Source organism: Vipera berus (genome assembly GCF_964194415.1).
Source record: "Vipera berus genome assembly, chromosome: Z".
NCBI classification, from domain to species: domain Eukaryota; kingdom Metazoa; phylum Chordata; class Lepidosauria; order Squamata; family Viperidae; genus Vipera; species Vipera berus.
In genome coordinates this window covers 79,815,693-79,887,781 of record NC_138205.1, presented here as the reverse complement: position 1 = coordinate 79,887,781, position 72,089 = coordinate 79,815,693, and the positions used below count along the sequence as shown (strand labels likewise).

Genomic DNA, 72,089 nt, shown 5'->3' with positions numbered 1-72,089 from the left:
GTCGTGCCGAGGAGTTTAACCAGCATCTGTCGGACAAAATCGCTCAGATTCGGACCGGTCTGGACTCTGACTGGGCAGAGTCTGGCGATCAGGACACAGGCGGTCTTGTCGATATCACCTGGGATGAGTTTGATTCTGTGACTCCGGAGGAAGTGGACAGGATCATGGGGAGGCTGAGCACCACCACATGTTTGTTGGACCCGTGCCCTTCCTGGCTGGTCTATGCAGCCCGGGAGAGGACACGCAGCTGGTTCCAGGCAGTTATATCGGCTTCTCTGGGTGAGGGTAGCTTCCCCGCCGTCTTGAAAGAGGCGGTGGTGAGGCCTCTCCTCAAGAAGCCTGCCTTGGACCCAGCTGTATTGAACAACTTTCATCCTGTCTCCAACCTTCGCTTTCTTGCGAAGGTTGTTGAGAATGTGGTGGCGCATCAGCTCCCTCTGGTCCTGGATGAAGCGGATTATCTAGACCCGTACCAATCGGGTTTCAGGCCCGGGCACAGCACGGAGACGGCATTGGTCGCGCTGGTGAATGATCTCTGGAGGGCTCGGGACAGGGGATATTCCTCTGTTCTAGTCCTATTAGACCCCTCGGCGGCTTTCGATACCATCGACCATGGTATCTTGCTGCGGCGTCTCAGGGGACTGGGAGTGGGAGGCACAGTCCTACAGTGGTTCTCCTCCTATCTCCAGGGACGTTCGCAGTCGGTGTTGGCAGGAGGGCAGAGGTCGACCGCGAGGTCTCTTGTTTGTGGAGTTCCTCAGGGGTCGGTCCTCTCGCCTCTCCTGTTAAACATCTACATGAAACCGCTGGGTGAGATCATTCGTGGTTTTGGAGTTGGGTATCATCAGTACGCTGATGATACCCAACTTTTCCTTTCGACCCCAAACCACCCCAGTGATGCCCTCAACGTGATGTCCCGTTGCCTGGAGGCGGTTCGGGTCTGGATGGGGAGGAACAGACTTCAACTCAACCCCGACAAGACTGAGTGGCTTTGCATATCTTCATCCCGGGTTTATTCGGACATTCCACCTCTTGCTATGGGGGGTGAATTATTACCCCCCGTAGATAGGGCTCGCAACTTGGGAGTCCTCCTAGATTCACGGCTCACCTTGGAAGACCATATAGGAGCTGTGACTAGGGGGGCTTTCGCCCAGGTTCGCCTGGTGCGCCAGTTGCGGCCCTATCTTAGCCGGGATGATTTATGCACGGTCACTCATGCGCTCGTGGCCTCTCGTCTGGACTACTGCAACGCTCTCTACATGGGGCTGCCCTTGAGGACCACCCGGAAGCTCCAACTGGTACAGAATGCAGCCGCGAGAGTTGTGTTGGGAGTCTCCCGATACTCCCACGTTACACCTTTGCTCCGTGAGCTGCATTGGTTGCCGGTTGCCTTCCGGGTGAGATTCAAGGTACTGGTAATGGTGTTCAAAGCCCTCCATGGCATGGGGCCGGAGTACCTTAGGGAACATCTGCTGCCGGCATCAAGCTCCCTGCGCCCTGTGCGTTCCCACAGAGAGGGCCTCCTCAGGGTGCCACCGATCAGAGAATGTCGATTGGTGGCAGGGGGGAGATCTTTCTCTGTGGGCGCTCCAGAGCTGTGGAATCAGTTACCGGTAGAGCTCCGGATGGCGCCCGATCTTCGCTCCTTTCGTCGCGATCTCAAGACGTTTTTGTTTGTACAAGCCGGCCTAGCCTGATGGGGATTGGTGGGGTTTTTTATTTTTTGTATTCTTAATTTTATCTTTGGGGTTTTATAATTGTATATTAATTGTTTTAACTTGGGCAATCATTTAATCTCTTTTTAATGTTTGTATTTTGTATTTCACTTTTGCCCTGTGAACCGCCCTGAGTCCTCAGGGAGAAGGGCGGTATAGAAATATTATTAAATTAAATTAAATTAAATGAAGTGAGGTGCTATTCCCTGCCATAGTTTTTAAGCCTGGCTGCCACTTTTGGACCCCCATGTTTCCCTGAGAGGCTGTCACACAGAGATGGAGGAATGGTAGGATAAGCAGGCCTTTACCCACCAGGTATGAGATAGCATGGGTCAGAGCCTTCCCTCATCTCTGTTCATTCTCTTGCCCAGGGTGGCAGGTAAAACAGCTAAAAATAGCTCATAATTGGTGGATAGCTAACTTGTGCCAGATCTCTGAATCCAAAGAGTTGATCCTGGCAAATAAGTAGCACCCTTTCTCATTTTCCTGCAATCAGAAGCCTAAGCAGGTTATCATTTAACATCACAGCTATTGAGCATTGTGTCTTGAAGTAACAGAGAGAGCAAGGGCTCTTGTTTGAGCTCTCTCACTTACACACAACTAGATCTGCATTTGGACTGCCACATAGCCTAGAGGTTTTTTTCAGAGTGAATGTGTTCTTGCAAGAGGGACAGAACATTTCTTTTTCTGTTATTTACTCTCCTGCTCACTTTCTGTGTCATTCTCCCTTACCTTCTCTTTCTTCCCAATCTGCAGCTCACCTGAATTGATCACTTTAGGGTGATTGTGAAATTCAACAGATCACCTGTAACCCAATAACAATGTTGTATCACCTGAAGCCTCCAGACCACATGCAACCCACTTCAACTTTTACAGATAGCCATCAGCAACTGCTGCCAAATGGTGATTTTGGATGATAGAAAGGGCTAAATATTAAATTCATGAGGAGTAATCATTAAAATATTATTATTAAATAATATTTAATAATATTAAAAAGAAAATATCTACTTTCACCTTAAGGCTATAGCTTTCCATATCAGCTGCATGTGGCTAAAGACATTTTTCTAGGCTTTGCCATAGATCTTTCCTTCCAAGTGTGTTTTGTTTTAGGACCATGAGGGAGTCATCACTACACTCTGAAAAATATCTTTAAAATATTTGTCTTACCACATGTTTACCTCTTACATATACCAGCAACTTCTGCTTTAACTGTCATGATTTTAAAATTCACTGACAGCTGTTGCCATAACTAAAATGAAACATTCAGATCAGCAAACGTTGGCTATATCCATTTCCAAAGCAAATCATTTTTCTACTCTTTCCTTGTCAACCACATAATTTATTCACAGAATGTTTTAAAACAGCTGGATGCATAAACACTTATACAGCTATAATTAAATTCTCCTTTTAAAAAGAGATAAGAAATACCTCCTGAAAAGTGGGTACAAAAGATACTGATTAATATATGCCATAAACTCAATGCTGATTTTTAATGACTATGTGAATAAGCTTTTTCCAGAAAGATCTGTAGTTATGCTTATTCCACAGGATGACTGCCAAGAAAAATTGAATAATAGTGTAAACCTCTTTTCCCACAGGTACGTGGTACTTAATATCTATATTGTTTCTTTTTTTTACATTATTGGTTCAATGTTCTAGTGCAGAATCAAGCATTTATTTTAGACACTGAAGGGTCAAAGTTGGGTTATACTTTGTTCTGGCTTGTCCTTGGTAAAACACCTGTGTAGAATAATATCTTTCTCATATTCAGTCCAATTAACCTTGAAAAACAGATACACTTTTAACTCTGAGGCAATATCATTGCCACCTGGTACAAACCTTGTAGGTTTTATTCTTGGCAGGTTTTCTCAACCTTGAACTTTCATAGTTTCATTCCTGGCAGGAAAGCAAATCTTTCCATATAAGATACAATCAACAGTCCTTGTCCTTAGTAAAAGCCAGTGAAAGGAGTCCTTGGAAAGCAGATTTTAAAACAGGTGTTGAAGCCTATATAAGTTAGTCAGAAACCTCCATGGAATGGAACTTTGATGCAGACCTTAATGGGGGGGGGGGGTTACTGCATATTTGCTAGCTTTGAAAGCACCTCTTTGGAGTTCCTTGCCTGGCACAAGGGGTGAAAGGTCTTTCTTTCTTTGCCTTACTGTATTCTTCAATATTCTTTTTTCCTGTCTTGTATTATGCTGTGTTCTTTGGTATTCTTATATTCTTCTTCCTTACTTCCTCTTTTATCACTTCTGGTGTAGAGGAAAATACAGACTTCTGGTTCTTGCTCTTCTTGCTCATGTTTTGCTGGGCAGAGCAATACATGTTAGAAGAGGAAAAAGTAGCTCAAAGAGTGGAAGAAGACAGCTCTTTTCAATACTTTGGTGTACCACTGTCGATTCTTTAGAGGGGAAAAAATCACAGTTTGAGGCAAAAACATTGGTGCATCTTAATAGCTTATAAACATTATGATATGGGTGTGCAGTTCCCTACCACTTTTTTGTGGCATTAGGCCCTTTTTTAACCACAATGATGACGTAAAATTAGTGATTTATTCTGATAAAGCCTGTTATATATTGAATATAAATGTTAAGCATTGTTAAGCAGACAGCTCAGCTGAACATCAGCTGTGTAACACCCGGCAACAACAGGTGGCATCATAACTCCCGTCCTATTGGTCAGGCCATTCTGGTGGGACCCTTTAAGGATGTGGATTGGACACCGGCTTGCCGGCAACAGTATTTAAAGGAGCTGAGCTGTGGAGACTTCTCTGTTCCAACCACAATAAAACTTTAGCTGAAACCTCGACGTCCTGTCATCTGTCTTGACCGGTCTACCCACGATACATAACAAAGCCCAAATAAGGGAGGGAGGGAGGGAGGAAGGAAGGAAGGAAGGAAGGAAGGAAGGAAGGAAGGAAGGAAGGAAGGGTGGGTTTCATTCTGAAGGTAAACTAGTTAATATGCATTGTCTGCCTGTTACTGATTACTTTTGAGATCAAAGAGAATTTTAGCTCAAACATTGCCATGAACATTCCAGTCAAGATGTTGTGCCAAGTCACTACTGCAAAATTGTGTTTTATTATCCAAATGGAAAAAGGACACAACATTAGAGAAAAGGTAACATTCTAAGCAAAGCCTTTTAAGCCAATCAGCATAACGATGTAAAAATGGTAAAGCCTACAATTCTGGAATTATTATTTTTTAAATTTCCAAGTGTATTCTGAATATAACACAAACTCAAGTGGACCAGAGGAACCATAAATGAGCCCATCGATAAAAAAAAGAATGGAAAACCTTCCATTCAGTTTACCTTTTCACCAAAACTCTCAATTTTTTCCTCAGTATTAAATGAGCATGTTGTGCTACTGGGGAAAAACATTTATTCTTTATTTATCACCTCCTTCTCCTTCTCCTCCCCCTCCTCCTTCTTCCTCAACCTCTTCTTCCTCTCTATTATGCCCACATTAATTTCTTAAAAATTTTTTATAGCCTCTGTTAGGTCGCTGCCATTTTGGTCCTTTATCATGTCCATTTTTGCATGAAATGTTCCCTTCATATCTCCAATTTTTTTTGAAGAGATCTCTGGTTCTCCAATCTTGGGGCATCTTGAGCCTGTTGAGCTCTCTGTGGTACCTAAGTGCTGCTCTTTTGAGTACTTGAGGACTAATATTTGAAGTATGAATACACATCTCACACATACCAACTATGATGGAAGAATAATAAAATAAGAATGCAAACTCTTCTCCAAACTCCCACTCCGCTCTTCTCTGCCCACCCACCCACCCCCCGCTTTTCCTGTTGCAAAATCTTTTCTGTCCTAGTTCACCCTACACACACTTGCGAATGTAAACTAGACCAGGCCCAGGCTAATGTATAATTCAAACATGGCTATGTTTCCACTTCCAAAACAACCTTTTAATACTATCACAAAAGAAACAATGAAAACCCCACACCTAAAAAAAAATCATCCAAGGAGCAGCCGGTGAGAAACCACAAATATCCCAACCTAATCAAGTGTGTCTCAACATTCCAACCTTTTAGCAACTTTGCTCAACAAATATATTTTCCTTTGCTTAAACACCTATCTTACTTGTTCAAAATGTATCCACCAATCAACTCGTTCATATTTCCCATCTCTTAACCCCAAAATCTATAGTGTTCTTTGCCTTTCTGTTGTTCAGGGTCCGTTTTTCTTGCAAAGCAGTCACCCATTGATCACTCAATAAAATTTGCCATTTCTTCTCCATGCGGTGCTCTTTTCTTTGACAAAAATTCCAAGATTAACTCCAAGAGTCATATATTGCTATTCTTGGCTGTCCATGATATAACAAGCTTTTTAATGAAACAAAAATATCAACATTGCTTCAGGCGAGGTTACAAGCCTACACAATAAACATATTATTGGAAGAATCCAGAGAAAGAAATATTTTGGGAAATACTAAAAAGGCAGAATATATTTCCCCAAAGGATCTTAAAGGCAGAAACCAACTCCTGCCCTCAAGTTTCTCTGTCCCAAATAGAAACCAGGTCTGCAGAAATGCAGATGTGATAATCTTGTCAGAAAAATTGGAGCCAGGAAGCTGGGATTAGAAAGACAAAGATCCCTAGAATCAACAATCCATCACACCAAAAAAAATCCAACAGTCATCAGCCGCAGCCCCAGGGAAGCAGGATGTGACCTTTGGGACATAATAGGGTTAACCCACTATCATCAGAATACCAGAAAGGCACACTCAGACAAAGTTCATGCCACAGGAACAACTCCAAACTAAAGTTCAATAAGCTATAAAAACACACCACTCCCTACTACATGTGGTCAGCTTTCCCAGAGCCACGCTTCTCTCTGGCTCTGCTCTTCAATAAACTGCAACCTTCTTTCTAAAGCAGTCTCCATTTTGTTTAGTCCCAGCTTGGATTGGACCCTGATGAAAATTTTTCTTTCAAAAATATAAAATGTCTAAATGATTATTTCATTGCATTTGCAATATCTTTTTACAACAGAAAGGAAAACCCTATTAGTATTATTAATGTCTTATTCATTTAATCTAAACACTTTAAACTTAAGCTCTTATACATGTGATGTAGGTAAGGTGTAAAAAATTGCTGTACTGCCACCATTTATTATTTTATGTATTAAATTTATAAGCCATCCATCTCAATAAGGGGACTCTATTAATGTGAGAACTATGAAACTACATGAGAAGAAAATCAGGGGCAAATATTTTCTACAGACCACTATAGCCATAAGGGAATCTGACTCTTCCTTTTTTTCTTTACATAAATTACTTTTGTTTTTCTTTTCTTTTCCTTTTCTTTTCCTTTATTTTTTTTTCTTTTTTTTCTTTTTTTTTTGTGTGCCTAGAAATCAGAAGGTTGACTCCTAGTGACTGCCTGGGCAAGTCCCAACAGTTTTCCTGGCAAAATTTGGAAGTGGTTTTCCATTGCCTGCTTCCCAGGGCTGAGAAAGAGTGACTGGCCTAAGATGGCTTTGTGCCTAAGGTAGGACTAGGACTCATGGTTTCCTAATTTCTAATTCAAGGCTTTAACTACTATAGCAAACTGGCTCTACTTTACATACATACATACATACATACATACATACATACATACTTTCAATGTCTTTTTCCCCATAGGCAAACATTATCATTAAGACAGTTAATATCACAGTTAACTAACTGAAAGTGAAAAGGCCAGTGCAACAAAGAGGAGTTAGCTTATTTCCTAATAGTGGACATGTTGGAACTCTGTCTGTTAATCACTGCCTTGCACTGTGCTTGAGGGCAAATGGGACCCTACAAGGCTTAATCCTGACTGGTACTACATTTGGGTCTAGTTTAAATGCTATTGGCGGGCCTGTGTAAGTTCCTATTGCTGAATCAAATACGTCTGCGAATTCGTCGCAAACTGTCGCTAGACTTGTGACTTTTGTCCGGTTGATTCCAGTTACTTGGATGCCTAGCGCATCAAACCAATCAAGTCCAATTAGGCTCGTTCTCTGGCCCCATACTACAACAACATTCAGGTGCCCTGAAAACCCCTTAAATTTACTGGCCAAGGTGGCTTCACCCTTGACTGTGACTCTGGCATTCTGAAAATCTGTTAGAATTATGTCAGAGGGCCTCAGCTTAGCCCATCTCTTACTGCGACCACAAACAAAATTAAATGTTTCCAGGGAAATAATGAAGATGGCGGAGCCTGTGTCCAGCTCCATCTTACAGGGGACCCCTTGCAACTCCACCTGCAGTCTAATAATGGGGAGGCAGGCCCCAGTATGGCAGATGCTTCTGCGGCTTGAGCAAAACCCCACGCTGAACGGCCCTGGGGCCCCGGTACTTCTCCTGGTCAGATCTTCCGACTGGCGATTCGCTGGCCAGTCCCTCTGGCAACCTCTGCAGATGGATGCGATGTGGCCAGTTTTTCCGCAGCCCCGGCACATGGCTGTCTGGAACCTGCAGTCCAAGCATTGGTGGCTGCCGCCACAACCTGGACATCTAGGCAAGGAATCTGCCTTGTAAGTAGTCTCTTGTTGCTTGCTGCTGCAGTGCTGTTGGTCGGGTTGTCTGTGCAACTTGTCGACTTTGGTATCTTCTTCAGGGCCTTCTGTGAGTTCTGCGTCCTCGTGGTGGACGGCTTCTTTGCGTTGCGTTGTTTTGGCAGGCTGGATAGCTCAGACGGCTCCTCCGGCGGCTTCGTCCGCCATGACTTCCTTCTGGGTGTCCGAAAAAGATAGGACCTCCCTGGCAAATAGTTTCTGCTGTAGCTCTCGGTTGCAGAGGCCACAGACGAGCCGGTCTTGAAGTCTCCCTTCGACGTCTGATAATTGGCACAGGCCTCAAGGCCACGATGCCTCAAGGCCACGATGCCTCAAGGCCTCAAGGCCTCAAGGCCACGATGTACTCGGATGCAGTTTCTCCCATTTGCTGTATTCTTTGCTCAAAGGTGTAGCACCATGCAATCACCGACATCTTTGGTTGGAAATGTTCTCCAAGCTTCTTCTTCAATTCTGTGTAGGAGACGGACTTCAATGGTGTTGGTGCAAACAGGTTCTCTGCTAGATCGAATGTCGCTGGGCTGCACACACAGAGTAGTGTGGTGGCCTTCATTCCGTCCTCTGCGACCTGGTTCGCCCGAAGGTAGTTCTCGACCTGGGACAGGTCCGAGGGGCATTCTTCTGGTTGCTTGATGTTACATTCTCGCAGCCTTCCGACCTTGGGCATTCTGCTGGTCTTCACGGCATCTTTGAATCCTGCCTCTCCATTGCCCAGGGACTGGTCCTCTGAGTGCGTGGTCACTAGTGTGGCTTAGCTAGCCGACCATAGGGGGGGGAATTGCTTTTCTGCCAGGTGTGCGCTGCTTCTCCCCAGTGACTTTCAGCTTCGATGGAGAAGCAGGATCCCACCTTCGTCGCCAGTGTTGTGTACTGTGTTCATTGCACAGGAATGAAGACGAGGCGAGTGAGTTCAGCAAAGATCATGGTTTATTGCTTGCAGGATCTGAACTAGAGAACAGGGCTGCAGATGCAGCAATTTATACCCTGGCCCCTAGGCGGCGGCCAATAGGTTTGAAGCAACCTATTGCTGCCCTAGGGGCAACCAATAGCAGTGCTGGAGATGGGTTGTCTGAGGAGCTGGGAGCCGTTAGCTAGCTCCCCTGCTCAAACAGCCTCCTAGCAATACCACATGGTGTTAACAAAACAAGCCCAATACATTACACTAATTTAAAAACTACTGTGATTCACTTAACAAATGTGGCAAGAAAGGTTATAAAATGAAGCAAAATTCAACAACTGTTTCTCTTAGCAACAGAAATATTGGGTTCAATTGTGATTGTAAGTCGAGGACTACCTGTATCACTTTAACGTTGGCTGAAAGGTAGATAAAGTTAGTTAACTTCAGCTATAGGATGAGAGGGTGACACTATCTAAAATACAAGCATACAAATGTCATTACAGTCAAAAGAGATGGGAAAGACACAAGGACAAAAGAAAGGAGAAGGATTCCTACCCAAACAAGTGCCAAAATCTTTTAACACACAAGGATACTTTTTTAAAATCACAGTTGTGTTTCCCTTTCCAATAAATAAAAGCACAAGGAATTTTAAACTTCTCCTGGGAGAAGTATTTCCATAGGCTCATCTGTAAATGAAAACCAGAGTTTCTTGAGGTTGGTAGAAAGCGAATTAAAAACATAATATGCACAAAACCTATCCTGCACCAGGAAAGGAATAGCCACTAGAGGTCAGTATTTTCCATAAACTGAGATTAATATAAACTACCAAAGAGATTTTAGACTGTATTCTAATTATATCTGAATTTAACTTTTTGAATGTGTGTCTTTCGATCTGTCTGTTTATCTACTAGTTGTTTCTCTGTGAGTTTAATAGTTTTAAGTTGACTTTTTATTTGTCTAGGAACAATTTGAGCTCTCAGTTTCTGTATACTGTTAGTAAATGTGACTAAGTAGCTTAGAATCTTTGTGGCTGATACGTATTAAATTCTGTGTGCCGCACTCACAGCAGTGCTCTGTCTTGGCCCTTTCCCACTGACTATGCTAACCTGTGCTGCTCTGAGGCCTAGCTGCCTCAGCATTCTCAGCTCACGTGTATCTAGGTCAGTACTTCCAAACTCTGTGTAGATTACCCTAAACTGGGTCAAAATTTGGGTAATAACACGCAAACCCAATAAAGGACTATTTAGATCTACCTAAAGTATGTTACCTACACTGGGTGGAAAGGATTTTTTAATAAGCAGTTTGGGATAATGAAGGAAAATGTTTGGGAAGCTCGAAATAATGCCTCCTCTGTCCATAGCTCTAGATGACATGGGTGAGCTATTTCCACAGCTATTTACTGTGTGGGAAAATGTTGCTTGGAAGAATAGTGAGAAAAAGAGAAGAAAATAATAATAACAATAACAACAACAACAATAGTTGGAGTTGGCAGTCTGAAATGCCACACTGATATATTTTCCTGCTTATTTAAAAGTCCCAGTATTGTTGCTATCTTATTCAACCAAAGTGAAAGCCTGACAGGGCATTAAACCAAACAATCAAATGTAGACATATATTTTAGAATACAGTGAAACGGAAGAATTTCCTATGGCAGGAAAAGTTATACAACTTTTAAATAAAGAACAGGTTTAGCTGTTGTGTTAATGAAGTTTGTTCATTCTGTCCATTATGAATCACACTTTAAAAAGCAACAATATGACTTTACAAAAGATAGAAAAACTTTTACTTCCATATGCCTAGGTGAATTATATGGTGACTGCACTTGAGATTTTCTGCTTGTTAGGATCATTACTTGCTTATGTCATAATAAAATAATTATGGAATAACCCAAAACAATTTAGGTTGCCATCATATTAAGTGGATAAAAGGACTACCATAAAACATAAATTTAGCCCCCAAATCCTATTGATTCTAAGATTAAATTTTATCAAAAACCTATTGAGAAAAACAGGCACCCAAGGATTTCTAGACATTAAAAAGGATTTGGCATTAAGAAAAATATTGCAAATCAGATTACTAAGAACTATCAAGAAAGAGAAAGAGAAGTCAGACTTCTAGCAAAACTAAACATTTTGCCAAAAAAAAACCCTCACCAATATCAAAACCTTTCTTTCTGAAGTTAAAATTTTCAAAGAAAATTATTTAAAAGCTTGTAATGATGTGACCTGGTGAGTATTAATAAAAGCATTGGAGCCCAAAAGATGTATTCCTTAAGCCTCATGAACTTTTGGTATAATTGATTATGGTATCCTTTTGGAGTGGCTCATGTTTACTAGTTATTAAGAATCACTTTTATTGCTTTTCTCTCATAATTCAACAACACTTACCTTTTAGCCACACCACCCTTAGAGGGAAAAATAAAAATACTCTGATCTGATAAAGTTAGTATGCTTTGATCCATCTATTAAACAAAGCCTTTTGATGGGACCCTGGAAGAGTTTGATGTGCAGGTAGTCTTCATTGAGTAACTCATTTAGCAACCGCTCATAATTAACAATGATGGAAAAAGTAACAACAGCCAAACCTCACATTTACAACCTACACTGGTCTGTAAAGTAAAACTGATACCACAAATACAACACAGCTTCACTTAGCAATTGTATCATTTAATGACCAAATTCAAATTCCCAGTTGTGATCACTAAATGAGTTATTGAATTATTTATTAATGAATTTTATTCATTAAATAAATCATTCTCTCTCTTACCACTAGAAAATTGGCAATGGCTAATGAATTTCTGAAAAACCTTGCCAAGAAAATTGCAAGTACTTTCCAGGGAGTTCCACATGGACCTGAAAATGCATACATACACAGGAAGAAAACCTGTGGTATCATGGTCTGTTGGCCTTTCAAAAGACACAGAAGACCCGACTGCTTCCATGGTCCCTGGTTGAAATATTAAGTGATTTCAACTCTGAAAGTTGTTTGAAGAGTTGTTTTATGAAGATTGTCTTTGTTTTGTTTTTGAAATGACATGGTTTTGTGTTGATTTTTAAATTGCTGTAAGCTGCCCAGAGTCATTTCAAATTTAGTAGCCATAAACTGAAGAAACAAACCAAAAAAAAAACAAATCTCAAACCCTACAAAAAAGTGAGTTCAAAACCATCTTGATAATACAATCCTATTTCTTTCTACTCAGATGTAGATTTCACAAAGTTTAGTAGGCGTTGTCCCTGGTTCCAGATTAGTGGTTGTAGTATTATTGTTTTAAATCTTGAAACCAACCTTTTGGATTAATTGAATACAGAAATACAGAAATAATATTATCTTCTCATTGTTTCCATCCCAGTACTATAACAATTCTGCATTTTCTTGTATGGTGGGGGTGCCATAATTTACATAATCTTAATCACTATTCTGCTTTGCAATATTTATTTAAGATTGATGAACTATAAACCCTTTGTCTTATTAGAGATGTAGAACCATACTCAAAAGATGAATTTGAATGTGGGATTGTCCTGATAAACATATTGTAAATGATTTATCTACCAATTGGTTGGAGAAACTAAATCATAGTTCAGAAGTAAGCAATCTATAGCCCTTGCATTGTTGTAATTTAGTAGGTTGAATAGTCAGGCAATTTTCAATAAAGTTGTGCATGTGCCCATTTTGTTGTAGATGTTGTATAGGTGGTCTGTTTCCTTTTTTTGGTGTTCTGCGTTGCTGCAGTAGGTTTGTATTAGTATAAATAGTGTTCTTATCCAGCTTCTCTTGTGGGAGGTTAGATTGTTACTTTGGTAGTGGAGCACTTGGTTAGTGTGGGTGGTTTTACAATAAACTTCTGTTTCTAATTTTCAATCATTGCCTGTGCTGATAAGTATATCCAGGAAAGGTGGCGTGTTATGATTTTCCTCTTCCCTTATGAATTTTATTCCTTTGAAAATATTATTGATAGTTTCATGTGTTTCTTCTAGTTGTTCCTTTTATATTACAAGAAAGATAATATTGGATTCATACTTGGGTTATATGAATGGGAGTGTTATAGTTTTGGGAGTTGCCATATTGTCTCTGCTATGAGTCCTGAAAGTGATGATCCCTTGGGTGTTCCTCTGATTTGTTGGTATATTTGCCTCACCACTCAGTCCAGTACAGCACAACAAAAATAAGCTGTGAAAAACATCTTATCTCAAAAATCTCAAAAACATCTCAGAAACCATCAACAGACTATTACAACCCCATGGCATCACACAGCACACAAACCCACTAAAGCCCTCCAAAATGCCCTAAGTAAACCAAAAAACAAGCAGTCCCAGAAGAAAAAACAAGAGTTATCTACAACATACAGTATAAAAACTGTAGCAGCCACTATGTAGGATAGACAGGCAGAAGGCTAGCAGAACACATCTATGAACACCAACCAGCAGTCAGAAGACATGATGAAAACTCCTTAATTTTACCTCACATGGACAGGGTTAATCATGGTTTTAACTGGGAAACCGTGAGCATTCTAGACCAAGCTAAGTGCAAAAATACTAGAGAATTCTTGTTAACCTGGCACCCAATTAGCCACCAACAGGCATACAGAGATAAACATCTACACACCATTCCAAAGAGACAAAAGGAAATAAAAAGATCAAGATACTTTCTTATCAGCTATCAACACCCAGATGAACTGAGATTAACACCAAGATTAACACTAGATTAACAATCAAAAAATAAACAATATTCCAAATTGAGGAACTACCAACTCAGATAAACAAGCTAATAATAAACAACAGCCTTATCAAGGAACCACCAAGAACATTCCCACCAAGCAAGGCGAGCCACCAGTATATAAACAGAGAACAAATCCCACTCCCTTCTAGCACTGATGGTATTGGTTAATGAAACATCTGCAAGAAAACAACCAAGCTCAGATAGCACCAAGAACCTCAAAGCCCTGAAATAGACATGTCCAGAAAAAGAAAGAATAAAAATCCAAAATTTCTCTGCCTAAAATTGTAGGTTTGTGACTTGTGACAACTGCTTGAAGAACAAGTGGCAGTCGCGGCCAAGAGGGCCTTTGCACAATTTCAAATTGTGACATTTGTGGCCATTCCTGGACTAACATGCACTTGGCACAGTCAACCACACCCTGGTCACTTCCCACCTAGAATGTTGTTTAATATTTGCTTATAGTTCCAATCATAATTGGAACTAATGTTATTAAGTCGGGCATAGTTGCATGGTGTTTCACTTTAGAAATGGAATTTTATTAATGAATACCACTTTGCTCACAAAGTGAGCACTGAGGAGCACTTATTTATTTGGTCACTGATTAAGTTTTCCCTCTTCTGCCTATCTCCAAAGGTTTGGCAGTGATTCAGTAACAAGGCAGGAGTTCACTAAAAGAAAAAGGAATGTTCCTCTAAGAAAATATGAATTATCTTTTCTATATCAGGATCTCTCAAATGATTATTTATTGGTCTAACTCATGGATTTAACAGACTTGTGTCTGAAGAATCGTTGTCCACTTAGGTTGAACATATTTATGTAGCAGGGATGCGCATAAGATGGTATCAAACTGTTAAGACGTTTGTTGTTGTTGTTGTTTTAGTTTATGTATTTTAAAATAGTTAAAGAATTTTAAAAATGACTATTTAAAAGAAGAAATTAAAAAAGAACATAATGGAAAAAAGCAAAATATCAGTAAAGAAACAGAGAATTTATAACTATCATAAAATTTAAAATTCATTATTTCTTTATTTAAATAATTAATTGAATATATAAAACTAAGCTCATTATATCATTCTGAGAAATAATTGTAAATCACTACTAAACTATAAGCATTAATATCTACATTCACATCTCAAATATTAATAATCAAATTTAAAAAGAAAAATAAATACTACTGAAAGTATTCAGTAAAACTGTATTAAATTCTAAACTTCTTCCCATTATATTAACTAATGAATACATCACATTATTTATCAAAAATGCTTCTGGTTCTACCTTTAAATCAAATATTTGTGTATTCAAATCTATACTCTTTAAGTATCTGAGTTTGTTGTATGACACCTGATATTTAGGGAAGCCATTCTTCCTTAAATTTAGTCATACTTCTGTTCTGAATGCACACTCTTAAATTTTGTCTTTGTTGTATGTTCTCCATGTTTGATTTTTAAGTCTCATATTGTGTGCAAAGTGTCTTTTTGCAATATTACATTTTTCTGTCTTACTTTCCTGCCATCTGCTGATCATCTGGATTTGTACAGTGCAAAAAAGGTAGCCATGCAGTCCAATTTTGGTTTAAAAGCAGAATTAGTTGAAAGCACCATTCTAAGTTCCTCACAGCTCACAATGTAATTACCGTCAAAGTAATTACTAGCAAAGTAAATCCAGGTATATTAGTTTCAAGTAATTAAAGAAGGCCAACCCAAAAGTGATTTATTATTTCCGGGTTTCTTTCAATTCAGTAACCCTGAGAGGTTTCACCCAGTATAGCTATACAGCTTAGTTTTTATTCCAAAAATATGCTTCAGAGTTTGAATGGAGCACCAGTTGCTGACTTACTAAAACAGTTGTGTGACCTGAAAAAAAGAAGCACTGGGTATATCTGGAACATTGCCAAGTTTCTAGTTCATTTTGATAACTTTGAATGGCTACTCGTATTTTAGTTCTCTTCCTCTCCCTCTCTCTTTCTCCCCCCCCCCCCGTCTCTTTCTCCTTCAATTGTGTCCAATTCCCAGGGACTGCCAGGACAAGTCCCTGTATTTTTCTGGGCAATTTTTTCAGAAATGGTTTGCTGTTGCCTCCATCCTAGGAAAGAAAGAAAGAAAGAAAGAAAGAAAGAAAGAAAGAAAGAAAGAAAGAAAGAAAGAAAGAAAGAAAGAAAGAAAGAAAGAAAGAAAGAAGGAAGGAAGGAAGGAAGGAAGGAAGGAAGGAAAGAAAGAAAGAAAGAAAGAAGAAAGAAAGAAAGAGAGAGAGAGAGAGAGAGAGAGAGAGAGGAGAGAGAAAGAAAGAAAGAAAGAAAGAAAGAAAGAAAGAAAGAAAGAAAGAAAGAAAGAAAGAAAAAAAGAAAGAAAGAAAGAGGGAGGAAGGAAGGAAGGAAAGAGAGAGAGAGAGGGAGGGAGGGAGGGAGGGAGGAAGGAAGGAAAGAGAAAGAAAGAAAGAAAGAAAGAAAGAAAGAAAGAAAGAAAGAAAGAAAGAAAGAAAGAAAGAAAGAAAGGAGGGAGGGAGGGAGGGAGGGAGGGAGGGAGGGAGGGAGGAAGGAAGGAAGGAAGGAAGGAAAGAAAGAAAGAAAGAAAGAAAGAAAGAAAGAAAGAAAGAAAGAAAGAAAGAAAGAAAGAAAGAAAGAAAGAAAGAAGAGGGAGGGAGGGAGGGAGGAAGGAAGGAAAGAGAAGGAGGGAGGGAGGGAGGGAGGGAGGGAGGGAGGGAAGGAAGGAAGGAAGGAAGAAAGAAAGAAAGAAAGAAAGAAAGAAAGAAAGAAAGAAAGAAAGAAAGAAAGAGGGAGGGAGGGAGGGAGGGAGGGAGGGAGGGAGGAAAGAAAGAAAGAAAGAAAGAAAGAAAGAAAGAAAGAAAGAAAGAAAGAAAGAAAGAGGGAGGGAGGGAGGGAGGGAGGAAGGAAGGAAAGAAAGAAAGAAAGAAAGAAAGAAAGAAAGAAAGAAAGAGAGAGAGAGAAAGAAAGAAAGAAAGAAAGAAAGAAAGAAAGAAAGAAAGAAAGAAAGAAAGAAAGAAAGAAAGAAAGAAAGAAAGAAAGAAAGAAAGAAAGAAAGAAAGGCCCAAGATCAGCCAGCTGGCTTTTTGTGCCTAATGTAGAACGAGAATTCACAGTCTCCTAATTTCTAGCCTGATTCTTTAACCATTACACCAAACCAGTTCTGATTTCTCTTTTACCTTCACATTAATCCATGATTATAATGTATATACTGCTCAAAAAAATAAAGGGAACACTTAAACAACACAATGTACTGTATTTAATAGTAGGATGTCTTATTTTCTGTTCCCTTTATTTTTTTTGAGCAGTATATTTTACCTACTTTATGCATCTTGTAGTTTATTCACTATGATTTCACATATTTTTAACAACTTTTTATAAACGTTTTATGATTTTTCTGTTCTTTATGGATATTTAGGGAGCATGAATGTAGTTCTTCGACTTCTCCTTTTAAACTCCAGCTATTCTAGTCCAGGATCTTCTTTTCATGCTTTGCAAGCCGCCAAGCACATTTGTTTATTGATAGATAATCAATATTGATCCCAAATCACATGAAAACCAGAAATCGTATTGAATAACCTACTTTTAAAAATATCTGGAAAGATGTTTTATTGAAATGCTTGGGCTAAACAAGGAGCCCACCATTTAAATTGGTTGGTTTCTAATGTTTTAAAGATTTTAAGACATCATGTGTTGAATATTAGATTCATAATATTTGCTTGGAAATATTTACAATTTAAATGTATTAATTAAACAATGGTTTCCATTCTCTTGCGGTCTGCGATGTACCTGCTATTTTAGATTCTTTGACAGATGCAGCACTTAAACAGAAATCAATGATTCAATTCCCTTAGGAAAGTAGAATCTTGTGCAATTATAACCCTGTTTTGATTTCAAAGCATTGCATATGTCAGACCAATTTCGGGAGAAAATCTTCTAATTAAGGATCTCAATTTGATGTCAAAACATATATCTAAAAATAGAATTTGTCATATCATGAAGAGCACTGACCTTACTGGTTCTGGAACATGGCAAAAAGGATACATTTATACAACTGGAAAGAAACTTACTTTCCTGACTTTAAGGAATAGATCCAAGATGAGAATTCATTATCATTTTAAAAAAAATCATGTAATCACAATCAGAAGAAAATGTACTATATTGCAATATGGTCTAGATTTAAACTTCTGAATGAAATTAGCTTTAAACTATTATAGATGGAACTTTTCCTGTTAATTGTCAGGTTCTTATTGTTCAAGCTTAGTTTTTCATATTCCAGTTTTCATTCTTCACTGTATAATTACTATTTGCTTTTTTCCTCTATGTCAATGTTGTGAGTTGTTTTGCATTTCACCATTATTCTTTAAAAATTATTTAATGTGTTATAGAAATGTGTGTTGCCTCAGCCAAAGTATTTCATTCCAGACAGATTTCTGGTTTAATTTATGTTAATATGAATTGGAATGATTGATAGTAAAAAAATGTGCAATGAGCACACTCGATCTGGATTCAATGTCTCAACCTTGTGAAGGTCAAAGTGGAAATAAGTTACTCAATCTCTTTACCTTACTTAAAGTGGGAGGTTTGACAACCTATGAGACGGTTGAGAAGTGCTAAGGTTCCTGATCTTATCAAAAGGAATATTTCATATTTTTAAATGGTAGGAAGTCAGCACCCCACCCCACCACCAGACAATGAAATATTTTGGGGAATATTAAAAAGGCAGAATATTATATTTCCCCTAAAGGAGAAAGGGAGAAAAAACTTAGGCAGAAACTAAGGAGGCCAACTTTTAGAAATGCATATTTGGTAATCCATTCAGGAAGAATGGGGCCAGGAAAGCTGGAGTTGATGGGATTAAAAAAACAAAGACTTCTAAAATCTTCATTCCCCCGACCCAAATTCTAAGGATAGGACATGCTCTTTAGCAGGGATTTTCAACCAGTGGTACGGGTACCACCTGTGGTACATTGGCACCTAGCAGGTGGTATGCAACCATTCTACAAAAGTGGTAGTGGGGGAGGGGAATGAGCTGAACCTGTGGTAGCACCACACAAGCCTGAGCGAGAGATGGCTAGAGCTGCAGGGCTGTCAGGGCTCAGCGGAAGTGCCAGGATCAGTGCTTGTTCAGGGCTGTCAGGGTTCAGTGAAAGCACCAGGATCAGCGCCAGGCTCCAGCTGGAGCTTGGCACTGATCCCGGTGCTTCTGAGCCCAGAAGAAGCACCGATCAGCTGGAATGTTGCAGCATCTCCAGGGTCTTGTGATTTGCATTCAGATGCTTGGCAACTGATTCATATTTATGATGGTCACATTGTCCCAGGGTCATGTGAAGTGACCAACCCCACCCCTGTTGCCAATCCTCAACAGAAATGCTCACAAAAATGAAAACCTCAGGAGGAAGAGCACCACCAGGCGGGTAGGGAGGTCTCTTGCTCGGCTGTGGCTTGGGGAGCACTTTTTTCAGTGCCATTGAAACTTCGAACAGTCACTAAGCGAACTGTTGTAAGTCGAGGACTACCTGTACTTCATCACTTTTTTTCCTCTTTTTTTTGGATCATCAAGTTTTTGACACCTTGCTAGGCGACTGGTGGTACTTGGATGTTGCCATATCCTAAAAGTGGTACAATGGGTGAAAAGGTTAAAAAGCCCTGATCTTTAGGACATAATAGGATTAACCCACCACCATTAGAATACCAAAAAAGCACCCTCAAGCTCAGGTCAAAGTGCATTGCACAGGAACAGGCACTGCAAATACAAAGCCCAAAGAAGGTATAAAAACCCACCTACTCTCAACTCCATTTGATCAACTGTCCCAGAACCACATGCTGTTGCAAGTTCTGCTCATCAATAAACAGGAATCTTCTTTCTTAAGAAGCCTCCTTCTTTATTTCCAGTGTCTTAGCCTCCATTTTATTTACTCACGGCTTGGAACTAGACCTGATTTTTTTTGGGGGTCTTTCAACAAAACTTGCTCAAATAATCATCAAAGACCCCCTTTATTTTTCACAAAGTCCTAATAGACTGTCAGTGGAGAATCTAGTTCACAATTGTTCTAAGCTATGGTTTGCTTAATCACAGATGAAAAAAAATTGTTTACAGTATAAAACACGCTAAACCTCTTAATTTACAAATGTGCTAAACCAAATGAACACATTACATATTGAAATGTGTAAATATGTCCACCTCTCTGCATTATATAGAAGCTGAATCTGTTTTGGAAAGAAATCTGATTTCACTAACCACATAACTTTTGACTTTCCAGGGCTAAAGTTGCTGAAAAAACCCCTAAGTTAAGAAATAGATCAATATATGTAATTGTCACTTCCTCTCTTAATTACCTGTTAGTCATCCACCCTTTAGAGTTCCTTAAAAAGATGTGTTCTGGTGACAGAGCATTTACATATCTCCTGGCAGAATGGAAGGAACAAGTCTAGCAAGAAGCTCCAAGAATCTACACTTTGTTCTGCTGGCCTTCATTGTTTCTCTTCTCCAATCAACATTAGGACGGGAGTTGAAATTTGTGATTTTAGTAAGTATGGGAAAGGGAATGGGTTCATAAATGTACATGGTTTAATTTAAAATGAGCCTGGCATGATTAATCTATGATCCTGGACATATCAAAGTCTTAGTACAATTTTATTTCCTTTGTAAGGCTATGAAATAGGTGCAGTTTGTTCAAGGCTCATGTTTTAAGAATGTGGCTAGGTTTTGTGTAAATATTCAAGCAGATATAATGAAATCCAGAGTATTGGTTTTCCAAATGCAATTTAATGGGCTGGTTATCACTTTAAAAGCTCTATATGGCACAGGGGTAGGTTATTTGTGATATCCTGAGGGTATATGCCCATCCTACTAGGTAAAGTGGGCACAGTCCATGTTCCCTCCCTTAAATGGGGTCACTTGATGGGTCATTGATGGTCACACTAGCCTAGAATAGCCTACTAGCTATGTTCCAAGGAATTCCCATCCTTGTCTTTTTAGGGATTAAATTTGGATCTGGAAGGCAATTAAGACCTAACTTTTTCCCCAAGCAGTGGTTTGGGGGGGGGAGTTGGGAGACAGTTTGGTCCAGACTTTCCTGAGGGGAAAATATTTTATCTCTGTGGTTATGGATTACTGTGAACCATTTACAATCTTTATATGGGTTAGACAGCCACATAGATCCTCTAAATAAATAAATAATACTGGTAGCTGGATAGGTATATGTTAGGAATATGCTTAGCCTTTGCTTCTGCATCACAAATTTAATGCCCAAGATAACTTCTTCCATCCTGGATTTGGCTTAGCTTTGTGTATAACTCCAGTTACTGGGTTTCTAAACCAAGGTATGTGATTTTTGTTGTATGTGGTGATTATAGCTCATCACTCAAGCCATGGTTCAAACAACTGCTGTATATGAAATATGAGCCAGCCTCCTACCACTACTGATGCATGCATGCAATAATGAAATGTTGTCTACAAATAAGCACTAACATAAATCTAAAAAAACCTCCACCTCTCAGTTTCCACATCATCCGCTGAAAGCCTGCTTTTATTTCTATCCTTCTTCATTGATGGATGAAATTTTCATCCCAGTGAATTCATCTTGTGTTTCTATGTGTTTCCCCATCGAAAGCTGTTTGTCATATCTCCTACCTAGATCATATTTTACTTAAGCAAGGTATGAGGAAAGCCCTTGAATTTAATTCTACAACTGTAGTTCACTATGGTCACAGGATTTGCTGCCATGCAACATTCTTAGTGATTGCTGGAATGCCATCTGCAGACCAAGATCTGACTCTTGGTGGACAGAAAACATCTGAAGCTTCATAGCTGATTTGTTAATTGTTTGTTTATTTATTTTATTTTTATTTAATTGGATTTGTATACCGCCCTTTCCCGAAGGACTCAGGGCGGTTAACAGGGAATTAAAACAAGAAATACAAAAATTAAAAACAATTAAAAAGATTATAATAGTCCCTGAGAGAATAAAAACCCCAATTAAAATTAAAATTAAAATTCTCAGCCTGGGCCAGAGAGCTCGAAGAGCCAGGTCTTCAGGTCCCGGCGGAATGAACGGAGGTCGGGGGCAGTCCTCAACTCCACAGGCAGCTGGTTCCAGAGGGCAGGAGCACCCACTGAGAAGGCCCTCCCCCTGGGCGTTACCCGCCGGCAATCTTTTACCGGCAGCACCCTTAGAAGACTCTCCCTGTGGGAGCGCACTGGACGAAGGGAACTTGATGCTGGCAGCAGGTGTTCCCTCAGATATCCCGGACCCAAGCCATTTAGGGCTTTATAGGTCATTACCAGCACCTTGAATCTCACCCGGAGGGCAACTGGAAGCCAATGCAGCTCGCGGAGCAGAGGTGTTACATGGGAGTATCGGGAAACCCCCATCACAACTCGTGCGGCTGCATTCTGCACCAGCTGAAGCCTCCGAGTGGTCCTCAAGGGCAGCCCCATGTAGAGAGCGTTGCAGTAGTCTAAACGGGAGGTCACGAGCACATGAGTGACTGTCCGTAGGGCATCTCGGTCCAGGTAGGGTCGCAACTGGCGCACCAGGCGAACCTGGGCAAAAGCCCCCCTGGTCACAGCTCCTATATGGTCTTCAAAATTGAGCCGGGAGTCAAGGAGGACGCCCAAGTTGCGAGCCCTATCAATGCGGGGTAACACCTCACCCCCCATCGTTAAAGGTGGAATGGTCTGGTTAACCATTTTGTTTGTTTGTTTGTTTTAAAAGACCTTGCAAATACTCACTAGCAGCCTGTTGGAAGAGAAGTTTTGGAAACAGAATTACACAAATGCATAGATTGTGTGTAGAGGAAAAGACCTAGAAAGGAAAGCACAGGGAAAAGCTGCTATTTAGCCCAGCCATAAATGCTCTGGGGGAAATTGGCCTGTTTGCAATAGAAAAAACTAGTACCGACAAGGTGATCTTCAGTATGCAGTGATGATTCAAGATGCTTTCTGTGGCAACTCAGCTAACATCAAACTGAAATATCAATCTGATCTATACATGATGAAAACAATATGGAGAAATTGGGTTTAAAGTTCTTGGAAATAATTAGCAAGCTGAAAGACTGGTGGTGTGACAAACCTCAGTTCTATGGAATCTCATCAATAGGTGGGAGTGGATGGGTAACCATATATACAGGGAGCCCTCAACTTGCAACAGTTCATTTAATGACCCTTCAAAGTTACAACAGCACTGTAAAATGTGATTTGTGACTGTTTTCAGTTATGACCTTTGCAGCTTTCCCATGGTCATGTGATTTACATTTGGATGCTTGGCAACTGGTTTATATTTATGACTGTTGCTGTGTCCCAAGGTCATGTGATCACCATTTGCGGACTTTCTGACAAGCAAAGTCAATGGGGAAGCCAGATTCACTTAACAACCGTGTTACTAATTTATCAATTGCGGTGATTCACTTAATAACTGAGGCAAAATGTTTCACTTAGCAACAGAGGTTTTGGGCTCAACTATGATCATATGTCGAGGACTACCTGTATATCCTGGGCTAGAAAAAATATTTACAAACATACCAAATTGAAAAACATCAAGACTAATAGGCAAAAAGTACTGTATTCATATGCTACTTATTACAAATACATTGGTGTATTCTTGAAGACATTTATGCTACTTACAAATAGGGATGGGCTCATAATGATGGCCAAGCATCAACCTGTGGTTCATTTACTGGCATGAGGGCCAATCAGTAATGCAGGGCTGAGGAAAGTAGAAATTTGTCACTTTATCTGATCAGAAGCAAAGGGGCTCCCTGTTAGCAAACAAAAGAGCTGGGAGGAGCCCTGACCAAGCCTGGCATTCTATTTTCATTTTTTATGATACAGGAAATTCAAGACAGCAGATTGGTTACATATTTCTTATCATCATTAAAATAGCACGTGTACAAAGAATGTTGTTCAGCTTAGAACAGCGTTTGTACTGTGCTGAAAAACAGAGGTTTCTGTAAAATGAGTGCTTTTAAAAATGACGCTTGGGGCCCCAAAGATGAATTTGGGGTCCCAGGGTTTCAATAACTCAGCACTATGGAAAAATCTTTTGTTACTCTTCCATAACAGTAATTATTGCAAATTAGTAGTTCGATTTTCTATGGAATGTTATGAGACTTACTCAAAGGCATGTCTATAAAACTGCAGTCTAATTCCTTTCTGGTTGGTTTTTTTTTAACCTAGTGCCAGAAAATCAGTTAGTGTTGTTCAGCACCATTTAAAATTACAATACTGTATTGACATTAAAAAGATAACATACTCCTATAAAAACAAAGACAGACATATATCATCTTTATATTAACACTTTCTGTAAAGTGTAGTCATTAAAGATCTAATAATGATCTAATCAAAGAAATATAACAAAAGGGGACCCCTAGTTTCTGCTGTAAGATTTTCTGAAAGCTCTCTTGTCCTTATCTTAAGATAAATCTGTTGTGTCCAGATGGTCAACAGATAACACGGAGATGGTTCAGGGTTTAGACTGTTTATTCTAGCTGCACGTGGTAGAACTGAACCCACATGGCCCTGTGTTGCTTATATGTCCGGCAAGCGCCGGACGCTAGCCAACCACCCGACTGGAATCTCCCGCCTTGCCTCAGGCACCCAACCCAGTGTCCAGGAATTCCCGCCAGCTGGATTAGCCAATCACGAGGCTGTGCAGTTGTGTACAGAACAAAATCTAAATATATAGATTGACCAGCTAAAATGATATCACCATTTCAATCATCTTTAAATTGTTCTACCTACCAGTGATCTTAGAAACTCACATGGTAGTAGAATAGAAGGACTGAAAGTTAACAAAGTCTATTTATCCTTATCTTAAAACAATCAGTTAAATATTCTACTGTCTTTAACATAATAACATCCAGCTTAACATTACATCAGAAAATGCTGAATGCAAAAAACACGATTCTTATTGTGAAGTTTTTTTTACCATGACTATAGTGGCACATACTTTAGTAATACTTTAGTAATACAAGAAAGGCAGGATGGTAGAATTGGCAGGAGCTCCTTAAAAACTTAAGGAGCTATTTGTGTTGAAAGCCAACCTCTTGGCATCTTTAATTAAACATATATGTACCAACTTCCTTACTGAGATGTTAGCATAAATGAAAGCATAGAGTAGCTGCAGTTTACCAGATAACACTACTGTTTGAACAACAAATTAGTTCTTTGTTCTTGATTAATGGTTAATGACATTGTTGAAATTCAATTAACCAAATATCTATCATAAAATTAATTAAGTAGTCAAACTAGTATCAGGTAAATAGTTTTCTGACAAGTTCTATGTATAAAAGAAAAAAATGAGAAAAAATACTGATTTTTATAATTGCTAGTCAGCATCCAGCTGATTACAACTGCATATTATGATTTATAGTATTAAAATGGTCTGATAAAAGAATAGAATAAAATCTATTAATTAATATAGATTTTTTATCCAGACATGGTAACCCTTAACAAACTTTTGCTGACATTAGGACTGAAATGACCAAGCTTTATTAATTTTTTATAAAGATGGAATATGGGAAAAAGAGATTATATGTTGTATTTTAAGAAACAATAATAAGTTCTAAAGTTATTTATACTTGTCATGATGTAGGTAGAATATGACTTCTTTATATACCTTTTCTACATTTATTTATTTATTTATTTATTTATTTTATTAAACTTATATACCGCCCTTCACCCGTAGGACTCAGGGCGGTTCACAAGGTTTTTTAAAACAATGCAACAAGTTACAAAAATTAAAAACAATTAAAATAATTACACTAACCTTGAAATATAACCCAATTACAATTAAAAATACAATTAAAACCCCAGTTAATACTCTCAGTCCAGGCCAGAAAGCTCGAAGAGTCAGGTCCCGGCGGAATGAGCGAAGGTCAGGGGCAGTCCTAAGCTCTACAGGCAGCTGGTTCCAAAGGGCAGGCGCACCCACAGAGAAAGCCCTCCCCCTGGGTATTGTCCACCGGCAATCTTTTACCGGCGGTACCCTGAGGAGACCCTCCCTGTGGGAGCGCACAGGACGAAGGGAGCTTGATGCCGGCAGCAGGTGTTCCCTCAAATATCCCGGACCCAAGCCATAAGTTGGACCATAAGAAAGGCTGAGCGCCAAAGAATTGAGGCCTGTATCTTTTTATTTCTATTTATTTTTTTCTGCAATTTCTGTTCTATTCTATATATATATTTAATAAATTTAAAAACTGAAATCCTAGGTGTAGACATTTGAAATCAGTAAAAATAAAAATGATGAACTCCAGGATATAAGAGAAAATTCTTCTTTATTGCCAAGCTTTCGTCAACAAGCTCTTGACATAATCAGAGCAAGGGCTGAATGATAAGGTAATCAGTACATACACTTATATGGCAGTTATAATGGTCAAATTGTGGAATGTGGGTGTGGTCTATTCGTGACAAGCTCGCTCGTTTATAATCACAGTGGTTCTGGCTTTGTTGGAAAAGGCTGGTCTCTGGTTGATTTTTAAAAGTCGCGCCTAGCAGCTGCTTGGCGCATATCAGCTGTTAGGTGCGTAAATCTCATCGCGCCACGTGTAGTCATGCGCTGGCTGACAGATCTTCGTTCGAAGTAGAGTCAAGGAGGTCGTCTCGTTCCCTCACATGCAGTCGTCGCAGGCTTGATTCTGCTGTGGAAGGGAGCAGATATCATTCAGCCCTTGCTCTGATGATGTCAACAGCTTGTTGACGAAAACTCAGCAATAAAGAAGAATTTTCCCTTATATCCCAGAGTTCATCATTTTTATTTTTACTGATTTCATATATGTGTGTGTGTGTGTGTGTGTTTATGTACGTATATGTATATTTCCTTTGTATTAGTAATTATAATCTTTAATACAACTAATATAAGGTTGTTTATTATGCAATGAATACTTCTTCAGGTTGTTTATTATCAATGAATACGTCTTCAGAAAAAAACATTAAAAAATTAATGTGTTTTGCACAACACTGTAGATTAAAAACCGGAGTTGGATAGTTTGTAGTTCAGTGTTTTATGGAACCATAATCATTGCTTTAGCACAATGTTTGAACTAGGCCATGTTTGAAAGCCGTAATATGGTTATTAATTTGGACATAACAAAATATGAATGCAAATACTACATTTTGTTAACCAGGTTTAATATCTATTATTTTGGGTGAAGACAACCTTACAGTTAAAATAATTTTAGCAGTAGGATATAACTTACCTTTGTTGCCTTTTCAGAAATGCTTCAACAAAGAGCCAGTAACTTTTGGGTATTACTAAATGCAGATTAATGTATTTTTATTGGTATACAATCACTACTTATATGGTTTTAAAATAATAAGTAATAATGTAAATAAATAAAGTAAATCTGCATTTTGCAATTGATCAGTGGTTAGTTTGTCAATGTCAATGTCAGATGTTTGGTTGAAAAGGCACTTTACTTGAAATAGCTTATATCCTGTGATAATACCTTTAATACAATTAAACAATATCTTTATCTCAGGTTCTTGGGAAGGACTTATAGGTAGAAAAAAAATTTAAATCCAGTATAAACATTTAGCTGATTGTATGACCAACCATAATACTAGAATTGTTTCAGTAATAATATATCCTAGGATCTAGAATATAAAATAGTTAAAAGTATTTTAATATATAAGCAGTTAAAAATTCCTACTGTAAGAAAGGATATATAGATTATAGATTCCATAGTGAAAGATTCTAAAATTATTTTGATATTTGTCAGGCATTTTTCTTACATATATATTGTTACTTATGAGTGATATTTAATAAGTTTCATATGCATGCTTGTTTAAATGTTACTTCATATTCTTTTATCATTTATATTCATCATCATCATCCTAGCCATTGCCTATTCACTGAAGGATGAAGGCCTGTTCTGCATGTTTCCAACCAATATGGTCTTGAGCTTTCCTTTGCTATTTGGGCCCATAATACTTGCTAATGTTTATGCTTATTTATAATAGGTTAATGTAACATAAAATAACATTTACATTATGTTAATCTAAAACAAGGTGGGGAAAGTCTACAGAGCGTGGCTTCTGGAAATTTTTCCAACCCTTAATAGGCTTAAACTCTCTCTCTCTCTCTCTCTCTCTCTCTCTCTCTCTCTCTCTCTCTCTCTCTCTCTCTCTCTCTCTCTCTCTGTGTGTGTGTGTGTGTGTGTGTGTGTGTGTGAATTAAAAATATATCAAAAGGCTTATAATGAAAAAAGGTGATACAGTCTTATAATATTTCTTCCTAGATCTATCGACATGGAGACAGAAGTCCTATTGAAAACTATCCCAATGGTTTACACAGTGAAAGTGAATGGCCACAGGGATTTGGGCAACTGACTAAGGTTTGTTGGTTTTCTATAATAGTAAAAACAATAAACAATACATGTAATAATGGGATGTGATCTATAATTAACTTTCATTTATTGACATGTAATAGCACAAAACCTTCTCCAGTACTGTATTTTTATATGATATAACTCTTATAATCCCTACTCAGCCTTATAACCCCTTTTCTGTAACAGTTTGTTCCAAGTGAAAAGAACTAGTACATAATTCAGAGAGGGGGTTTTCTTATAACATAAATTCATATTTTCAAAATTTAATCTCAGGTTAATGAAAAGCATGGTGTAAAGAATTAGCCCAAAATTAATCAATCCTCAGACTATCAGAAATCTAACCTTTTTAATCATTGAAGAAAAAAGAATTACGGTAGGATTCTTGGCCTAAACAATACAGCCTAATTCCATAAAAAAATAATCTGTCCTTCTGTCTCTCCACCCATCTATCTGTTCTCTGTCCATCCATCTTTCTGTCATCTCACCTGCCCAGCTACAACAAGCAGGCTTCTGTGTGATCTAGGACAGGGGTCCTCAACCTTGGCAACTTTAAGTCTTGTGGACTTCGACTCCCAGAATTGCTCAGCCAGCTTTGCTGACTGGGGAATTCTGGGAGTTGAAGTCCACAAGTCTTAAAGTTGCCAAGGTTGAGGATCCCTGATCTAGGAAGATGGCAGAGGCAGATGATCACTTTGGATAATTTATACTGTGCAGGAGAAGGCAATGCTAAATGATTCCTGTATTTTTACCAAGAAAACTACATGGATAAAATACAAAATGATTGATGATATAGTGCCAGATAATGAACCACACAGGTCAGATGATACTCAAGATGTTACAGAGGAATTGGTGAGCATCTTTAAAAGTATTAATGATGCTTTAAGACATGGCTAGATCAGCATTTTCCAAAAATTTTTGATGATGGAATCTCTTGAAAGGCATTCCTCCTCCCACTTCCCCATGGAATTTCTAATTCTGAATTTTAATAAGCATTGTAAAGCACAATGTTTTCCCTACCAGAAGTACAGGCAGGATTTTGAAGAGGCAGAGGAACTAGAGATCAAATTGCCAACATACGCTGGATCATGGAGAAAGCTAGGGAGTTCCAGAAAAACATCTACTTCTGCTTCATTGACTATTTTTATTTTATTTATTAATGGGATTTATATCCCGCCCTATCTCCCGAAGGACTCAGGGCAATAACATATAATAAGTACAGAAATTAAGATAAAAATAAAATTAAAATCATCTGTGCAATAAATTAAAATTAAAAATAAATTAAAAATTGTAAATGTAATTAAAATGCCTGTCAGTCCAGGTCAGCCAGGTGGAAAAGGAGTGTTTTGAGGCCGCGGCGAAAGGACTGGAGATTTTGGGCCATCCGAAGCTCAGGGGGGAGCTGATTCCATAGGACTGGCGCTCCCACAGAGAAGGCCCTCCCCCTGGGGGTCGCCAGCCGACATTGTCTAGCCGACAGTACCCTGAGGAGGCCTTCTCTGTGTGAGCGTACTGGGTGATGGGAATTCGTTCCCGGTAGCAGATGGTCCTGCAAGTATCCCGGGCCTAAGCCATGTAGGGCTTTAAAGGTAAGTACCAGCACCTTAAATCTCACCCGGAGGGCAACCGGTAACCAATACAGCTCATGGAGCAGAGGTGTTATATGGGAGTATCGGGGAGCTCCCATCACTACCCGTGCAGCCGCATTCTGCACCAGCTGAAGCCTTTGATTGTGTAGATCATAACAAACTGTGGCAAGTTCTTAAAGAGATGGGCATACCAGACCATCTTATTTGTCTCTTGAAAAACCTATATGTGGGCCAAGAAGCAACAGTGAGAACTGGACACGGAACCACTGATTGGTTCAAAATTGGGAAAGGAGTCTGGCAAGGCTGTATACTGTTGCCCTGTCTATTTAACTTATATGCAGAGCACATCATGAGAAAGGCAGGGCTAGATGAATCAAAAGTTGGAATTAAGATTGCTGGAAGAAATATCAACAACCTAAGATATGCAGATGATACCACTCTAATGGCAGAAAGTGAAGAAGAACTAAAGAGCCTCTTGTTGCAGGTGAAGAAGGAGAGTGCAAAAGTTGGGTTGAAACTTAACATTAAGAAAACCAAGATCATGGCATCCAGCCCTCTCAATTCCTGGCAAATAGATGGGGAAGAAATGGAGGTAGTGACAGATTTTATTTTTCTGGGCTCCAAGATCACCACAGATGGAGGCTGTAGCCAAGAAATTAAAAGACACTTGCTCCTGGGGAGGAAAGCCGTGGCAAATCTAGAGAGCACACTAAAAAGCAGAGACATCACCCTGTCAACAAAAGTGCGTATAGTCAAGGCTATGGTCTTCCCAGTTGCAATGTATGGCAGTGAAAGCTGGTCCATAAAAAAGGCTGAGCGCCAAAGAATTGAGGCCTTTGAACTATAGTGCTGGAGAAGACTCCTGCAAGTCCCTTGGACTGCAAGGCGATCAAACCGGTCAGTCCTAGAGGAGATCAACCCTGACTGCTCTTTAGAAGGCCAGTTCCTGAAGCTAAAACTCAAATACTTTGGCCACCTAATGAGAAGGAAGGACTCACTGGAGAAGAGCCTAATGCTGGGAAAGATTGAGGGCAATAGAAGAAGGGGACGACAGAGAATGAGGTGGCTGGATGGAGTCACTGAAGCAGTAGGCGTGAGCTTAAATGGACTCCAGAAGATGGTAGAGAACAGGAAGGCCTGGAGGAACGTTGTCCATAGGGTTGCAAGGGGTCGGACACGACTTCGCAGCTAACAACAACAAACCAATCAAAACAGGACCAGTTACAAACCAGCCGTAATTTGTGGAAGGGGTCATATAAAGAACTTACTTTCCTAGTAGAAGACTTTTGTTTTGAATACTGTGGTCTGAAATAAAATCTGAAAACTGAAATATATCACTTTGGCGAAATTATGACTATGTGACCAGACTAGTTTTAAATAATCATTGGTATATTCCTGGAGGAGGTACCTTCAGATAAAGGATACATGCCACTGATTTTTTTATCAACTTGTAAAAAATCCAACTTTAATGAATTATCCAGAGATTTATTAAGAGTCATATTATTATCTTGGTAAACTGTTGTATCAATATTACAAGGCTGAGTTGCTTTAAGGAGCCCTATAAATTACATTTTATTTAGTGACCATTTGAAATTACTATGGCAATAAAAAAGTGACTTATGACCTTTTTTCACACTTATGACCATTGCAGCAGCCCCTGGTCATGTGATCAAATTTGATGGTTGCATTGGGATCACCTTTGTGATCTTTTCACAAGCAAAGTCAATGGGTAAGCCATATTCACTTAACAACCTTGTTGGTAATTTAACAACTGCAGTGATTTACTTAACAACTGTGGCAAGAAATGTCGTAAAATGGGGCAAAACTCACTTAACAACTGCTTCACTTAACAAAAGAAATTATGGCCTCAGTTGTAGTCATAAATCAAGGATTACCAGTAAAACCTTAAGATATGTCTATTACTTACCGTAGTTCTTCATGCAAACTGGAAAGTGCAATATGATTGGATTTTTCTTTTTAAGTAACTCATGGCTTTATTGTTTTTCCATAGATTGGAATGCAGCAGCAGTATAAGCTTGGACAATATATAAAGAAGAGATATTCAGATTTTCTGAGTGCCAGTTACAAAAGAGAGGAGGTGAGTACAAAAACATAGAAAATATATAGTTCAAAACATCAAAGATTCAAAATTTTCATACCCACAGATAAATTATACATGTTTCCTGTATAATATTTATCACACCTACAGACATAGCCTCAGAGAGCCAGCAATTTACAGGAATTGCGGATGAATAAATGTAATTTTATGGCTATTTTATCTATTTAATATACCTGTCTGCTTGTTTGTCAGATTTCTGTCTCCAGGAGAGATTAAGACATCATCCAATTTTTCCCTTAACAGCAACATGTTAGGAAAAGTTGGGCTGAGAGGCCCAAAATCATTCGTACACTTCTATGGATGAGAGTAGATTTGAATTTGGGCTTCCTCAGTCTTCATTCAAAATTTTAAGAAATATCACATTAATATTCAGACATTTTTAACGGAGGTCTCAACTCGCTTCATCTTTCATGGAAGCTTCAAGAACAGATTCACAAAAAGTATAGTCATTGTACATATAAACAAGTATACTCAGTGGAACAAATAAATTTGTAATACCAAGTGCCTCTCATTAAAGTATGCACATTAAAACTCTGTTTCCACAGGTTGTTCTCCACTTCACTACACTACACTACCTCAGGCTGAACTTTCTTTTCTATAGCTGGGCCGGAAAAATTCAGGGGGAAAAAACACTAAGTAGCTGAGACACAATGATCTTTTATTTCTCTTAGATCTTAATCCAAAGCACTGAAATTGATCGAACCATATTGAGCGCCCAAGTAAATCTTGCTGGTCTGTTCCCTCCTACTTATGATCAAATTTGGAATCCTGAACTCCTGTGGCAACCAGTTCCAGTACATGTCGTCCCAAAGGCAAGCAGTCCAGTGAGTATCAGTAATACAAAGTGTTCTTCTTGGTTTTTAGGTTTTTCTATCATGCAGACATTTTCAATTTAACACGCTCATCTCTCCAAACAAATGAGGTTTATAACAAATTCAAAGTTGTCCTAGTAAACAGTAGACAGTTACAAGCCCTCTTTCCAAGTTTATCTACAGTCTGCAACACTCTAGGTCAGGGGTGTCAAACTCAATTTCATTGAGGGCCGCATCAGCATTGTGGTTGCCCTCAGGGGGCCGGGTGGGTATGGCCAGGGTGGGCGTGGCTAGAGTGCGTATGGCCTACTGGGTGGGCATGGCCAGCTCTACATCGTTCGCATCAAGGGTGCCTATGGGGGTCTGGGCAGGAGTGGGACAGATCTGAGGGTTTCTGGCAGAAGGAGGGTCTCTGGGCCAGGGCCAAGGCAGTGGGGGCCGTTCCCTCACTGTTTCCAGGATGGCTTTGCGGGCTGCATGAAACCACTTCGCGGGCCGGATCTGGCCCCCGGGCCTTGTGTTTGACATTTCTGCTCTAGGTATTGGTTTCATTATTGGGCTTGAAAAGTTGGAGGTGGATTTCAAGCTCCTTATGCCAAGACAAAAGGACGAGTTGTCTACTACCAGTAGCACAGGAATTCCTTTGCCCGGTCATATTATTTGATCTGCTAAATATTTAAATATCTGAGTGTAAAATAGCCAGATCTTGGGCATGTCTCCATTCATAAATATATTCTGTTCCATTCCTGCATTATATCAAAATAATTAAATATGCATTGACATTTTAAATAAAATCCTATGCATTTTAACATAGGAAAACATTAATAAATATTTGAAATATCAAAGTATTTATTTCTAAATATATTTACCATTCAATATGCATTTTTATACTTCTTACAGTATGCTTTGAGTATAGAACTGGAATTTAAAATTTTAAATCTGGATATTAACTGCAGAGGGGGAAATTAGCCTATGTCTATAAGTCTCCAAAATCATTGCTGTGTAAGAAGTTTTATTTGCATGTTGTTCTTAACTACTGTAGTCTGCTTCTTGTTACTGAACATTTTAGTTTTTCGTTAAAAACAACTCAGAAAATTATAATTGCCTAATCATGCTCTGTCTTTGTTTGAACTATAACTTGATATTTTTATGTAATATAGTCAGCAATGCAGTGCAATCTATTTTAAGTATCTACAGTTATATTCACATGCACTAGAAACATGCATTGAACTATTATACTGATTATAATAGCTGTTTAGTGACTGCCTCTTTATTTTCAATAAAGCATTGGTAAAGAAGCAAGGTCTGAACCTGGTGTAAAGAATTATCAAGAAAAATCTTAAGAATGAAGAAAAAAATAGTTGCAGCATATTACCATCTCATTGTTTTATTTTTATTTCAGAAACTACGCTATCCAATTTTTCAATGTCCACGCTACATAGAGCTTTTGAAAAAAACTGTAGCATCAGGTGAATTCCAGGAAAAAATTAAACCATATGAGGTAACAAAAAAGTTACAAGGATGAAGGTTGTCTTAAAATAATACTTGTTGAAGTATTACTTACAACTAAAAGAAGAATGTTACAATGCAAGTTAGGTTGCTTAACATTTTCCAATAGGGCATCTATCAAGTATGTTTCCCATACAGAATGGGCATCCTGGGCACTATTGTTGAAACACATCTGGAAGGCATTGGGTAAAGGAAAGATGCTTAAGTAGTTTTTCTATATTTTGTTCCCACCCTGAGTGACTCGTCATTCTCACACCTGGTAGGATCAAACAAAAAGGTCTTGGTGCTTATAGTAAGCAAGCAAAAAATGCAGTCTTTATTACTGATAATTATCATTACTGTGTGGGATAACTGTACTGAAAGAGGATTGTCTCTTTCATTGCCATCTGTGGATGAAGTGCTTTCTTCATTTTCAGAGAAAAACAAGGGACTTTTTTGCCTGAATTTCACTAGAAGCCTGAGATGTGTGAAATTTACTGAGCATGTATTGTATAGAAGAGGACCAATAATGATTGTGCTAGTTCGATAGTATGTATTCGCAAACATGCACACATGGAAAAAATGCTCCATTATAATGCTGTATCCTGTTACTTAAACTTAACACTTAAGTTTAAGAAAGAGAGAAAAATAATTTCTTGACATTGACCTACTAAAGGATGACCAGCATTTTGGGTCACAAGAAGCTGAAAAAATACTATAAAGCAGAGATGCACACTGTTGGCACTTTCTATGTGTTTTCTTGGGGTTGTCTGGTAGTTGCATATTCCCAGGAAAATAAGCATTGAGTCAAGGTAGTGCCAATGCCTGCTCCAAAGTACCCTTTTGTCTTTGGATCTGAAACACTGCATCACCCCAACATATTATATCTTACTTTATATATTAAAGTATAAATCAAATGTAATGCATCCAACTATCTGATTGGCCAAAAGGGGTTATCATTGGGTAGATATTTTCATTAGCTCTCCAATAGGTCACTAAAAATGACTAATAGAAAATATTTTATTGGAAATTTATATATGCTATAGTACCAATCTTTGCTTTCATGCCCAAAATTCAAAAGTATCAATTGTCTGAAACAGAAAATTACAATTGATGGATTCAGAACTGGTTAGGTTCTTAAACAACGCTTTAAACTTTGCTTACAAAAGAAGACAGAAAGAGGAATGCAATGATTATTCATATCTCAACTTTTAACAATTAACCTAAGCAATAATGCTGGACTACAGCAGGTTTTTCCAACCTAATGCCACCCAGATACCTTAGCCCTGCAGTCGCATACCGTAATTCCAAATTTGACTTGCTTTTAGCTAAGTATGGGAGTTGAAGTTCAGCTCAGCTGAAAGGCATTGTTGGAAATGACTGTTTTAGAGAATATACAATTTCAGCCCTGCAGGTGATTAGCTTATTTAGTTCCAAGGACTATAACCTGATTTGAACATACTTGTATACAATCCTGTTGTAGTCCTGTATATCATGTTACAACCTGCATGAGCATATATCTTGGTGTGCTGCTTTACCTTTTAAGGATGCTGTTCTCATCTCTTTTCAGGAATTCATCAAAACAATGGCTTACTATTCAGGTTATAATGCTTCGGTTCTCAAATATCCCATGAATTTTAAAATCTGGCATGTACAAGATACACTATTTTGTGAGGTATTTTTTAATAAATTAATATTGCAATTACTTGCTTATGCTGTTTCAAAAGATAGAACTATTTTTTCAATTATTGAATAATGTCTAAATGTATATAGGAAGCAGTGGTAAGATCAAGCATAGTGGATTAGGAAATCATGGCATATTCTGATGAAGTATAAGAGCATAACAATTATTTTATTTGAGAAAATAGATTGGAAAGGTAGGTATTAACTGCAGTTCATTACCCTGTTTGCCTGAATGGATCAGCAGGATGAAAGATAATAGTTAAGCAATGCAGCCAAGCAGAGTTTTTATTTTGATTAAAGTGGATTAAATTGCCTAACACTATTAAACTGAATTACCTACTTGTTTTAACATATCAAATTGAATCAAGTGCCTTCAAATCTATTTGGCAATTCAACAGACTTTTGCAAAGGTAGTCATAACATGTACACATTTTACCTATGTAAAACTTTGAACCAATTAGACAAATTAAATAGATTTAGGAGAAATTTAGGTTTAGTAAGATAGATCAGGGCTTTTCAACCTTTTCACCCATTGTACCATTTTTAGGATATGGCAACATCCGAGTACCACCAGTCGCCTAGCAAGGTATCAAAAACTTGATGACCAAAAAAAAAAGGAAAAAAGTGATAAAGTACAGGTAGTCCTTGACTTACAACAGTTCGCTTAGTGACTGTTCGAAGTTACAATGGCACTGAAAAAAGTGCCCCCCAAGCCACAATCGAGCAAGACACCTGCCTGCCTGCCCGGCGGCGCTCTTCCTCCTGTCCGAGGTTTTCATTGTGAGCATTTCTGTTGAGGATTGGCAGCGGGGTTGGGGTGGGGGGTGCTTGGTTTTTATCCCCCCCTGCTGGGTGGTTGCAGCAGGTTTTGGTCACTTCACATGACCCTGGGACACTGTGACCATCATAAATATGAATCAGTTGCCAAGCATCTGAATGTAAATCACAAGACCCTGGAGATGCTGCAACATTCCAGCTGATTGGCGCTTCTTCTGGGCTCAGCAGAAGCGCCAGGATCAGTGCCGAGCTCCAGCTGGAGCCTGGCGCTGATCCTGGCACTTCCGCTAAGCCCTGAGAGCCCCAAAGAAGCACCGATCAGCTGGAATGCGGCGCTGATCCTGGTGCTTCCACTGAGCCCTGACAGCCCTGCAGCTCCAGCCATCTCTCACTCAGGCTTGTGTGGTGCTGCCACCGGTTTAGCTCATTCCCCTCCCCCACTACCACTTTTCTAGGATGGTCGCGTACCACCTGCCAGGTGACGATGTACCACAGATGGTACCCGTACCCCTGGTTGAAAAGCCCTGAGATAGATCTTTTATAATGGTAAACCATAAGCCAAAGTTTATAAACCAGAATGTCTCCTTTCATCATTATCTTATTATTACATTTGCTATATTATTCTTGCATTATTATATAATTCATGAAATATGATCATTGTGATATGAACACAGGGAAGAAGTACTGATTAAATACCAAATCATGGCTTAGCATTATAAGAATTAGTACTGATGGGCTCATAGAGCCCTTTAATTCCTGTCATGCCACCAGGAGCAATGAGAGTTCCTTGCTTAATATAAAACTCAGATTTGCAATTCTAGTGTCCAGCAAAAGTACCATAGTTGCTTATTCTGCATTAAGATCATAATTTTCTAATTGTGACAAGAAAGAAGCGGAGATTCTCAGATGCTTACTCATACAATTAATCATACAATAGTATTACAACTGGGGAAAAAGTTACATCAATTATACCAGTGTATCCTGAATAGAATGAGAAATGTCTCACTGAATATCAAAAGGATTTTCTGATTACTCTTCTGGTTCCTCCATTTAATCTGACTCTGTTGTGCATGAAGCTTCTGTATTTTGCCTATTTTATGCAATGATGTTTATTGCCTATAATTCCTATTGCCTAAAAATCAACGTTGGAAAGGAAAAAGACTTCACCAAGCCCCATTGCCAAAGATAGGACATCTGTTAATAATTTAATTTGCAAAAGCTACAGTTTGTTTAGTGAGTGAAGTTACTGAATGAAACAAAGTCTAGAATTTCCTATTCTGCCAAAAAATAGAAAACAAATTCCAAAGCTAGAGGACAGGGGAAATTTAAAAAATGATCAGATGACAATGTTATCTGTGAAAACCAGGCAAACATGTTTTTTGGCTAAATAAAAGAGCATTTCAGATTTTAGCTGGAATTATCACGGGATAGACTAATTGCAGAAACATCCTGTTCTGTTTTAGACTCCAGAATATAGATAATCTTCAAATTACAATCACAACTGAGCCCAAACTTTTTCATGATAAGCGAGACAGTTGCTAAGTGAGTACTGCCCCCTTTTATGACCTGCAGTTGTTAAATTAGTAACATGGTTGTTAAGTGAATCTGGCTTTGCTTATCAGAAGATCGATGATCTTCTGAAAAGGTAATCACATGTAACTGTCATAAATTGGAATCAGTTGCCAAGAATCTGAATTTTGAACCCGTGACCATGAGGATGCTGCAATAGTCGTGTGAAAAATGATTATGACTCATTTTCAATACCATTGCAAGTTCGAACAGTCACTAAATGAATTGTTGTAAATCAAGGACTACCTGTAAATAACTGGGGTTCCTTCTAAATATGAGATTGATCCTGATCCTGGTCTATTAACACATTACACTAAAGTGTGGTTTGGTTTGTTTGACAAAGTGTTGCAGTGCAATATCCAGCAATTTTTTTAAAAAAAACTATAGTTTATAATTTAACATGCTATTACACAAGACAAGCCATTTGTAACTTGTTAAACCATGATTAACTTAATCATAGTTTTATGTGATGTGCAAACCTATTCATGTTTGGTACATATTTGAACGCTAAAGATTAAGGTGAAGGGAACCAAACCAAACATCCAAAGTGTTTAACAGACAAAGGACTTAATATGATACTTTTTAAAATTGCAGTCTATTCACAATTATACATTACCTGAATGGGCAACTGAAGATGTAATGACAAAGTTGACAGAGCTTACTGAATTATCCTTATCATCATTGTTTGGTATTTACAAGAGAAAAGAAAAAGCACGGCTTCAAGGAGGTAACAAGTACATATTTTTATATCATGTATTCTTGCTGAAATGAACCACAAAACACTTGGATTGTTGTTCTATTTAGTTTTGATCCCTTAATCAACAGCTGGTGGTTTAATCAATAAAGGGCAGTCATCAAGGAAGGATTTTAATTGATAGAATTATGAACCAAGTTTGTTTTCACAGTTATTTGAGCTCTGCTACTTCATTGTAAAAGGGACGCAGTGGCTCAGTGGGTTAGGACGCTGAGCTCGTCGATCTGAAGGTCGGCAGGTTGGTGGGTCAAATCCCGAGTGCCGCGTAGCAGAGTGAGCGCCTGTTACTCGTCCCAGCTTCTGCCAACCTAGCAGTTTGAAAGCACGTAAAAAGGCAAGTAGAAAAATAGGGACCACTACGGTGGGAAGGTAACAGCGTTCCGTGCGCCTTTGGCATCTAGTCATGCCGGCCACATGACCACAGAGACGTCCTCGGACAAGCGTTGGCTCTTCGGCTTTGAAACGGAGATGAGCACCGGCCCCTAGAGTCGGAAACGACTAGCACGCATGTGCGGGGGAACCTTTACCTTTACCTTTACCTTACTTCATTGTAATGGATATTGGAGCTGTCCCTTACCATTCACTATTATGGATGAACAATATAAGTTCTTGAAGCTTCTAAGATGCCAACACCACACTATGCTTTCCAAATATCTCTTGAAAGCAGCTGAACAGACAAAAATGTTTCTAACTATAGGCATTTGGTTCAAATGTAAGATCTGTTATAAGCCATGATGATGTCAAAATGATATGAGCATCATGACAACACAAGTCACAAAAGTGCAAATAATGCAATTCCATGTTATGCTACGACTTCTAATGCAAGTACATAAATTTGCATCATTTGTGTGATGGCATTATGATACGTATTAAGCTCCTTCCCTTGCCCCCATCCTTCAGAGGCCCATTGTTTCAAGAATTTTGTTCAAACAATAGAATATTTTAAATTTGATGAAATGCAAATATTAAGGAAAAAATTGTTAATTTTAAGTAGCTTTATTCTACCTCCTGCCTCTTTTCTCATGCTGCAAAAAGTAGGTGCTTTAATAAACAGCTTTTCAATTATGAAAAACTTAGCTTGGGACTTGACAACTGACATTTAACCTTAGTGCATTTAACTCTGGTTAATTAATAAGATAAAATGGGCTGGTTCACTTTTAATGCCAAATCATAAACCATGGTTAGAAATCATATTCATAATTCAGTTTGTTTAACCATGGTTTAATAAATTTTGACAATATCACATTCAGCTGCAAGCTATGGTTTACAAACCATAGCTCATTGGGGTTTTGTCTATGGCACGTAAGTGTAGTATCATTTTATGGATTAGCACACTACATTAACCCAGTTAACGAGAAGCCCTGTTCCGAACCAAACCTTTTGAATCCTGCCAATGGCTTTCAAAGTCACTTCTAGAGCAGGTAAATCATTTCAGAGTCATTCTGAACCAGAGGTTCACAATGACCTATACCTTAGTGACTTCCCATTTGGATTCTTTCAACAGGGTCTACATGGGGCTGTCCTTGAAAACCATGTGGAAGCTTCAATAGATCTAGAATGCAATAGCATTTCCTGTTTGGCTGACCCACAGGTCATCCAAGTCACATTACTGCTATGTGAGCTGCACTGGCTTCCAGTTGCATTCTGGATGCAATAGGTTATATATCATTTAAAGTCCTACATGGCACAGAGCCAAGTTACTTGCAAGACTACCTCTCCTTACCTGTCCTACTAGGTTAGATAGGAAGGTGCCTTCCTGTTCCCCTCACTTAAATGTTGCCATTTAACAAGCAATGGGACCTCAGAAGCATGCTTTCTTGGTGGACACCCCAGCCCTTTGGAATGGGTTCTCACCTGAGATCCAAGGAATCCCTGCCCTTTTAGCCAGAAGGCCATGAAGGCTTGACTTTTCCCCAAGTATTGGATAAGAATAGGCGTTGAGCTGCAAGGATGATTGGCCTGGTTCCTGAGGGAAACTTTTAAATATATTTTTTTGCAGATTGTTGTGAGCCCCTTGGAATCCTCATATGAACTAGGCAGCTAAATAACTCCAGTAAATTAATTAATATTGCAGTGTATCAAACAGATGCAATGTGAAACCAGTAAGACAAATAGGGCTACTATTCTTGTTGATTTTAAAAAATTTCCTATCATATTATTTGCTATCAACTGCAACAAAATAAAAAAGTGAAAGAAAAGGAAGTCAGCCACCTTTGTAATTGCCAAATGAAAACCTCCTTCCTTCCTTCCTTCCTTCCTTCCTTCCTTCCTTCCTTCCTTCCTTCCTTCCTTCCTTCCTTCCTTCCTCTCTCTCATTTCAAGACTGACTCCAGGTAATATAAAGGGGGGGGGGGAAACAAAAGTAAATATAAAAGAGGGAAACAGCTAGATTGTCAGATAGCCAGGTGCTGTACCATAAAAGAGTTTCTAATATCATCAGCACCTTGAATTTGCTGAAGATCCCAGAAGCAATCAGAAGTTCACTGGTAGCCAATGAAGATCACATAACAAAAGTGCTACATGGCCATTTCAGGGTATGCTTGCAACCAGCTGAAGTTTCCAAGTAGTCTTTAAGAGAAGTTCCATTTAATGCCTTGCAATATAATCTGCACCCAAGGTGACCAGGCACAAATGACCATGAGAAAGAACTCCTAGTCCAGAAAACAGCACAACTGGAACACTAAATGAGTTTCTGCAAAGACCTTCCTGGACAAAGCTGCTATCTATGGTTCATGCAGGAATTAGAATCCAGGAGAAGTCCAAATTCTATACTACTTCTGTGTGGGAAAATGTTACCTCATTCAAAATCAAAGAAAAAATAATACTGAAGAAAATGCACCCACAGCTATTCAATCTTGTTAGGGTTCAACTTCACTTTAAGCTTGCCTATCCAGACTAACAGCTAAGACTCAACAGCATTTATGATCAAGCAGGGATTGAGATATAAAGCTAAATATCATCAGTGTACTGATTATGCCTGACTTCATGTCAACAGATGATCTTACCTAGTGTACTGATTCATGTAGGTGTTGAAAGGGATGGGCGAGATGAAAAGCATTCAGAGATTTCACAAAACAGGAACTTCAGGGTGAACCTCTCTATGATAATTGAGGGCTAATCCACATGGAGCCCCATTTCCATCTGTCCTGTTTGCCATCGTTCACTCCCTAGAGACTAAAATGGACAATGTGAAATTTGAGCGGGCCACGAACAAGGAGTATATATAGGAGGTGGTGACCCTTTGAGAGCTGTATGCAACGAAATTTCATTTTGATGTATGCAGATTGGTGTACATTCAAAGTGACAATAAAGTTATCATCATCATCACTGACTAGAAGCAGCTGTGGAGAAATGAGAACGTCTGTGGTTCCCAGTTCCAAACCTCAGAGCCATCTAGAAGGCTACAATAATTGATAATATCAAAAATTTCTGGAAATTCAAGGAAAAGCTAGCAATACCACCCACATTCCAGTTCTTCCAAAGGATATCAGCAGAAGCAATCAATGCTCTCTATGTATATAACTTGGATTGAAATTTAACTTAATTGGACCTCAGATAGTCTACTTCTTTCAGGGCCCTGTGGAGCTATAATCTCTGACTACTTTCTGAACTATATCCAAAAATGGAAGTTTGAAGATTTAGTAAAAATTGACTAGAAGCATTGGAATGCAGGTTTCCCTTCATCTTCAAAATTCAGAAGAACATAGATTGCAGAAGGAAAATACTGCAATTTTGTATGTAGGCAGTGCCCCCTTTCACTCCTGAATATGGTCCCCTCTATAAATGTATGAAGGACCCTTGCATTAAAGTATGTAAACATGGAGGATTATTGGGTGTTAATATATGCCACATCCTCTTCAATAAAATGGGCCAGATGGCAATGGTTTGTTAGTTTAAAGGATGAGATTTACAGGATTTGAAATTAATCCATTTCTTTTTTATTCCACCTAAATCTTTGCTTAAATCATCTACACTGTAACATTGTGACAGCTACATCAGTGGAGAAATGTCATTAGTCCAGATTCATTTTTGTTGCACTTCACTGGCATATTTATGTAGCTACATATTTCACCACATATTGGCGGTTTCATACCTGCATTTAGAGCTTCCATTATACTCCACAGTACAATAGGCATGAACAAAGTATAGGTTGCTATCTAAATCTTTTCCATTGAAGTCCCAGAGTGTTAAAAATTTTACTTTGACTGTATCATTCCTTATATTTTTAATTTTGTCCTCACAAGTTACATTATTGATACTTGCATCATTACATTTATAATTCGCAGAAGTCTGTAATGGCAAATTATTACCTTATTATTGCTCAGCAAAATAATTGAATAATTGGGTATGTAGTTACCAGGAACTGAACAAAATAATTTTTATGATAAATAATAGTGTTATCTAAATCTCTAATTATTCAAATTATAAATATATTATAGCACTAAAACCTTAGCAATCTAGAAGGAGCACAAATTAACCAGGTTAAAAATAGACAGGTACAACATGAATAGTCTGTATGGATGACATGGAGCCTCTGTACTAATACAATGATTCCTCAGAAAATTGTAGAAGCATAAGAAATGTATATAATGTCAGTAATGGAATTGGAAGTTTGGGTCACAGAGAATTTTTTTATGATTGTCAATTGAAAATGATCTTATAATGATTTTTCCATTGCTATGAAAAAATTGCTATGTCGTTTCTCTAAAGGAATAATGGGCTAGATGAATGTAGCAGAATAATAATATCTAACTATTGAAATTATTAAATTAGAAGACATAAGAAATCTTGAAATGTATTTCTTATGGACAATATATACTTATGGACAATATATAAATAATCTGTAATAGGACATCTGCTTAACCTTGTTAATTTGCATGTTAATGCTTAATTTTGGTTTAATTGCTGGAAATAGCATACTTATATATTATCATTCATTAGTTTCTTTAATAGATTCTTTTTTATTCAGGATCTAAATTCTAACTGCATTACTATGTAAGCATTAGGAATATTTAATAACAACACTTACATTTCATTAAGGCCTCCTTGTGAAAGATATTCTACAAAAGTTCTCAGAAGCTCAATTTCCACAGAAAAGAAAGATGGTAGTCTATTCTGCAGTAAGTATCTTTAAAATTCAACCAGCAGCCAATCAACCAACTATAGGATGCAGACACTGATAACAATTCTGCTGCTGAGCCTCAATTTAGGAGCATCACAGTTTTTATTAAAGTGGTTTGGAAGTGCTGTCTAGTCCAGAAGTCCCTAACTTTTTGGGCATGAGGGACCGGTTATATGGAGAGAGGTTTTTCCATGCACTGGAGGGGGTGTGATTTTGTGTGCTGCTTGCATCCTACAGATGGGGCTTTGCTTGTTTGTGAAGAGCAGTTGCTGGCATACTGTGGACCAGTACCGGTCCACGGGCTGGAGATTGGGGACCCCTGGTTTAGTCTCTTAATTTGGATGATAGAGAATTATGATAGAATAATACAATTGATTGAGAGACTGACTAGTTAATTAATTATATTCCATCAAGTTGCTATCAACTCTTAGCAACCATATCAAGTCAACTTAGTTCCAATTTAGTCTTTTTTGAATACAGGCCCTATCAGTCATCAGCCTTTATTATGGCTTGTTCTGACTACCTCATTACCTCCAATTTTTTTCAGTCGTTTCTTATCTAATTACTAGAGCAATGTTTTTCCAATCTGGGAGCTTCATTATCTGACCTCAAATGTGTCTCAATGTTTCACTTATGCTCATTCAGTTCTCCAGGCAACATTAGTCTTTTGCCTTCTTCTGGGTTTGAGCTGATGTTTCCTCTTCTAGATTTCTCCCATGACTACCAAAAACACCTGCTTTTGTCTCCATTATAATTACTTTAATCAATCTCCTTCCCTCCCCTTCTGACTACAGAAAACATCATTTGTTCCTGCCAGCATCCTTTCAATATTCCTGAAAATATTGAGCCCTCATTTTACATTAAGATGTTAATTCCCTGGCCTTGTTTTAAAGATACAAGAGTCCTACTTGGAAAATGCATAAGATAATTAATACATATATCTGTGTGCATGTGGAGCAGAGAACATTTGTTATTTACTATAGAAAAAATAATTAAAGCAAGAGGTATTCTCAGATTAACAATAATATATATATATATATATATATATATATATATATATATATATATATATATATATATATATATATATATATATATATATATATATATATATATATATATATATATATATATATATATATATAATCAGCATAAAAGAGTTGTAATTCTATTCACAATAATTAACAAATACCTTTCTCTCTCATTTTACAGCATGACACTACTTTAGGTGCTCTGCAGATGGCACTCAATATATACAATTATAAACTACCACCTTATGCTTCTTGCCAGATTTTTGAACAATATGAAGAAGAAAATGGGCAAGTATTTAGCATAGGGAAGGGTATACTTGTGAAATAAATTCAATTTTTCCTAGCACCTGGATCTCCACAAAAAATGCAGCTTTGGGGGGCAAATATACAAAAACATTAGAAACAGAAATGTACATTCATTCCAAGATTGGGTGATCAGTATCAAGTTCACAGATCTCTCAAAACATACACACACACACACACACACACACACACACACACACACACATTCCATTACCTGTCCCAAACTTTCTTTTTCCACAATCTAATGTGGAATGGCTTTGTAACTATTGCTTCTGTTAAAGAAAAAAGGAATCAAAATCCTGCAGCTCACCCAGAAATACACTAGTGCAGTGGTGGCAAACCTATGGTATGCGTGCCAGAGGGGGCACTCAGAGTGCTCTCTGTGGGCACGCATGCCTTGCTCTTTGGGTAAGTTTTCACAGGAAAAAGCCATTTTTCAAGCCCCTTCCTAGCCAAAACAAGCCTTTGGAGTGAGCATGCTGTTTTCAGCTTTGAATTATATCAAATCTGACACCAGAAACAGACTAACAGATGACCTGAGTGCTGCATGTGTTGCCCTCAAACTTACAAAGTATAAGCCAAGGTTTGACAAATTATCAGCATGCATACAACAGCAAAAATCACATTAATTGCTCAAAAGCATGCCAAATGGAAACTTTTACCTTTCAGTAAAAAGTTGTTTGTATCATTGAAAGCTTTGTTATTATGTTTTTCTTTTAAGACAAAAGATGTTAATGTATGAGTTGTTTTTTCTAAACTAAAACCTCAGTATTCAGATTAAATTGCCGTTTCGGCACTTTGTGATAAATAAGTGGATTTGGGGTTGCAGTTTGGGCACTTGGTCCCTAAAAGGTTCACCCTGGACTAGTGGATCCTGAGCTACCTGATTTCTTATACATACTGTGATCTTCAGCTACGACTGACAAATGTGAGATGGAAAATAAAGTTTTCAGCATCTATATCACAGGGATGTGGAGTTTTGCAGCTGATCTGGTAGCTTTATCCTTAACAATCAATAGATTTTCATTATCAAATGACAGCATCCATGCATTTTCGTTAAGAGTAGGCAAATATTTTGCATTGGTGACCACATTTTAAATTTTGAGTGCAAGCCAGGGCTTGAGATGAAATAGTACTACGGTATTTTAAAGAGGAAGAATTTTCCTATTCACAAAACAGGGGATGTTATAAACATCAGTTTATTAATAGGTGAACAGGAGAGATTTATTTCTGCTCTTTCCAGACTGCACCGTTATAGCATCATCCCATAGGGATACTTTGCAGCAGCAGCAGCTTCCAAGGCTTTCCTTCAAACAGAAAAGGAAGAGAAACTAGAACTTAATCTTCAAATATCCATGAGTTAATCTTTCTATGCTAAAGCAGTAGTTTCCTGGGGCAGTTCTCTTCTGGAGCAGTTTAGAACAGTCTCATGAAATGGTACTCCTCTCCATATCAGAAAGTTTAAGAAGCAGTAGACATACCGTATATGATTGAATTATATTTCTCATTTCTAGAATGAATGTCTAGATCTGTACTGCATTTTTGAAAAAGATTCTTCAACATGTCATTCACCCCCACCCCACCCTATCTTTTCCCCTGGCTTCTGCAAATCAGAGTTCACACTATTGAAATGTATTTTCGAAATGACACTTCAAAAGAAGCTTATCCCATCACTCTGCCTGGCTGCTCATGTGCATGTCCACTACAACAGTTTGCAAAACTGGTTTCTCCCATCTTGGTAGACAACTGGGAAAAAGAGTGTGAGAAGATAGACATTGATGAAGGTAATCTTACTATTATGTTATTAAACCTTATTATTATTCCTGTTGTTCAATCTTAGTAAACTATGTAAGATACTGCAAACAGAAGTGATTGTATAATGTTATAAATAATACATTTTGACCTACAATTGGAAGCCAGATGTGACTTTTAGAATGTTATTAAAGCACATCCTACATCTAAAGAAAATGCATATGCAGTTTCATATCCTATGGCATTAAGCTTTTCTTATGATCAGCCTCCTTCCTATCAGTATTGAAATAAACAACTTCCCCACTGGAGGGAGATTAAGTCAGACCATTGGCTAGTAGTTATGGACTTAAATGTTTTGTTCAAGTTCTAGAAGATCTCAGAGAAACAATTTCTTGTTCTGTACTGGATTCATTATGGGATCACTCAAGAAAAGTAGATTTGGTCTTCTCACCAAGATCATAAACAAAGATTTGGATGACAAAATTTCCCAAATTTCTTGGTCATGTTTGGTTCTTTCAGCACCTCCTAAGTGGAGGCTATAGCTACAGACTAAACTGTATCATCAAAACAGAGTACTATTTGCATGACTGCCTTGTATTTTTTAGTACAGTGGTTGAATTGGAAAACCAAAATGAATCCTACTTTTGTCTTTTCAACTAAAGTCTATCATATGAGTTAATATTGCTGATGTTATGTTCTACTGTGTTATGGTACTGCTTTAGAAAAAATAGCTCCTATAGCACATCTCCATTTTTTCCAGTTAATATATATTTTAAATTAATCAGATTGTCTCTAAGTGAATTGACCCCCAAAATTCCTGTAAATAAAGAATTCCTGCCCCATAGCTAAACAGTATTCAGCAGTCAATTTAAAGACTACTTCTAGCAAAACAATTCATTCAAAATGAGGAAATAATATATGTATCCTCTTCACTCAAAAATGGAGTTGTTTTCCATGAATACAGCCAAGCATGATTAGCTGTGTTTGATTATGTTGAACTTTTTCTGACATTAATTATATCTTATGATTGCTTGGAAAGAAACATAACAAACAGAAACAAGAAAAAGGCAAGTGAATTAAAAAATAACAGTAGCAGCACAAGGGACTTGAAAAGAGAGCTGTGTATATGAAATCAATAAAACAATATGTACTACTTTTCTTTAGTTATGCTATTCCATCACCCTGGAAACAAAACTATGCAAAGCAAAATATGATAACATTTGATCAATCTTCTGTGTAGCCTGTATATTTTATCTGACTGGAGTATACTTGGCACCAGCATTTGGTGGATTCACCCTACAAGATTTCCTGATTCACCCCCAGGTTCATAAAAAAAAATAGGATATGGCTTTCCAATTCATGTTTGTCCTTCTTTTATGACTATATACTGAGATGCTTTTACAATTAGAATAGAGCAGTGTGAATAGTAGCTAGTCAAGAAGGCAAATGAACTATTTGTCACTATTTTTGCATGGATTCTTGGTAACAGGAGGACAAAGTGGTGTGTTTGTGCAATTTCTTTTCAAGCAAGGTAAGTTTTATTGTAGCTTACTTCTGGCATATGATTTTACAGTTTATAAAGTCTGGAGCTAACTCATACATGCTTATCTGCCTGCCCACTGGCTGGCTTGCCTTCCTTGACTGGGGAATAATAAACGGACATACCATACTTTGCATTCTAGATCCTTTCAAAGATACATAAGATTCAGCAGCATCTTGTCAATTTTTAGATTATATAATTCATCCATTAATGGATACATTAGTTATTTTGATATTCTAAATTAACTCATAATTATTCCAACAGGAAAATTTCCCCAACCTGGTGATGATCCAGTGGTGCCAACAGAGAAGATGCAAGATCTAAAAACCACTGCTGAGATCACGAGGCTTGAATTTCCAGAGAATGCAATCCCTGAGCATAGGACAGAAGACAAGCCCATGCAAGAACGCAAGAAGCACACCTGGCATCAGCTTTTGGGGACAGGAAGAAAGGCTAAAGTCTCCAGTTAAAGCTTCCAAGTTGTCAAGCAAGCAGAACTGGAGGCTCTGATGACAGTTCAAGCTTTGATATTATCTAAGACCTGTTGCAATCTTACTCCAAAGGCACCTCCTCAGTACCAGAACACAAGTAAAATAAAGTACAGAAATGCCTGTCTGGATGGAAGCCAGTTAATAAAGAAAAGCAACATGTTGTAGTTATGCTATTTCGTGTTTAAAAAAAATAACAACAACAAAATGTTTAAAATGTTCTATTTCTGTACAGATAAACTCGAGAGAGTAAAACAAATCCATCATTTCTTTTTTTTTTATTGAAAAGTTTTAACATACATTTTATCTTTAACAGTCCCCCCTCCCCCTCCCCTCTCCCTCCCTCCCTACCCCTCTCCCCCTCCCCCCCCCCCGACTTCCCAGAGCTAAGTACAAGGTATAAAAACAAAAAAAAACAATCATAAACATCCATATGCTAACAACCATAAACTCTAAAATCTATCACTCTCTGGCTCATATAGGATAATACAAACACTATTAATATTAAATATATATAGAGAAAAAAAGGAAAAAAAAGAAAAAGAAAAGGAAGACTTATTCAAATGCTACATGAAACTTTTTAGTCCTATATTTGTTCTGGATATACTCAATCCATTTTCTCCATTCCATAATATAACGTTCTTGCGAGTGATCTTTCAAATAAGCCGAAATCTTTGCCATCTCTAAAGAAATCCATCATTTCTTTAGTTAAGCATACTTATGGAAAATTCTGAAAAGCATTGTTTAATACACATGGATGCAGTTCGTAATACAAATCAGTGAATAGAAGAAATAGATGTAATCAGTTTTTCTCTCCCTGTAATCATCACTGTAGCAGTGTGCATTTTCTGTAATTGTTTTGAGGCTTGCTTTGCAATTAATTCAACAGATTTGTTTGATTAAGCTACACTTTTTAATGCTCATGGTTACCAATTAATATTCCACTGTGTTGTGTACTGCAAATGCAGCTTTATGTGTGGCTGCTTTTTAAAGTACTTCTCTAAGCCAGCTTGAAGAATTGGTATGTAAACAGTTTTGAGAAGAGCCAATACCTATCATATAAATCTCCAACATTTAATTTCCATCTCAGGGTATAGCTATGAACATTTATTTATTATAATAAATGTATTCATCTTCAAGATGATATATGTCTTTGCTGTCTCAGTTTTTGCTGCCATACATTGTATGCATTCCCATCTCATGATTATGAATAAAACCATAACTTAGAAAGCAACTTTGGCAGAATATCCCATTATATGTCATTAACTAGATTACAGATAGAAAAATAATTGGCAGGGATAGCCAAAAAAGAACTAGCACTGGCATGTGTTGTAAATATAATAATGCCAAAATGCTGAAACATGTGTAGATATGTCATGACGCAAGTTCTGTACTTTTGTACTTGTATTGCAACATCTCACAAAAGTTTATAAGAAGCAGAATTTGCCTCTTAGCATTTCATCCCTTGCTCCATCCTGGATGTTTAGTAGAACAAGTAGCAACTTTTAAGTATTAAACTTTAAGAAACTGTGTTGCTGATGAACTAACAATAGTCTTCTGTTGATTCAGTAATTTATAAATGAGGTTAAAGAAATAGAAGTATTTGATAAGCCAAAATTAAGGGTTAGTATGTGTTTATTGAGAAAGTGTATTAAGTGATCATTAAGAGTCAACAATAACTTGATGGTACACAATCACTCTTATCTATAACCTAAACAATTCTCAATTCCATGCCAGGATCAAAACACAATTAGCCCTGATATACAGGATTGTTTTTGAACAACTTATCTTGCTGGGTTCTCCATATTTGATTATAGGCTAACATTAATTGTCCCTGGTGCCATAACAAAAGAGAATAACCTAAAGAAATCTACAAAATGGGGCTGCTCTAAAAACACCATTTTGTTTTTAAGCTTCCCCCTTGCAGTAAAGATGGTGTAAGTCATGAAGCATAAATGGGTCTAGGACAGCTTGCTGCAACCAACTCGTCTCATGGCCATCTCACCTCGGCCAACTCACTCACCACAGGACTACTCACTACAGACAATTCCATGTGGGATAAATCAACACAATAAGTGTTATCAATGTGATAAATGTTATCTGTCACTGTTTCTTTAACATTATTTCTATTGACAAAAATGGAAATAATGTTAAAGAAACAGTGGCCGATATCATTTATTGTGTTGAGTTATCCCATGTAGAATTGTCTGTCATGAGTTAGCCATTGCAAATTGTCCCACTGCGACTTGTCCATGGCGAGATGACCTTAGCCATTCTGAGCATAAATAGGGTAGAAATAGTAAAGACACCACTACTCCATTCTTAGTAACTCTAATACTAATTGGGCAGAGTCCAGCTTATAGTACAAGCTAGTGTATTTATGGTGACTATATTTTCTTGGGAAAAAATAAAGGATAAACCTAAGAAAGAGGCAAATCTAAAAAAGCTCACAAAGATAAAAAATGTTTTTGTTTATAACTTTGATTTACAAAGAAAGCTTTTTACCTCAGTAATTAGACCCTGTTAGGGCCAATTGTTTAATATATTGCAACAGTCCCAAACTGCTCTCCATGTAAGGATAGGAGTGTCTGAATAACAGGATGACTTTACCTCATCTCCTGAATTCTTTCGGTGTTAACTAACATCTGGTTTGTCTCTTTGTGGACAATAAGTTATTTTTTTCTTTTTCATTAACATCCTAAATTCTATCCCCACAAGACTCTGGAAGCTCATTTAAATGAACATGCTTAATATTATGGTGTGTAAATATATAACACGTTTAACTTCATATATCTGATTTTATATACAAAGATGCAGGATTTTTTGTCCTACCCAATCAATTTTTCTTTTGTACTTTCCAACTTTAAATGAAAATACAAACTGATGCTTAGGTTCCCTCTTTGCATGAGAGGATCCCGTTTTATCAGAACATTCTGAATAAATCATAATTAAATCATCTTCCTGTTCCAGTTTGCTTAAATGAAGAAGGAGCTTAGAGATAGATTTGGCCATCAAATTCCATTTTGCCAAACTTGCCAAGTTAGTTTTGTTCTCAGTGGCCAAGGTATTTATTTACTGGTGTGTTTTTGTTTTTGTTTCTTGCATTTCGCAAAAGAAATACCTGACTTAGAAAAATTGATGGGGGGAAAATTGACTAGGGGGCCCTTTGCCCAGGTTCGCCTGGTGCGCCAGTTGCGACCCTATCTAGACCGGGATGCCTTGCGTACAGTCACTCATGCGCTCGTGACTTCTCGTCTAGACTACTGTAATGATCTCTACATGGGGCTGCCCTTGAAGTCCACTCGGAGACTCCAACTGGTGCAGAATGCAGCCGCGCGAGTTGTGCTGGGAGCTTCCTGATACTCCCATGCTACACCTTTGCTCCGCGAGCTGCATTGGCTGCCGGTTGCTCTCCAGGTGAGGTTCAAGGTGTTAGTGATGACTTACAAAGCCCTACATGGCATGGGTCCGGATTACCTACGGCAACACCTGCGTCAACTTCCCTCCGTCCAGTGCGCTCCCACAGAGAGGGCCTCCTCAGGGTGCCTCCAATCAAGGAATGTCGATTGGTGGCCCCCAGGGGGAGAGCGTTCTCTGTGGGCGCACCAGACCTTTGGAACCGCTTGCCGGTTGAGCTCCGAACGGCCCCGACCTTCGCTCCTTTCGGCGCGATCTCAAAACCTTTCTTTTTGAACAAGCTGGCCTGGTCTGATGGGTTGGGGCTGGGTTTTATAATCGGTTTTAACTTTTAATATGTATTAATTTATTACGGGCATTGTAGTTTACCGTATATACTTGAGTATAAGCCGAATTTTTCAGCCCACTTTTTGGGCTGAAAAATTCCACTTTGGCTTATACTCCAGTCAACAAAAAAACTTACCGAGGACTTGTGCGCGGCCGAGGCTTTGGTGCTTCCGGGATCGTGCGCACCTCTCCCAAGCCACCGCCATCCGGAGACCTGCCGAAGTTTGGGGAGGTTTGGGGAGGTGCGCGCGCACCTCCCCAAACCTCCCCAAACTTCGGCAGGTCTCCGGACCTCCGCGCCTTGCCTGCCTGCTTCTTTCCGCAGCGGAAAGAAGCAGGCAGGCAGGGCGCGGAGGAACGGAGACCTGCCGACGTTTGGGGAGGTTTGGGCGCCTCCCCAAACCTCCCCAAACGTCGGCAGGTCTCCGTTCCTCCTGCCGACGTTTGGGGAGGTTTGGGCGCCTCCCCAAACCTCCCCAAACGTCGGCAGGTCTCCGTTCCTCCGCGCAGACCTGCCGACGTTTGGGGAGGTTTGGGCGCCTCCCCAAACCTCCCCAAACGTCGGCAGGTCTCCGTTCCTCCTGCCGACGTTTGGGGAGGTTTGGGTGCCTCCCCAAACCTCCCCAAACGTCGGCAGGTCTCCGTTCCTCCGCACAGACCTGCCGACGTTTGGGGAGGTTTGGGCGCCTCCCCAAACCTCCCCAAACGTCGGCAGGTCTCCGTTCCTCCGCGCAGACCTGCCGACGTTTGGGGAGGTTTGGGCGCCTCCCCAAACGGAGACCTGCCGACGTTTGGGGAGGTTTGGGGAGGCGCCCAAACCTCCCCAAACGTCAGCAGGAGGAACGGAGACCTGCCGACGTTTGGGGAGGTTTGGGGAGGCACCCAAACCTCCCCAAACGTCGGCAGGTCTGCGCGGAGGAACGGAGACCTGCCGACGTTTGGGGAGGTTTGGGGAGGCGCCCAAACCTCCCCAAACGTCGGCAGGAGGAACGGAGACCTGCCGACGTTTGGGGAGGCGCAGAAACCTCCCCAAACGTCGGCAGGTCTGCGCGGAGGAACGGAGACCTGCCGATGTTTGGGGAGGTTTGGGGAGGCGCCCAAACCTCCCCAAACATCGGCAGGAGGAACGGAGACCTGCCGACGTTTGGGGAGGTTTGGGGAGGCGCCCAAACCTCCCCAAACGTCGGCAGGTCTGCGCGGAGGAACGGAGACCTGCCGACGTTTGGGGAGGTTTGGGGAGGCGCCCAAACCTCCCCAAACGTCGGCAGGTCTCCGTTCCTCCGCGCCCTGCCTGCCTGCTTCTTTCCGCAGCGCGCACCTCCCCAAACCTCCCCAAACTTCGGCAGGTCTCCGGACGGCGGCGGCTTGGGAGAGGTGCGCGCGATCCTGGAAGCACCGAAGCCTCGGCCGCGCGCAAGTCCTCGGTAAGCTCTGGGTGGTCACTTGCTTCGCGTCTCCTGAGGGAAGGGGGGGCGACTGGAGCAGGCGTGTTTCCTCGCCTGCTGGGCGCCGCGATTTGCCCGGGGAACGCGCGGGCCCCGAATTGCAGCGTGGAGCGAGGAAGCGGACAGCCAGGGCTTCCCCGAGAGCCGCGGCCACACAGGGTATTCCTGTGTATTCAGGCTTGCAAAATGGCGGATCGAGCCTCTGCTGGCAGCAAAGGCTTGCAGAACGGCGGATCGGCTTATACTCGAGTCAATAACTTTTTCCAGTTTTTGGGGGTGAAATTGGGGGTCTCGGCTTATACTCGAGTCGGCTTATACTCAAGTATATACGGTAATTACTTTTTAATTTTTGTATCCTGGTTTTTATTATGTATTGCCCTGTTCACCGCCCTGAGTCCTTCGGGAGAAGGGCGGTATACAAATTAAATTATTAAATTAAATTAAATTATTAAATTAAATTAAAAGGTTAAAATTCTTCAAGAATTTATTGCATTACTTAGGACAGTGTTTCTGAACCTTGGTTGGGAAATTCTGGAAGTTGAAGTCCAGACATCTTGAAATTGTCAAGGTTGAGAAACAATGACTCAGGAAGCATTAAAAATATAAATAATTATGCATGTCTCAATGCATAGAAAATTATGGTAGTTATGTTAACATAACTTCAAGGTGTTCCACTGAGGTATTCTAATCTATGGTTTAATGTAATTGTGGTTTATTCAAATTTTTTCTAGGCTTCTATGACACAAAACATAAAGAAGCATAAAAGAAACATAAATTAACCTCAGGAACTGACTGACAGCATACTAGGCTAAAATGTACATTGTTACTTTGGGCTCAGAATGTTATACAAATGCAATGATGAACACTGATATTTCATTTACTGATTAGCATGAGATTATGAAAAACAATGGAAATGGAGGCTCAGTCTTTCCTCTTAGGGAAAATTACGGACTTTTATTTTTATTTTATTTTTATTGTACTTTGACAGTAAAGGTTCTTTCATTCATTTATTTAAAGGGGGTAAGCAGGGTTATAAAAGAAGCATGTTTGCAATAAACCTCCCAACAGTTTGTCTTAGCAATTTACAGTCTCATCTTTTACATACCTTTTGGGGGAAATACATACATTTGGGAAGAAATGAAAATTGGCCTTCTGCAATGAGGCTGAAATGTTGTACACAAAGCAGGCAAGTAATGGATAGAACATATCACCTTTTTGGTTTTGCAGTCTTATAACATTAACCATGGTGAGAAATGGGATACTAGGCTATATGTCTCAGCTAGCTGAGTTTTTCTCACAATAACCTTGTAGGGTGTATGCTTCAAAGAGCAGTTGATCTGCTCATCGTCTACATCTTAACTATTGATGATTGCCTTATGCCCCGTTAAGCTTAATGTGAATGTAAACATAGTGATCTGGGGCTTAAACAAATCATTGCTTAATATGAAGCCTTATCTTTCAAGTCAAATAACATAAAATACCCAATATTAACTAGTTTCCTTTTTATTCACAATTTCCTTATGAGTTTGTGTGCACAGAATTGAGAAGATGTACTAATTCTAACAATAACATACAGTAACTTCATGAAGGCACTGTTCAATATTCAACAAAAACTTTGTGTAACCAATTGTATGCTATTTCTAACTATTGTTGCAACAATGTATAACTAATTGCCAGAATATTCAATTTTCAATGAATTTAGGTTGCTAGATGTATTAAGATAATTATACTTTTGTCCTATATGAGAGTCAAGTAGCTCAGTGGGTTAGGACGCTGAGCTTGTCGATCAGAAGGTCGGCAGTTTGGTGGGTCGAATCCCGAGTGCCGTGTAACAGAGTGAGCACCTGTTACTCGTCCCAGCTTCTGCCAAGCTAGTAGTTCAAAAGCACATAAAAATGCAAGTAGAAAAATAGGGACCACTACAGCGTTCCGTGCACCTTTGGCATCCCGATACTCCCATGTTACACCTTTGCTCCGCGAGCTGCATTGGCTACTGGTTGCTCTCCGGGTGAGGTTTAAGGTGTTAGTTATGACTTACAAAGCCCTTCATGGCATGGGTCCGGATTACCTACGGCAACACCTGCGGCCGGCGTCAACTTCCCTCCGTCCAGTGCGCTCCCACAGAGAGGGCCTCCTCAGGGTGCCGCCGATCAAAGAATGCCAATTGGTGACCCCCAGGGGGAGAGCATTCTCTGTGGGCGCGCCAGACCTTTGGAACCGCTTACCGGTTGAGCTCCGGATGGCCCCCGACCTTCGCTCCTTCCGGCGCGATCTCAAAACATTCTTTTTCGAACAAGCTGGCCTGGTCTGACGGGATGGGGTTGGGTTTTTAAAACTAGTTTTAACTTTAATATGTATTGATTTTATGGGCATGATGTTTAATGACTTTTTAATTTTTGTATTCGATTTTTATTGTGTATTGCCCTGTTCACCGCCCTGAGTCCTTCGGGAGAAGGGCGGTATAGAAATCAAATTATTAAATTAAATTAAATTAAATTAAATCTAGTCATGCCGGCCACATGACCACGGAGAAGTCCTCAGACAAGCGCTGGCTCTTCGGCTTTGAAACGGAGATGAGCACCGGCCCCTAGAGTTGGAAACAACTAGCATGCATGTGCAGGGGAAACTTTACCTTTAACTTTTTATAAGAGAGTCAGTTTGGTGTAATGGTTAAGGCACCAGGCAAGAAACCACAACTGTGAATTTTAGTCCTGCCTTAAACATGAAACCAACTGGACCAGTTATTCACTATCAGCCCTAGGAAAGAGGCAATGACAAACCAGATCTGAAAAATCTTGCCTGGTAATGTAGTTCTGGTCACTACATTACAAAAAAAAAATGTTGAGGCTGGAAAGAGTGCCAAGAAGAGCAACGAAGTTTAGGGGTCTGGAGGATGAATCAGGTGATGAATGGTTAAGGAACAGGTTACATTTAGTCTAGTGAAGAGAAGGTCTAGGGGTGAGCATTACAACACAAAGCTTTCTAATATATACTTGCTTGGGAATTCAGATGTATTCTGAAATGCTTGTTTTCAACAATCACACTCCAGATTCAGAATAGTATTCCAAGAGATTAATCTGCTTTTAAATGAATGTTATTGTGTTCTAAATACTTCCTATAAATGTGATCCTAATGCAAGATTTTTCTTAATATAAGTTGAGTTGTAAGGATTTCACCATGATTATAATATTTCACATATCCATTTTGTTATTGTTTGTTATAAATTGCCTTAAGGATGATAGAATTATTTCAAGAATGTTGTGGCTTTTCAACAGTATTTTCACAGATTGCATCTTCTCCAGAATACCTCTAATTAAGTATAAGCATCTGTAAATGTTAAAATTGATCAGCCTATCAATATAAGGTACTTCAAAATTCTTTAACTGTTTTGCCTGCATGGATTTATGTATAGAAAGATAAAACAATAAGTAAATGTGCATATTTTAGTAATTTATTCCAATGTGTCTGGATATCTATGGAAGTGTAAGGTATCGTGTGCCATGAATAAATATCAAGGTTAGAAAGATGCTTGCTTCAACAGCATAGCCAAGAAGAAAAGCTACAAATTCTAAAGATCAACACAAAAAAACTGCCACACTTCTGGCGATCAAACATAAAGTAAAATTGCCTCTCCTTTCTTCTATTTTTTCTATATGCAGAAAAAGTACCTATATCCAAGAAATTAAGCTCCACCAAATACAATAGCTCCTGTATTAGCTCTCAGTAGCAGTAGCTGAACTTGTTAGCTCCATTCTCTCATTAAAATAAAATTGTCATCTGCTTTAAAAGTCTTTAGGGATAGTACCTTGTGGGAAGAACAGAAATGTTCTATAGGCCATAATAGGTCACATTATAACTTTGCATATTTTAAGCATGAAGGACATTACTAAATTAAATCAAAATCTAACTTATCTAAAATACTGTTTTAAAATATTAGAATAATACCACTGGATTAAAAAAACCTAGAATTATGTATTCCAGCAATCTTGACCAGATGAGCAAGGAATGAACAATTCTTTCTAGGAATCAGTGCTAAGGAATCAGCCAGCCTTTAACTGTTGCTCCTATATCTACCATATCTAATAGTTCTATTTTGTGATTGGCTTGACAAAAAGACATCAGTATAGCTCTTTTATAGTTTTGGCTTAGTGGAATGTGTGATGCTGCCATTATGGTACCGTGTTTCCCCTAACCCAGGGGTGTCAAACTCAATTTCATTGAGGGCCAAATCAGCATCGCGGTTGCCCTCAAGGGGCTGGGTGGGTATGGCCAGGGTGGGCGTGGCCTACTGGGTGGGCATGGCCAGCTCTACATCGTTCGCATCAAGGGTGCCTATGGGGGCCTGGGCAGGAGTGGGACAGATCTGAGGGTCTCTGGCAGAAGGAGGGTCTCTGGGCCAGGGCCAAGGAAATGGGGGCTGTTCCCTCACTGTTTCCAGGATGGCTTTGCGGGCCACATGAAACCACTTCGCGGGCCGGATCCGGCCCCCGGGCTTTGTGTTTGACATGTCTGCCCTAACCGAAAACAAGCCCTAGCATGAGCTTTCAGGATGCTTGTAATAAACCCCCCCAATAAGCCCCAGTTAAGATTGTCAGCCAGATGGGCACATTTAGTACCGTATTTCCCCTAAAATAAACCCTAACTGGAAAATAAGCACTAATCTGTCTTTTGGAACAAAAATTAATATAAGACCTGGGCTTATTTTGGGGAAAACATGGTATGTAAACTATGGCTAAATACAATAAAGTAACAGCATAGCACAGAAGTTAAAAAACTGAAGTCTTGTACCATATAACAAAATATAACAGAATAACATAGTTGGAAGGGATTTTTGGAGTTTTTCTAGTCCAAAACCCTGTTCAAGCAGAGATTCTACCATTAAATATGTATTACATGTGTAAACACACACACACACACACACACACACACACACACACACACACACACACACACATAAAGTAATTATGCTTTAGGCAGAATGCATAGAATACCTACATTGTATCTACAGAATACTGTACTTAAGAAAAGATGAAGAATTTTTAATATCTCTCAAAGATTAACCATTTAGCTGCACAGAAGATCCAAGTCTTATTACATATTCCTTGACTTTCTCATAGAGGTCACAGGCACATTCAAAGAAGTGGGATTTCAGCTATGGTGCCATAACTGCGTTCTTGTTGCTTTAAGCTCATTCTCTTCTTGAAAAAGAAAACTCAACATAAAGAAGCCCATTCCTAACAATTGAGAACATTCCAGATGTCTCTCAAAACCTGGTTATGTCATTGGCCTAGGGGAAACCTAAGCAAATACTAAAGAACTGTGGTGGTTCCATTGTGTTGATTCTTTTTATCCTCTCTTAGCCTTTAATTACAATTTTAAAATTTTCTGGATTGTAATTTTTAAAAAAATAAATATATATTTATTATTGTATTGCACACTGCCCAGAGTCACACTTTTGTGAGATGGATGGCCTCATAAATTGGATGGATGGATGGATGGATGGATGGATGGATGGATGGATGGATGGATCTAAATAATCACTGATGTCATCCATTTCTGTGGATAAAAAACAAAATCCTGATGGGCTTTGATGGCCTAATTTTGATGAGCTTTAATCGCCTTACAACTGTATTTGTTTATGATTTTAATGTAACCTGCCTTCTGTACATAGATTAAGCATCATACCTACTACTTTTACTTAGTAAATACAAAACTCTCTCTCTCTCTCTCTCTCTCTCTCTCTCTCTCTCTCTCTCTCTCTCTCTCTCTCTCTCTCTCTCTCTCTCTCTCTCTCTCTGTGTGTGTGTGTGTGTGTGTGTGTGTGTGTGTGCAAAAAATAATAATACTTTTTCCAAAATTAAATGCACAGAGTCTTTCCCCAAACTACCCAGGATGGAAGTACATGAAGTCTAAAAAGGATATATGCACCTGAAGATTGTCCAATCTTATATCAAAATAAAATGACCTATGCCCTTAATATACCCTTAATATTTTCATATTTGCTTTAGATTTAAATTTACTGTGTCAGCCCAGAAAACTGTGGCCTAAGCAAACCATTAGTATAAAACCATGGCTTCCAAATCACTGTATGCATTTTTTTTAAGTTTCCTTCTTTCTCAGTTTCCTTATGAATTTATGTGCACACATATGAGAACACGTTGTAATGTTTACAGTGACATTTCCAATCTCTTTCTAACTTTGCGAACAGACTGTTTGATATTCAGGTAAGATTCTATGTAATTTAGATTTTGTGATTGTTGTTTCAGTACTATGCAAATAATTGCCTCAACAATATTTAATTTTCCATGCATAGAACATATTTGTTCTATTAAGATAATGGAACAGTTTGTCCTCTTTTTTCTCTCAATGCTCATGTTTCAAATCAATTATTTTTATTGTTATTCTGGACCATTACCTACTATGCACATTCTTAAACTTTATGTTATCTGTAATTCTTTGTTGCTATTTAGGGCTTATGTGCCTATAATCCTGTAATTTACAAGTAAAAACATAAAATCATTGTCTCCAAGAGCTCATTATAATTTAGAAAAATTTTCAAATATAAGCTTGCCTGAAGAATATATATATTTTTCAATCATGGCAGTTCATATTTAGAACAATATTCAAAAATAGCTTGTGTTCTTTTTTCATCAATTTTCTTGAAATATGATCTTTATGTAAGATCTTTCTTTGTATTAGAGGTGATAGAGGAACTGGGATGTTCCCATGACCATATGGTCTTGTCAACTCTCTTAGACTTTTGCAAAATACAGTCTGGTTGTTTGAGTCAGGGCATTATACGAACTAGGCTACTGTTCGTGGTGGGTGGAGTTAACAGTTCATCCTTGGGCATCAGGGTTCTTAAGTTTGCTGGGATTGTTTGCTTTAATTTTGTGAGCCAGAGTCACTTGAGTGAAATGGGTGGCTATATAACTCTTATCAATACTTTTCCTGAGGCCCTTGTAACTTTGAGCCATTGAAAACAAACAGTTATAAAACTTGAAATAGCTATAGATTTATATTAAGCATGTTGTGTATTCTCACTTCCCAAAGTAATTTTTTCAGTCTGCATCTCCTACAGAATCCTATTAATGAAGTAGACATAGCTATGAAGCCAAATGTTGAAATCATCATTAAATTATTTTGTCTTTCAGGAGCTCTGATTCCTCTTATTGTTTTGCTTCCATTGACTCACATGGAATCCCCTGTAAAAACCATAAATAAAAATGCACCTTCCTGTAAACTACACAAAGCTGATTGGGTTTTTTGACAGTTTTATACTAATGTAAGGTATAAAATATTATGAGCAAGATTAATATTTAAGAGCTAAGCAAAGTATAATAGAATAAAGTAACCTACAGTAGGAAGTCTGATTTCCCCACCCTTGATTGACCTAATGGATCTCTTTATGCTTAGCAGCATAGACAGCAACATGAAAAAGCTTGTGTATTAATTGCTGGATACTAATGGGATGTCTAACCATTACTGCTACACTTGAAGGAGGTTCATCATAATCCAACTCTTTCAGGAGGAGGATTGGGGCTGGGAACCTTTGTTCATAAAAACCAAGGGGGTCCCTGGAAGACCATTTTTGTTGCCTCTTATGATGGCTTCCAAGCTACTGTTGTGAATGTGTGCAATCTTAGAGGCACAGTTGAAGCTGAGCCCAGTCACATGTACATTTAAATATTTGGGTTGGATCCATGGATCATTACTATAAAAAAACATGGTACGCCCATGTATTGAGCCTAGGCTGCATTACAACTGCTTTAATGCCTCTAGATGAATCCAGCCAAATGTAAGTTCTTGAAACTGATCATGTGCCATCAAACAATCACACAGATTTAATCCAGTAATACGTTTACTGAATACACCTTTATTAAGTGAAGCATACGACAATACAATAAATTTGTTATTATTTTCTATCAGTATATCCTACTGAATAAAAAAAATGTAGGAAAACTATGGGCACAAACTAGAGGCAGCCTCAAAAGTGAAATCAATCTGCCATATTGGAATTCTTGCTTTTTTCATATATATAGCTAAATGAGGAAAAAAATCAGAAGAAAATTGTCAAATTAGAAATGAAATATAGAGTGGGAGTTTATACCCTTGTAGTTCCTCTTTATAAAGCAAATGCAAATTCATTTCACATTGATGTAAGCCCCTGAAGGGCCAATAGGTTTGTAGGGGGAATGATTTGGAATAAGTAATTCAGAGGCTTCTGGCCTCTTGAAATCTTTGTCCAAATCATAAACATAATAGAAGACACATTTTTGCTGTCGTACATGAGGTTTTCCAATATTAATTATGGTTAATATATGTAACTTCTCTAAAATAATCTTTATGTCATAATTTTGAGGTTGCAGTAGAACCACTGATCTGGCTATATGGCACATTGAGTTGGATTCATGCAGTTGAATTGTGAGGAAGAGATTACTATCAAATGTCTGTAGACCTGATTTCACATATTCCTCTAATCCATAATGGGTCTGTTTGAATTCATGGTAGAGATTATATGAACCCAGAGATTTATTCGGTGCACTATGGTTTAGTGAGACATATATAGGGACACAGTGGCTCAGTGGGTTAGGATGCTGAGCTTGTCGATCAGAAGGTCGGCAGTTTGGTGGGTCGAATCCCAAGTGCCGCGTAACAGAGTGAGCGCCTGTTACTCGTCCCAGCTTCTGCCAACCTAGCAGTTCGAAAGTACGTAAAAATGCAAGTAGAAAAATACGGACCACTACGGTGGGAAGGTAACAGTGTTCCGTGCGCCTTTGGTGTCTAGTCATGCCGGCCACATGACCACGGAGACGTACTCGGACAAATGCTGGCTCTTCGGCTTTGAAACAGAGATGAGCACCGGCCCCTAGAGTCGGAAACGACTAGCACGCACATGCGGGGGAACCTTTACCTTTACCTTTATAATAGGGTAATGCAAGAAGCTCTCTATGTGTGCCTGCTTCTGTACATCTTAATGAGAAAAGGAAAATACAAGGAAAAAAGGCTTTCAAGATGAAATATCCATGGAGTCTCCACCCCTTTGTTTGCTCTTTAAAAAGCACAGGATTTTCTTGCCCATCATTTTGCCCATCATTTTCGTCCTGCTAGCAAACACATGCATGATGAATCTAATGTTCCTCTTACATAGTTTGGGCTTTTCCTCCCTTAGCCTCTTTTTTGGTCTGCTTTTCCACTGTGCAACAGGAAGGCAAATGAGATTTAGTGTGATTGTAAGTACAAGGTTTATTATCGTTGCTGACTGTGTGTCCTTTGCAATTTAGGTATGCTTTTCTTTCAAGATCACACCTTTAGATTTTGATTACCCTGTAATGATGTATTGAACAGTTCCTGTTTCATGTATGGCAACAGTAGGAACCAACAGCAGAGAAATTATATTTAGAAAAAGGCTGCAGAAACTGAGAAAGAAATATCCAAAAAGAAAAGAAAACCTATTTTTCACTGAATTCTAGAATTTTGATCTGACTTCAACATATAAAACTGACAATAGTAATAGCATCCATGTCTCCAACAATCTTTTCCAAAATTGTCTTTCGCTGTGAATGTTGAAAGATACTAATCAACACATCTAAAGTTCAACAGGTCAGGAAAAGTTGGTTAAGAAGGTTATCTTCTTTGAAAGGATCTGTTTATTTCCATCATTTGAATATATGAAGAAAAGACCAACAACAGCTTTTGGGAATTGAGCACATTTTCAGTGGTAGACAGGAAGGCGCATGAACCATAGTCCTGTGGAAGTCTTGATTGATAATGAATTGATTGATAGATTACATGCCATTAAGTTTAAGCTAACTTTTAGTGACTACATAGACAGATTTTTCCCCATGATGATGTCCCTAACTCATCATCACTTTAACAGAGTCCAACGTTGATACTAATCATTCTCTTTTACTTTCCATATGTCTCAAAAATAATAAAAAAATTTGCAGAGACTTAGATCTTTGCTTAGTAAGATAACTAATCTTGGTCATTGACATCTCAAGTGAAAACTCAGATTGAAATGTTCATGAACCATTTGTGTGTTTTCTTGGACGTTCACAATATTCGCTATCTCAAATACCAAAATTCAAAGGTATTAATATTCTTTTTATTCTCCTTCTTCAAACTGAAACTTTTGCTCCCATAGAATATCACAAAAAATACTATTGCTTGCACTGTTCTGTTCCTTGAAGATATAGACACATCACAGCAACTGAATATTTTTTCTAATGCCTTCATGGATGCTGTACCAAGTACCAGTCTCTAAAGTTATTTTTGGGAGCAAGGAGAGTTACATTCAAAACATGAGCAATGTGCTGTGCTACCATCAAATCTTGTGGGATTTTGGTGTCCTTCCCCGTAATCTTTGTAACAGTGTGAAATTTCTATCATTAAAAAAATAACTTAGTGGATCAGTGATTGTTGGGGACTTTTGACTAGGGGATCCTTGGTGCTCTCTGAGCTTGGTTATTTTCTTGCAGATGTTTCATTACCCAACTAAGTAACATCATCAGTATTTAAATGGCGTCAGATTTGCTCCTTCTTTATATGCTAGAGGCTTGCACCAAGGACCCAATACTTTAACCCTGAGATGCAAATATTCTATTCTATTATTTTACTGTCATACACAGATCCACCAATTTGTTGGATTCCATAGCATTTTATGTGAATGAATGAATGAATGAATGAATGAATGAAGCAAGCAAGCAAGCAAGCAAGCAAGCAAGCAAGCAAGCAATCTAATCAAACAATAATCAAGGCAATTGTGAAATATTTGATCATACCTAACTGAAGGAAATCATTTCGTTATTCGTTTTCAGTGTTTCATCCACATTACTTCAGAGAGAGACTGGAAAGGACTTTCCTGATTCAGTAATTTCATTGCAAGTTCTGGTATTTAATTATAATGACATGCTTTGTATCAAATTCAAGTTTCTCTGACAATTACTATTGTCTCCAAACATTTTTACCAGCTTTATCGGCATGGTGACAGATCTCCTATTTCAACTTTTCCCAAAAATACAGTCAAAGAAATTACCTGGCCACATGGATATGGACAACTGACTAAGGTTTGATAGATATTCTTAAAACATTCTTAAAACCCAAATACAGTATTATGTCTTTTAATTCCATTTACTATAGCTTTGTTTGTTCAAGACTATGCTCAAATATTCAACATTTATTGACTTACAGAAATATCTTATCCAAACTTTTCAGCATAATTTTTTTAAGATTCAATAGAGCTTTTAAATTACTGACAGGAAAAATGTTTATTGACTGTTTCAAGATATTTAGTTATATATCGTATTATTCCTACCACAGAATGGAACACAGCAGGCATATGAACTTGGGCAGTGGTTAAAAGATAGATATAAGAAGTTCTTAAGTCCTTCATACAAGCCAAAAGAGGTAAGAATGGGAAATATTTTTTTTAATTTCTTTTATATCCAGTAACACTTTATTTGACATGAACTGAAAATCAGCTCATTTAGGGATACTTACTATATAAAGTGGACTAAAAATTACAAAGCTGAAATTGGGTGTATTTGATAGATGGAATGGTCCAACATCAGTCCATTTGTTTGAAATTCCAAACAGTTTCCCTATGACAGGGTTGTTTCTTATTTCTTGTCATTCATTTCCTATCCCTATGGCAGCTATTGTGATGGCAGGAAAGAACAGATAAGTCAAATGGAACAGTCATTCTTTTTCCTACCGTTGCTCTGTATCTTTCTTTCCATCTCTCCATTTTATTTCAGGAAACATTAGAAAATCTTCTTGAAATTTCCTGGCATAGAAAGAGAGAGAGAGAGACAGAGACAGAGACAGACAGACAGACAGACAGACACATACACACACACACACACACACACACACACACAGAGAGAGAGAGAGAGAGAGAGAGAGAGAGAGAGAGAGAGAGAGAGAGAGAGAGAGAGAGAGAGAGAGAGAGAGAGGACAGAGGCAGAGGCAGAGGCAGAAAGAAAGAGAATTTTGTTTTCATCCCTCCCTGCTCACAAATTCTTCTTTTTTCATTGCTTGTAACAAAGAATGTAGGAGAATCAGATATTTGAGCTTTCATTTGAGGTTATAAACCATATAAAATATTTAATTTAGACAATTTGGGAATCCTGATTGGATTACATGTGTAAGACACAGCCATATCATGTTGATGACATTTAAAGACAAACCTTTCTTCAATCAAAATTTATCAGATAGGCTTTTTACTGGAATTTATATCATTCCCATTAGCAATGTACATGTCCATATATGATGACAGGGCATAAATCATATTAAACAAGGAAATAAGCAAATGCATAACAATAATTTTAAAAAGCATGGTTCATATGACATGGAAGTTACAAAGAAGATCAGGTTAGCAACTCTTGATTTTTCCTTTTCTAGATTTATGTCCGAAGTACAGATTATGATCGAACTATAATGACTGCTCAAGCAGTCCTGGCTGGTCTCTTTCCTCCTTCAGCCAACGAACTGTGGAATCCAAACATTCATTGGCAACCTATTCCAGTTCATACTGTGCCCATTTCAGAGGAAAAGGCAAGGAAGCATGTTACATTTTATCTCTCTAAGTGACTTTTAATAGTATCTTGTACCCTGTGATGCAGAATAGGATATGATGGCAGAACATAGCTGTGGGTTTGTGTCATCTCATATTGCAAGAAAGGTACAGATCCTTGAATATTCCTATAGAGAGAAAAAAATTAGAATGCTGGAAGAAAAGGTAGCATTGTCTCTTACCAGAGAGGGGAATTATGAAATTACCCATAGAACAGCTTCCTCTGGAAATTTGTACTGTTGACCTTTTGAAAGGCTTTAAAAATCTTGCCTTTTTTCCTAAGGCTTTAGTAGGGTGTAGGACAACTAATTCAACCCAGCCATCTTGCTGCAGCCCACTCACCATGGGACAGCTCACCACAGCCATTTTACCATAGGACAATTCGCCACAAGACAATTCAAAGTGGGATAATCCAAGACAGGGACAAGTGAATTGCAAGGGCCTTGTCTTCCTTTAAGTCTCAGTTTAGAAGTCCTTAAGGCTGGGTGCAATTCACTTGTCCATCTCTTGAGTTATTTAATTGTCCCGCAGTGAGTTGGCCATAGTGAGTCAGCCAGGACAAGTCAGCCGTAACAAGATAGCCAAAGCGAGTCGGACGGGGTGAGTCAGCTGCAATGAGTTGTCCCATTCCAGTTTTGAGATGTTAACAGAGCCCAGTCTGCATTTAGTCTGCTTTATTAAAGAGTTTTTATCTGGTATCTCTAATGTTTTTGTCACTTTTTTTTAAAAAAAGATTTGCTTTTATACATAATTTTATTTCATTCACTATCCAGACTTGATTACAAGATGGACAACCATATACAAGAAAAATTATGTGCAGTAGTTCAGTGACTTCAGAGAGCTGAATTAGTTTTGGGCAAGGGAAACTGGAGTCTGCCTGCTAGCAATGCATATATTTACTGCTTATATTCACTGTATACACACAGACACACAGACACAGACAGACACAGATACAGATACAGACACAGACAGACACAGAGAGAGAGAGAGAGACACACACATAGACACACACACACACACATATACACACATACATATACATATACATATACATATACATATACATATACATATACATATACATATACGTATACGTATACGTATACGTATACATATACAACTATTATTTTTATAAAGTCATCCAGCTGGCTTTCATAGCTAAGCAGAGCTAGAACTCGCAGTCTCTCCCTTTCTAGCCTGATTCCTTAATCACTAGAGAACTGGATCTCTTGTTCTGTACACATGCAACTCCAGTATGTTGCATTATTATGTTCACATTTATGAATATAAAGTATATGTATGTATTCACACTCACATATATACACACTTGCAGCAGGCAGTAATATTCTGATTCTGATGAAAAATTTAGAGCAACAGGATTATTTTTAAACAGAACTATTAAATTAAAAATAAAAATATTACAAGAGGCCCATCTGATTCCCCTGTAAATAGGGCACTGATCATGCTTTAAAATGATTCCCTACAGCAGACATGTCAAACACAAGGCCCGGGGGCCGGATCCGGCCCGCAAAGTGGTTTCATGCGGCCCGCGAAGCCATCCTGGAAACAGTGAGGGAACGGCCCCCACTGCCTTGGCCCTGGCCCAGAGACCCTCCTTCTGCCAGAGACCCTCAGATCTGTCCCACTCCTGCCCAGACCCCCATAGGCACCCTTGATGCGAACGATGTAGAGCTGGCCACGCCCACCCAGTAGGTCATTCGCACTCTAGCCACAACCACCCAGTAGGCCACACCCACCCTGGCCATACCCACCTGGCCCCCTGAGGGCAACCGCAATGCTGATGCGGCCCTCAGTGAAATTGAGTTTGACACCCCTGCCCTACAGCATAAGCATTTCTTGGTTAACAAAACATGTGAGTCCATTTTATTCGTGTAAATACCTAGCTGCCTTGAACACAGATATTAAAACTATCCCAAAAATAACATGAATTCAAACATTTTTACCAAGAGTTCAGTGGTTTCATATAGTAATTCCCAAAGAGGAGGTAAATTCTAAAACATTTTAGTCTATAAATGGGGAAAAAATAACTGATTATTTTTATTTAGATTATTAATTTTTTAAATGCCAAGAGTCAGAATATATCTTCTGGCAGAACTCTGAAACCGTATGAATTACACACAATACAGACACCTTTACAATATATTACACATAATATGTAATTTGAAAGGGAGGTCTTGTGCATTTATTAATAGTACAAATTCCAGTTAGGTTAGCTAGATGGACTATGAACAGGAAAATAACTATATGAAGAAGCCATTCTAGTTATTTAATCATTTTTTTCTATTTTTTTGTTGTAGTTGTTAATGTATCCTAAGCTTAAATGCCCACGTTTTAATGCATTTCTACAACAGTTCAAACAAGAAATGAAAAACAGTAACAACTTCAAAAAATATATGGTAAGAAACAGAAGCAAAAAAAATAACCATAATTTAACAAACACATTTCTTCTGTTACCTTGAAAGGTATTTAGACCATCAAAAACTGTAAGCTTAATTCCATGTAACTACAATTGTTGTTTGAAGATCTTTCCATTAGAAAAGTGCTACTAGTATAAGCTTCCTCAAAATAAGAAGTGAATGGAGTGACCCAAAAAGAAAACAAAAATGTAGTTTCAGCTGGGCAAAGTCAAGCTCCTCTAACCCATGTGGCTCTTTTGCATGCCTGAAAACACAAATATGATCTTGTACACATATATATGTCTTAGTATAGAAGTCAAAATAAAAGGACTGAATCCAGACTTATGGCACACCTGGCAAATTTAATCAACTAATATTGGTTGTGTGGGGAAAGAACTATTTTAAAAGTTGGGGAAATGGCTAAAACATTTTATTTGTTTATTATTTCCTGCCTGAAGATAAAACTTTCTGTTGATTTTTATCTAGGAAAGTGGATAAATCCATGATTGCTGTTTCATTTACTTGTGATAGGGGAGGCAATGTCAAAGGAAGATACAGCAGCAAATTTCCATTAGATTCTTTTTATGCTCAAAGTAGCTCCCAGTACAACTTTCTTTATTCAGAAAAAACTGTCTTTATTCACAAAAGTCTACTTATTCACTATTTACCTCCTTCATTTAACTTTTAAACTATTATATTGTTTACAAGAAAAAAATTGGAAGAGATTTCCACTCACAGTGCCACTTACTTTACCTCACATCTTTGCTGTCTAAAAGTATGAAATCTGAGATACTTTTTACTTCTTCTTATGTACTTCAATTATTTAATTCTTTAGCCAGCAAAAGAAAAACTAAAATTTTAGTTTGTCATGTTGGCAATAGCCGCAAAATTCAATCTGAAGTGCAGGCTATTGCATCCTCCCAACTGGACTGTTCCTTTTTGTTATGTCTACTGACCTTTCTTGTTTTTCTTTCTGTATGCAGATCCTACTGGATGTATGTACAGTTTTATAAATAGGTGTGTTGTACATATTATATATAAACAAAAATATAGATACCCAAAATTAAGTTAAATTTATATATACCGGTAGTTAAAACATCAAAATGCCCATATATGAAAGGATAAGAACTACCTTTAAAATTAAAATTCCTTTCTTGCATTACTTTACACCTGATTTCTTTCATAGGGTTGAAATAGGACAGGGGCTATGAGTTTGCTTAGATTAAAAGAGGTTGCTGCTTGGGAACCCAGCATATATTTTTGTAATTACTTTTTTTTCTTACAGAAAGAAATGACTGGGCATGTACCATTTGATCTTTTCAAATGAGGTACAAGGGTTCCCTGAATGACTGGAGAAATGAGGAAATGATGCACACTCCTGGCCTTATCTGAAATAAGATAGATCTATTTCAACACTGTGGTTATAAAAACACTCTAGACATTAATGATCAGGTCCACTGTTGACTCAGCTAAGGGGGCATCCTTCCTCTGTGAAGTAGCCAATGAATTTCTGGAGTTAGCCTGTAAGGAAATAAAGAGCTCTGTTCAGAATGGACAGCAACAGACAAGGCAACATAAGGGTAAACCAGTTCTTGGAGCTTTTGGAACTTGATTGTTTGCTTTCAGACATTTAATTATCTGACTAGGTAATATTATTAGTGCTAGTGAGTATGATATGTGCTCCCAGTTAATACACCAGCTTTATAGGGGTGTGTTTTTTTTCCTGGTAGTTTATAAATAGGATATTGTTTTCTGCTTGTTTGTTTATCTGCATGAGCTCCTTGATTTGTGTATTGTTTTCTGCTTGATTGCTTGTCTGGTGTTAAACCTTGCTTAACTGGGTGCTAGCTGCTGGGAAGTTATGTTCTGAACTTTTTTTCTCTCTTAGCTTTTTTCTGATATCTTTTGAATGGTGCATAAAGGTGTCTTATCTCTAGGTATCTATTGATGGCTGATTTGTCTGAATGCCAATCTTTCAGGAATTCCTTAGTATTTTTGGATTAGTTTGGTCTTGGATGCTCAATTTCTGAGTTGAAACTATTGTTGAATTGTTCATCAGCTGTGAGATCAAGGAGCTTTCATTGTACCTTCTCGCTGTTAGTTGTTGTTCCTGGATGTGCCCTGTCTTACTATATAGTGTGTGTTACAGTCCTTACACTATGTATTGTGGATGACCCCTGTTTTCTCTAGGACTACTGATCTTTTGGATTTCTTAGGATGTTTTGGATGGCTTTGATTGGTTTATGTGCTATGGCAATGCCATATGGTTGTAATAGTCTTTGGTTGTTTCAGAGATATTATTCTTTTCATATTTTGTGTTGGTTATACTATAATGGAGGGAGTGGTCAAGCACATTTTGATAAAGTTGCAAATATCCATTTTGTTGAATGATTTACCCATTTGTTGTTGGATGATGTATTCATCTGTAATTAATTTGTTGTTATTTATTGTATAAATAAGAAACTACCAAGGAGAAAAACCACACTAGTAAAGCAAGCTACTGCATATAAAGAGAGAGCAAAACCCACAATCTCTGGCACTCCTGAAGTTACCTAGTTGAATATTGAAACATCTATAAGGAAACAACCAAGCTCATAGAGCACAAGGACTCCACAGTTCAACACTGAAACTACAGATATTCTGTTCTATCAATACTTCATGAAAAGTAAAATGATGTGCTTGGTGTG

General features: G+C 38.5%; 2 protein-coding genes across 2 annotated transcripts in view; both read left to right on the top strand.

Moving 5' to 3' along the window:
* Positions 1-20,280: 20,280 nt before the first annotated feature.
* LOC308679008 (prostatic acid phosphatase-like) lies at positions 20,281-49,201 on the top strand (the record flags this gene model as incomplete). Its single annotated transcript, XM_081346244.1, has 11 exons — positions 20,281-20,394; positions 28,106-28,201; positions 31,793-31,879; positions 32,572-32,724; positions 34,115-34,213; positions 35,771-35,875; positions 38,824-38,956; positions 44,024-44,103; positions 45,318-45,424; positions 47,054-47,223; positions 48,996-49,201. 11 exons carry the CDS (start codon positions 20,281-20,283, stop codon positions 49,199-49,201), a joined length of 1,350 nt encoding a protein of 449 aa, XP_081202370.1.
* Positions 49,202-66,849: 17,648 nt separating this feature from the next.
* The window catches only part of LOC308679006 (prostatic acid phosphatase-like), a gene marked incomplete at both ends in the record, with an annotated part of 11,011 nt that continues 5,771 nt past the window's right edge, over positions 66,850-72,089 (top strand). Inside the window, 2 exons of the mRNA XM_081346242.1 lie at positions 66,850-66,966; positions 69,304-69,402. Of these exons, the coding sequence (XP_081202368.1) occupies positions 66,850-66,966; positions 69,304-69,402 (216 nt within the window). The remainder of the gene's footprint in view (positions 66,967-69,303; positions 69,403-72,089) is intronic.